The sequence below is a fragment of the Colossoma macropomum genome, unplaced genomic scaffold, assembly GCF_904425465.1.
Source record: "Colossoma macropomum unplaced genomic scaffold, Colossoma_macropomum, whole genome shotgun sequence".
Classification (NCBI taxonomy): domain Eukaryota; kingdom Metazoa; phylum Chordata; class Actinopteri; order Characiformes; family Serrasalmidae; genus Colossoma; species Colossoma macropomum.
This window is the reverse complement of record NW_023495280.1, coordinates 2,389,527-2,450,474: the sequence shown is the minus strand read 5'-3', so window position 1 is coordinate 2,450,474 and position 60,948 is coordinate 2,389,527. Positions and strand designations below refer to the sequence as shown.

Genomic DNA, 60,948 nt, shown 5'->3' with positions numbered 1-60,948 from the left:
AGTTTTTTAGACTCTATGAAACTTTCTGTGAACATTGGAAAAGTAGGGGATGGGTGCCACTTTGTTTTGGTTATTTTTTCTCCTGTTTAAGGTAGGGAGTTAGAGTAGCCATACATACCTTTGTTTCTTTCGTTTTTCAGGTTTAGTTTTTTCAGGTTTAGATTTGTAATCATTAGTAGTTTTGTTTGTTTTGTATAAGCTTGTCCCTGAAGCCACCAACCCGACTTATGTTTGATAAATTAAAGTAAATAAACCAGCCATTTTCTGACTTCCATGTTGTCTGGTTTCTGGTCTGGCACTTAGAACGGGTTGTAACAGTTAACCTATATCACTTTCATACTGAGAATACAGAGAGAAAGGTATTCTCTGTGTACTAGTCGATTACAGCTGTTATAGATTTAATGCACTATTATCATATTTCTCTGTTTTTAAATTTTATATACAGAGAGTAAATGGTAGAACAGATTTACCCGGTTCCCCTAAATAAAGTAATTTCCAGTGAAAACTGAAAATTAGGATCAGTTTAACATACTATAATAATTTCAAAACCTTTTTTTTTTGCTTTTTTTTAGTTTACACAGTAACTGTAGTGTGTCCAAGATTTTAAACCGTGGCGGATTAAATGAAAAAAACTGAGATTATCTGTTTTACCATTTTTCTCAAATTGAATGATTGCTACATGCAGGTGTACTACACTGTAATGTTTCTTGTTGCTTAATTTCTACTATGTTATCTGTTACCATGTTTAATGTAAGTAACCAAGTGGGAATGAATTTGCTCAGTGTTCCTGGTAAATGGTTTCCTTTCCCTACACTAAAACAGGCTATAAAAGTACTATAATAATTATTTTCCTTTCCTTATACTAAAACAGGGTATACAAGTACTATAATAATCCTGTTATTGTGTAAATGTGGTATAATGTGACAAAGTTATCGAGTTAATTGATCATGCACAGATATAGATTATCAGCATCATTGCTGTACTTTAAATATACTCCAGCTGTATCTCTCCAAGGGGAAACCAATTTTCTTAGTGCTCTGGTTAAAGATGTTCCCCCTGTGCAGCGCTCGGAAGACTGAATGGCTTTAAGTCGTAATGATGAGTGTCTCGGTGAAGAAGGAGACACAGGAGAGGATACAGAATAACACAAATAACCCACACATACATTTAAACGAACAGAACAACAACATTAATTACATTAAACCACAACAACGTCCCTTTTTACGGGGCGGAGCCCAAGTGCAGCTCTGCATAACGCGTCTCTAAGGCTACGTTCACACAGCAGGTAAAAGTGGCCCAAATCTGATTTTCTCACCAAATCCGAAATTTTTTGTTTGGCTGTTCACGTTATCTTTTAAATGTGATCTATATTTGACATAAGTCTGAACAGATCACGCTCCCAAACTGACCCGCTTGCGCAAACGAACAATGCTTCGCGTTGCTTCATGTGGCGCGCTCATCCAGATGTAAACAATCATGACTACGAACGAATGTCAGTCGCTCCAGGAGCTTTGGGTTTCATCTTCGCCAGGATCACAGGAGCGATCGTTAAGTTCCAATGGCTGACAGCTGAGCTCATCACCCAGAATGTGTTCGAGCTCGCCGTAAAAAGGCACGTTATTCGGCCACTGTCTTTGGTTCATGTCCTTGGATTCTTTAAAGTTTGCTTTCAGACTTTTAACTGTTCTTTGACGCTGCAGCCTTCTCCGGTCGCGTTCAGTATTTCTTCGAACACGGAGCGGTTGCAATAAGTCTCTTCTAATTTGTAGTACAGAAACATCAGTCTAAATGTTTATGAGTTTTTAGCAGCGCAAAATGATGACGAATATCGAGTTAGATTGACGTAAAAGTCGCTTGAATTCCGATCTGGCTGTTCAGACTGAGTGGCATTGCCGCAGTTGGAATACGTATCGGATTTCAGTACCGCAGGCTACGTTTAGGTAAAAGTGGCCCAAATCCGATATTTTTCTCCGTATGTGACACAGACGTGTCATATGTGTGCCAGTGTGAACAGCAAAAAACGCATTCAATCTGACATTTTCAATACCGATTTGAGACGCTTTCATATGTGGTACTGAAATCCGGTACGTATCCGATCTGCGGCAGTGCGACTCAGTCTGAACAGCCAGATCAGAATTCATGCGACTTTTATTTCAGTTCATGCGACTTTAATTCCAACTGGACATTCGTCATAATTTCGCGCTGCTGAGACTCAAACATGTAGGCTGATGTTTCGGCGCGAAAAAATTAGAAGAGACTTAACGCAACCGCTCCGTGTTCAAATGAAACATCGGAGGAGACCGAGGCTGCAGCGTGAGAGAACAGTTTAAAGAATCCGAGGACACGAACCAAAGAAGTGGCCGTAGCCGAATAACGTGCCCTTTTTACGGCGAACTCGAATACATTCTGGGTGATGTGTCCAGCTGTCAACCACTGGAACTTTATATTCGCTCATGTGATGCTGGTGAAGAAGAAACTGAAAGCTGCGGGAGCGACTGGCGTTCGTTGTTGTCATGACTGTTTACCTCTGGACGAGCCGCCACGTGAAGCACTGTTCTTTTGCGCATGCGGGTCGGTTTAGGAGCTGATCTGTTCAGACTAATGTCGCATACATTTAAAAGATAATGCCAACATCCAAAAAAAGATCGGATTTGGTGAGAAAATCAGATTTGGGCCACTTTTACTTGCTGTGTAAACGTAGCTTTTGCGCTGCTGAGATTCATAAACATTTAGACTGATGTTCTGTACCAAAAAATTAGAAGAGGCTTAACAAACCGCAACGTGTTCGAAGTGGCAGAGGCAGCTGCCACAGTATTATAAGAACAATATGAACACAGGACAGAGCACAGCTCACAGCTTTAATTCTTAAGTCTGGAGCTGTAACACAGCTGCTGTAAGTTTACATCTGACGACGTAACATTACAATATTAATTTTTCTCATCTTTATTGGGCAGGATAACTTTCGTTTCTCTTTGATTTCGCTGTTAAATGGCGGCGGGAGTCCTGTAAAGTCTTTTCCCCATATTGCATCAGTTTTTGCAGATACGATAGCTAGATCAGACGTACAAACACCTATAAAAACGTAATCTCCAAAACTGCCGGGACTGGGCCTATCTTGTCAACATTCATGCCCGTGTCATGTTGTTGTTCTGTTAGTCTAAAATGTATTTATGTGTTATTTGTGTTATTTGTGTTATTCTGTAGCCTCTGTTGTAACCTGTTGTGTCCATATGCCCACGAGACTTCTGAGAGCTTGCACTCTGCACGTCTTTTTCCGGTTAAGGCGATAGATTGTTTTATTTAAATAAATAAAAAAAGACCCTTTATTCCATTGTTGTTTGTTTGTTATTTGATTTTATGATAAATTTGTGAAACTGTGAAACAAGCTATTTCTTGATTTTTCCACTAACAGAACCAAAAAAAGAGAACTGACTGTAACTGTTTTTAATGCTGGTTTTGAAACAATTTGAGACAATTAAATAACAAATAAAATCAAGGAAAGTGCAAAATTCATTGTAGTTCCAAACAATTGCATTCAAAATCTAAACATCACTGAATTTTTAAGTTCCTGAGTGAGAAGCAGATTTCCACCTCTTTCTTTCTTGATGAATTGCCAAAAACTACTCAAAACTACACACAGATGGGGTTCTGGATGTTAGGATCCCAGAGAGACTAAACCTGTCCTGAAGGTTAAGGTTGGCCTTACTTGATATAAATGTATGTTAAGTTTCCCTGTTTCAACCTTTCAGAAGATCATATGAAGGCCAGTAGTTCTTCTTCAGCTTTCCTCTCCAGAGCCAATGCCAGAGTCCTGCTCAGAACCATTGCTCCCCTGGCAGGACACTGCCTGGAACTCGCCTGTGCCATCCTGCTCCTGCAGGAGGAGCTGTGGAGACTCTAGCCGTGGGGTGGGTGCGGACACAAATACTATGGAACATCTTAGTTCCTGAGCTTCTAGGAGAGGTGGGTGGTCTAATGGAAGACACTGAGGATAACAAAGGACAGATATATGATATTTTCTGCTGTGACATCTTAAAAGTAATTCCACAGATTTTTAAAAATTGTATGCATAATTCAGGTTTTTGCCTTAAAAACCATTCATGATGGGGGATACATGCAAGACTTTGTGAGGCAAAAAAGTACCCGAAGAAAACTAAAAATCTGTGATCTTAAACAGGACGGCCCACGAATATCACAGAACTAGAAGCATTATGTAAGGAAGAGTGGGTGAAAATTCCTGAAACAAGAACAGAAAGTCTCCTAGCTTTACAAGCTTTTGTATATGCCACAATTTATATTTTTTAATTTAATAAAATATAAAGCAACTGTGCAAATTTTATTTTTTAAAACAGTTTGCTGATGAGGTTTTGTTTACTTTTTTTTTTACTTCAAAAAAAGACAAAATATGTACTTTGGCCAGGGGTGCCCAAACCTTTGCATACCAATGCATACACATTCACACACAACAAATTCTTACTAGAATGCTGTTGGGGGTTTGGTATACTGAGATCTTTCTTCTGAGTCTGCAGCACATGTATACTACAGCTCCTAACAGTAAGATACAGCACAGCGCAGTGAGCACTTTCAGCCAGACTAAACGTCGACCTAAAAGTGACAAAAAAACAGCATTTTTAACTTCATCAAACCTTTCTTTGGAGAAATAAACGCTAGCAGAACGAGGTGAACATTAACAGTCTGAATGAAAATCAGATAACAGATGAAAGGCAGTAAGAAAGCAGTGTAAACATTTAAATAATAAAGCCAGAACAAAGCCAGAAGGCTCCCACCTGTTGTAGAAACACACCGTGGAGATGTGAAACTGCTATTTTTGCTGTAGTCCTTGTTAAAAACACGGACTTGTAGACAGTACTCTGTCCAAGGTTTCAGTGAGGTCAGTGGAGCATATGGGTCATTGTAGATCTTCAGATGTTTCTGTAGATGAAAGTTAAAGTAAAGATAAAATAAGAGATCAATAATGAAATCAACGAGTGACATGCACTCAAGCAAAACTGCTATTTTCTGATCTTCTGAGTTTTCTTGAACAAAAAACATTTGCTACATTTAAATAATGTAGCTGAGTGTCAAAAAACTGAACACTAGGGATAGGCATAGCTTTAAAGGACTATTCAATACACAAACCACAATTTTATGTCATTTTCTTATCTAAAGGTCAATTTCATAAAGTTAAGCCTGCAGCTTCTATGTACTCTGCAGTCACACAAAACTGTTGTGCAGTTGTGGCACAACACAAAGATGGAAACTCATAGCCTTATGTGTCATGGGTATATAACAGCCTTGTTTTTTTGCAGCAGTTATCTAACTTTAGGGGTTTCCCTCTTATCTGTTTTACTACAGTTATAATTTATATCCAAAGTCACCATGTGACACGGCTACTTATTCAGTGAGCATGAGAATGGGAACCACAGCACTCACATTCCTAGTCCTCATTCATTTTCCACCTGCTTGAAAGACAGCTGGAACCATCATAGTAGATGAAAAAATTAAGAAAATATTAGCAAAAACACTTGTTCTGTGAAGGCTAGCATGAATGCTAATGATACTATTAACATTACTAATGTACTAATGTACTATGTACTAATACATTAATTAATTAGATTATATAACCTTAGTGAAGTCTTTATAAAGTAATGATTCTGAAAATATCAATTGATGCATCAACATACCTTTCTAGTTTACACAAATCGATGAGGAGCTGATTGTTTAATAGAAATGCACTTCGCCTCAGTAAAGCTAGTCTCAGTAAGCTAATTAGGTTGCTAAGCAAACTTTGTAATTCTCACCATTATTTGAGAAGTCAGACTGAAGAATTCATAAAGGTTTTGAAGAATTTGTCTGGTTTATGTATGGTGCATAGGCCTAGTTGTACGGCCCCTGGCCCACTGGTTTACAACCAGTAAAAAACTTTTGTTCATTATAACTAATTTCCATCATTAAACTCAATGTTTAAGATGTGGTTGAGGTGAAGTTTAGAAATGTGTAACTAAAAACCTACTTTCTAATTGCTGATTGACTTATTTAGACATTTTTCCATGGAAATCCATGGCGTGACCTTCCAGGCCATAGGTGAGTTTGCGTGGAATAACCCACATGCATCTGTATCACATTTTTCACATTTTTGTCTTAACAAAAACTAAAAAAGAATGGAGGTAGGTTTGCAATGTGTGTGGTGTCATTTTGCAGATTTGTGCATTGGAAAGTTCACGTTACCTGGTCAGGTTGCTGTTGTTCCCAGTACTGCACTTCATATTGCACCTTCATCAAGGAGTTCATGACCGACTTGGAGATATTTAGGATTACCATTTCTACATCTCCCTGCATGTTCACTTCACTGGGTGGCCCTAGCAGCACTGAAAAGTTCACACATAACAGGACAGTCACCAACCACCTCCCTTATCGATCCACTATAAACAATTACAGACTGTGGCCCAACTGTTATTAGGGGTCCAAGCACCATAGGTGCATGAAACCTTATTGCTTTTGCTGAAAAGTTTCTTATTATTCCTTTTCTTTCCTAAAACTGATTGGGAAACAGACCCCATAAGTCATCAAAATACCAAAATTGGAGAGTAGGTGTAGTAGCAATGCCTGCCCTCCCCCTACTATTTAGGCAAGTGAATAGATTCATATTGGCCTAATGGTGGCGCTATGGAGCAACATCTTACATTTTGGCCTATTAAAGGTCAATATTTCTTTCTATAATTGAAATAAAGAAACACTAATGTGTTCAAAGGTGACATCTCATTAAGTCCTGAAATTTTGCAGATATATGTATGTTCCAAAATTGCAAAGGAAAGATTGCAGTTTGACTTAAACCCATCTTGGTTACAGAACCAGACATGGTTATATTTTTTCCAGCCACCAGAGGGAGCTTCAGCTAATTGCAAACATCAAACATACAAACAGTTTTAAGCTTTACTATATTTATCTTGTGGCATAGAAAGTTTCTGAATGTTTTGTATTACACTGAGCCTGACCATTTTGCAAATACAAGTCTTTTTAAAAACTCAATTGCATCCTTTCAAACTTGGTCTTAAAACTACTGGTCTCAAGGTCAATAACTATTTTTAAAAATCTTGCCTTTTAAGCATCTTAATACCCGAAGAAATAAATCATGTGCATAATAATCATCTGAGGAAGCATTTGTAATTTGACCTGAATAAGCCTTAGCTTGCCCCTGCAATGCTCAATCTAGTGCCATCCATCCATCATCTAAACCGCTTATCCTTCTGGGTCACGGTGGGGTGCTGGAGCCTATCCCAGCTGTCACTGGGCGGAAGGCAGGATACACCCTGGACAGGTTGCCAGTCCATCACAGGGCAGACAGACAGACATACACATTCACACACACACCTAGGGGCAATTTAGCATGTCTAATTGGCCTGACCGCATGTCTTTTGGACTGTGGGAGGAAACTGGAGTACCGGGAGGAAACCCACGCAGACACGGGGAGAACATGCAAACTCCACACAGAAATGACCCTGGTCGCCCAGCCGGGTATCGAACCCAGGCCATTCTTGCTATGAGGCGACAGCGCTACCCACTGCGCCACCATGCCACCTCAATCTAGTGCCAATAAACTAAAATATCATTATATCTCTCTAAGATTAAAGTAAGAAAAACAATAATGTATAACACACAACACACCTAATGAAGACTTAAAACTTTGCAAATGTATGTATGTTTCTAAATGTCATAGCAAGTCAGGCAAATTGATTTAATCCATGACCACTAAATTACACAATATTGCAGTATCTTATTCAGTCACTTCAACAGTAATTGTAAAATACTGTACTTCAAAACACAGAAGCAGTCATACCCCTTAATATATTTATCTTGTGGAAAAACAAATTGGTCCAAGTCATGCGTTCCACTGAGTCTGACAATTGTGCAAATCCTTTAGAAAAAGTTGCAGTTGTTCCACAATTGATAAAATTGTAAAATGGATGTTTTCTTACTACTCCTAGCATTTTTATCAAATTACCGCAAAATTAGTCTTAAAACAATCCGTGGAGTCTGAAAATAAATAATTATCAAAAACATCATGACTGTTACTCTTGCATAGTTTGGTTGCAAGAATTGCAGGTACAAATGAGTGTGACCTGGCTTATTCTGACTTAACGGGCTACAAACATGATGAAATACATCAGTAATTGTCTGAGTATGACCAGATTTGAAATGTTTTATATATTTATGACAAAATGAGGGTTTATTGTGAATTATTTTCAATTATTTTATGATTATATTCATCACAATAATTGAAAGTTGGGAACTAGTTCCCAGAATGGTGCTTGTTTTCCTCTTGCTCCCTACAAAAACTTTGTCTCAAGAAGTGCAGTGCTTCTGTGGCTCACCATAAAAACATCTCCCTTCCAATAAGAAGGTGCTCGGTTCAAATCCTGCCTGAGCTGTCCTTACCAAAACAAAAGACAACTTGAAGCACTATGAAGTTTGTATCCTCAGAGCTTTGTATGACACTGAAGGTCAAATAAATCAGTTATGAAAAACAACCTTAATGAAGACTGATAGTGCTTGGACCCCTATGATTTGAGACGTGAGCCGTTCTCAATCATAGGCCAGTTTCTGATCACAGAGCTACTTTTGGCTGGATATTAAATTATGTTTTCTTTTACAGTCCCCTAAGATCTAGGCATTAACCAGGAAACTATGAGATACAGACCCCGAAATACTACATAACTATTTTGGGTAGCATGATGGAAAGAAAAAATGCATAACAGGTTCTAGCTACTATAGCTGAAAAAAGACAAAGTAAATTACCTAATTTTTTGGAGTAACAAGATGGTAAGTACAAACATATACTAAATTTCACTGTACTGTCACAGGTTTAAGAAGGAAAATAAATTAGAAACACCCCAGAAAAAACTGTAATCACTTGTAAAGAGGGACATTGTAATCATGTTTCAGATGAAACCAGTGCTGAGCTTTTCCAAAGGCAGCCAAAAGTCGCCAGCATGAAACTTTTTTGTGATTTTATTTATGACGTTGTCAGTGATTAGTTGCGTCGATTGACTTATAACTGTCGACTTTTAAAAATCTGAATTCAGTACATAATAAGTTAGGCTCTTGCTAATTTGTTCATGCACAATTTTTCTACATCACATTACTACCCGGTACTTTTTAGCCACAATAATTGCACAACACTGTAGAGTTTACTTTCTTTTAGTTAGACTGCCTTGGAGCTTACCATCATGTTACCCAAAATAATTACCTAGTGCTTTGTAGTTTGAACCTCTCACTTACCTGGTTGATACCAAGAACTTAAGGGAATGTAAAAGAGAGCATCATGGGATATTTTTGTGTGGTGGACAGCTTTCAACCTAGCAGTGACACTGTGTGGAAATACCAGCAACACTGCCACTACCATGTCTTTGTCCATCATGGGGGAGTCCTGCCTTCCAGAATAAACTCCAATTCAAGCCCAAGTTCTCAGAGATCTCTCTATACTTACAGTCATAGACTGTACATCCAGAGAAATTTCAATCACTAAGGGCACTGGGTGCACTGCTCTACCATTTACCACAAGCAAAAAAGAAGGAATAATCATTTCAAATTCTTGAAACAGTAGTGAATATTCCCAGAAGAAGCCAGCCTAACAATAGGAGCGCAGCAACGATTCATCTAGGAAGGAAGGATGAAAGAACCAGGGCCAATATCTAAGGAACTGCAGGCCTCACTCTCCTCAGATAAGTTCAGCAAAAAAAAAAAAGAAACACCCCAAGCCTGTTGGAATAATGTTCAGTGGGTCGAAAGTACAATTTTTTGGAAGATGGAAGCCCCTTACTAACCCATTACTTTCGCTTTTAGCTGTAGAGCACCAGCAAACTGGAATGCATTAAAGGAAACTCAAAAGCTTCGCTTGCTGATGTCACTGGACCATTTTAAACTTTTAATCTCTAACCACCTGCACTCAGCCTGCAGCTGTTTTATTTGATATTAATTCCTTTGTAGTTCAATTTTATTTTACTTTTTTTTATTAAATAACTTTATTTCTAAGACTTTAAGTTTTCTTATTGCTTATTATATTATTTGGTTCTTTTTTATTTTATTTTAATTTTTATTCATTGTTTTTTTAATATTTTCAATTGCTATTTCCTATTTATAGTGTTACTTTTATTTCTTTATAAATATTCATGACTTGCTGATTTTGATTGTTTTAATTGATAAAAGTTATTTTAACATTTTTCAATCCCTGGCTACTTTGATCAGGGTCAACCTCAATGTACCTTCAAGTCGAAATAAAGGTTGATTGAGCGACTGATCACATATAGCATAAAGCTAACGCAGCATTCCACAATACGAACATCATACAAACAGTGAAACATGGTGGTAGTGTGATGGTGAGGGGATGCTCCGTTGCTTCAGGGCAACTTGACATAATTAACAGAAACTTGAATTTTGCTCTCTATTAGAAGAACCTGCAGGAGAACATCCAGGAAACAGCCTGTGATCCAAAGCACAAGAGCATCTCTACCTTTGAAAGACTTGGAAGAAACAAAATGAAGGCTATGGAGTGAGCGAGTCAAAGTCCTGACTCTAACCCAATTCAGATGCTGTGGCAAGACCTCAAATGGGCAATTTAAAGCCCTCCAAAGTGGCTGAATTAAAGCTTTTCTGGGCTAAAACTCCACCAGGGTGATTGAAACACTGATCTCTGGTTAAAAAATAGAGGAAATCAGGAGAGAACAAATAATTTTCCACAGCACTATTTGCTTCTTTTTGTCTGCTGTTTTTTTGTGTTTTTGCTGCTCTAACACACCTGAATTCAGGTCTGACAAAAGGCTTGACAGAGCTGGGGAAGGTTCCATATTTCAATAATATTGTTACAAAATCAATAGTCCTGACCAGCAATATTATTTTTGCAATGAGATGGTGATCTGTCTCCTAATCAACCTGACAGAAAGAATGAAAGAATGCAATCACAAGATTCACTGTTAAGGAAATTATTTTCACACAGAGGAGAAAGATTTAGAACAAATTAGGTGTAGAAAACACTTTTAGGTGTAGTGGTAACACTTTACTGTACTAGGGGAATTCCTCTAGTTTTTCAAAAATTCTGCATAATTACTTGGTTGAGAAGTCATTCAGAGTGGTTTGGTGTGAAATGCTCCATTCTAGAGAAATTTACTGAGTCAGAATTGTTTACAGTGATGTGAGAGGGACGAGACGTGAACCTATGGCTATATTTGTGTTCAGTTGCAAACATACATCATATTCACATGTTCTAAATACATTTGCACATCCTGTATATAAACAACTGACAACTAATCATACAACGATTATTAAAGCACTGTGGTTGAACATGTAATAATAAATTGCTGAGGCCTGTAATGCATACAGATGTCACCCATCCCTCCAGGCCTGCTTCTTTCATGGACTCAATTTCCCAGAACTCCCTTGGTGATCATGTGGCTCTTACCACACAGTCATTAGCCTACCACAGATCTGCTTCACTTGAGTACTGATGTTTTGCACCTGTTTATTATATAAGGTGTTCCAGAGTTTCTTTGCGAGGTATTGCTTCTATTCCAAAAGTTATTTCTTTATTAGATTACCTGTTTATTGACCCCTTGTATTTTTTGACTTTGCCTTTTGCCTTCTCTCTATGGACTGTGTTTGCCTGGATTTGTCTTGTTATGTTTGTCTATTGTTGTATTTGGCTTATCTTGGTTCTGACCTAGTGAGATTATTAAAGGAGGAGCTTACAAAAAATGTTTACGTATTACTTAAAAACAGTGGTCAAATAATTAAAAGCTTATAATAATATTACCAGGTCATAAACTGTTAAGGATGGACATTATCTCCCAGACTTTCTTCAGCAAAACACAATGAAATACTGTAATTTAACTAAACATTGTTCCTGTGAATTGTATTTTAAGTTACTGTAAAATCACAGTGTCAAAATCAGTGTGTTTATGAAACATGACCTGTCTGGTCATTGTTAATACAGATAATTATTATCTGTTCATATTGTTTGATTAATACGTCTTTAAAGACATTTTAAGTATGCTTTTAATGAATTAATTAACATTTAATTCATCACTCAACAAAGAGTTAAATAATTTACAGAAGATCTTTTTTAAATATCATATAAATAGATTTATAACTAATTTCTAAACATGCTTACAGATGTTCCCCATCTATTTCTTTGGGCATTATTAAATGCTTGCCAACAGGTAACAAAATGTTAAGAAGCAGACCTTAATTGGGAAGAGAGAACTATTGGCATTCACTCACCATGCTCGTCCGGCGTGAATCTCAGGTGAGTCCAATTTGAATGCCTGCCTGCAGCTTCGGCCCTCACCCTTGTCTGGAAGCTTCCCTTGAAGTGTAGCTTGCAGTGGGTGAAATCACACCAGTGTTCTCCAGAACCAGCACACGCCTGCTTATACGATCCCTCGTCGTCTTTAATGTTCCAGCTGAGAAAGACAAAACACAGAAACTGTGATTGAACTGATCATGATGTGGACATTAAAGGGCCCATTTCACGGAAAACCAAATATTTCTCACTTTTTAAATGTAGTATGTTAACGCTGTTAAAGTTTCAAAACTTACTGTTCCACACAGTCCGAATATGGAAACTAAACTGCAAAAGCAGCTGGTTTCAGAATTCACTGTTTTTGTGATGTCTCAAAAACTACACAGTTTTAAGGAGTGTTCCCATAAGCACAGTTAATCAGAACACATCATTTACATATATCAATCTTAAAAGCATGGTAACATCAATTGCTTATTGAATTCTAAGGGATAAAGAGAAGTCATGTAAAGATGAATTCTGAATGTTTTTTGTATGCTACAATGCTACTCACTCGTACAGACACACAGGCAATACAAGGCAGCAGAAAGAAGTTTGGTCACATCTACTCATACACTGTTAAAAACGATTTTAAATTAAACATTAGTTACCAGACTAAAAGTATAGTAAATATTTCTAATAGTACATTACAATTAGTGAATATCCTAAGAAAGGAATTCTAATAGTAAGAATTAGCAAACATAGAAAGAAGTAATTAATTAATTCTTATAGTAAGTTAGACTTACTGAGTATAGCAAGCAAGTCTAATAGTAAGTTAAAATTAGTGGATATAGTGTGTAATTCTAATAGTATGTCAGAATTAGTGAATTCTGTAAGAACTAATCAACTAATTCTAATAGTTAGATTTATTGAGTATAGCAAGTAATTCTAATAAGAAGTTAAAGTTAATAAATATAGTAAGAAAGTAATACTAATAATACGTTAAAATTAGTGCATATGGTAAGAACTAATTAAGTAATTCTCATGGAAAATAGATTTAGTGAGTAGAGTAAGTAATTCAAATAGTAAGTTAGAATTTGTGTATTTTATATAATCCTGTTTCCAAAAGAAGTCAGGACACTGTACAAATAAAAACAGAAATGCAATGATGTGCAAATCATTTAAACCCTATATTTAATTGAAAATAGTACAAAGACCACATATGTTGAAACTAAAAATTGTGATTATTTTTGAAAAATATGTGCCCATTTTAAATTCGATACCACCAACTCATTTAAAAAAAGTTGGGACGGGGCATGTTTACCACTGTGTTGCATCACCTATTCTTTCAACAACACTCTGTAAGTGTTTGGGAACTGATTTGGCCACTTGCTGTAGTTTCAAAAGTGTAATGTTTTTCCCGTCCTGCTTCATATAGGATTTCAGCTGCTCGACAGTTTAGGGTCTCCTTTGCTGTATTTTTAATTTCATAATGCATCAGATGTTTTTAGTGGGTGACAGGTCTGGACTGCAGGCAGGCTAGTTTAGCACCTGGACTCTTTTACTACAGAGCCATGCTGTTGTAATGCGTGCAGAATGTGGTTTGACATTGTTTTGCTGAAATATGCAAGGTCTTCCCTGAAAAAGACGTTGTCTGGAGGGCAGCATATGTTGCTCCAAAACCCGCATATATTGTTCAGCGTTAAAGGTGCCTTCACAGACGTGCAAGTCACCCATGCCATGCCCATACCATCACGGATGCTGGCTTTTGAACTGCGCACTGATATCAAGCCAGATGGTCCCTTTCCTTTTTAACCTGGAGGACACAGTGTCGGACCACAGGACACTTTTCCTCTTCACCTCAGTGCATCTTAAATGAGCTTAGGGACCAGAGAAGGAGACAGCAATTCTGGATCCTGTTTATATAGTTTTTTTCTTTGCATGGAAGAGTTTGAAATTGCATTTGTGGATGCAGCGATGAACTGTGTTCACAGACAGTGGTTTTCAGAAGTGTTCCTGAGCCCATGCGGTGATTTCCACCACAGAATCATGTCTGTTTTTAATGCAGTGCCACCTGAGGGCAGAAGATCACAGCCATAGAATATTGGTTTTCGGCCATACAGAGATTTCTCCAGATTCTCTAAATCTTTTAATGATAATATGTGCTGCAGATGATGAAATTCTTCGCTATTTTACCTTGAGAAACATTGATAAATAAGCCAGTAATAAGTTAATAATAAGTTATCCAGCCCACCATTGTTGAATTGTTGCTCTATTTGCCCATGCAGTCTTTCACAGAGTGATGAACCCCTCCCCATCTTTACTTCTGAAAGACTCAGCCTCTCTAGGATGCTCTTTTTATACCCAATCATGTTACTGACCTGTTGCCAATTACCCTAATTAGTTATGAGACGTTCTATCAGTTTTTAGCATTATTTGATGTTACCAGTCTTATGTTGCCCCCGTCCCAACTTTTCTGAAATGTGTCGCTGGCATCAAATTCAAAATGGACATATATTCAATCAATCAATAAATAAATAAATAAATAAAATTTCTCAGTTTCAGCATTTGATAAGTTGGCTTTGTACTATTTTCAATTAAATATGTTGTTTAAATGATTTGCACATCATTACATTCTGTTTTTGTTTACAATTTGCACAGTGTCCCAGATTTTTTGGAAATGGGTTTGTAGTAAGTAATTCTAATAGTGAGATCTAATTAGTGAGTATTGTAAATAATTTTAATAGTCAGTTAGAATTAGCACATATAGTAAGAAAGTACATTAGAATTAGTGAGTATAGTAAGTAATTCTGATAGCAAGCAACAAACTGTGTCTTAAGGTCTGTTAACTCACTATTTGTTGTTCAATAAACTCAAATGTTTTATGCACCTCAGTAACTAACTTTACAGCGAAAGGTTTCCATTTTAAAAATATCTTCTATTTTAGATTCTTGAAAGTGGCTATTATTGGCTTTCTTTTCAGCCACTACAATTATGCTAGCATAAATTAGCATAATTGTAGAGGTGTTTTTTTTCTAATTATTTGACCAGGTTTTTTCATTTATGACCCAAACAGAAGGCCTAGCTCTAGTAGTCATTGTCCAAAACATAGGCATACACAAACTTACATCAAGATGTCTTTAACATTATGAAAAAAAACATACATTCAATCAGAGAGTTCAACCTTTAGACTGTTAGTGTATATCTTGACAGTTTAGTGCCTTCTAAGCAGATGCTTCTCTGAAAGAACTCACAAGGCATAAGCAGCGGTGAAGTTGACAGAGTCATTGAGTTGTGAGTCGCTCCAGGCCCACTGCAGGGTGTAGTTCAGGTCCACCGCAATCATTCTTACGTCATAGGGGCTGGACAAAGATGCGGACGCTGGGGGGACAAATACAACATCGTATTTTTGTTGCAACATTCATACTAACAAAAATACTGATGTTCTATGCCTCTAAGTTTATACTGAAGTGCCAATGTGGACATCACTTATAGAAACAATTTCACAATGCTACATTTATCCAAGGATGGGGGAGTAGCTAAGCATGCTACTTTTTGTAGTTAATAGCTGTAGCTGCTAGGTTTATGAAATGTAGCTAATGGCTGTAGCGCCTACAAATTTTTGTGTAGCTATAGCAATAATTTTCACTACAATTTCGCTATAGGCTACAGGAAATCCGCACAAAATCTGAACCATAGAAGGCGGTCGTTACTGGGCTACTGGCGACTGTGCCATGGACAGTTCAGCAAACGGTCACACGCTGGCCCCACATGCTGATCCCCACTTGCTGAAAGGACAAAATGGCTTAAGAAGAGCCATTTGGCCTTTCAACAAAAATAAAAGCAGCTTGGGATCCACTATGTTATGTCCGTTTTACCATCATGGCAATGTGTCATACCAATATGTCTCAGTGTGTGCTGATGTGCTAGTACAGACTAGAAATATAATATAAACGCAAATGCAGACTTACTTTGCTCTGATTTAAGCTTTAGGTCAGCTATAGCCCCTTTTTTTGCACATCAGTCAGGAAACTTTAAAATGTAAAATGTCTCTCAACGTTCGACTTTTTATGAGGCTGAAGTCAGCTTCTCATTTGCCCGATTCTTGATTTAATTTTCCCATTCCACCTTTAATGGTCCCTGAGGCACCAGAATGTACTGCTGCACTATTTAAGGTGGAACGGGAAAATTTGAACGAGAAGCTGGCAAAAGAGAAACTGACTTCACGACTTAGTGCTTGACAGTTTCTCGTGGCAGATTAAATGTATCAGGAAACCAGCTGGAGTGATTATAAATGCCTTTTGTCTCTAAATTATCAATGTTCATCTTAAATCTTTCTCTTTGCCATTTTGTTATCTATGAGCTAGGCGAGGTTGTCTGCATCGCTGTGTGACCAGCAGTCTGATACTTGCAATCTTCAGCATTAAATGTTGGTTAATTTGCAGTTACACATTAACTCCAGCATTTAAGACCAATTATTGTGAAAATTGTGTTTGAACTATCAGCAGAGCTTTATTTTACAGCAAAGGAGGACTATTTTATTTTATCTAAAAATCTTATTCTCCCATGGAGCCGCAACAGGGGAGACTAAAGCAGAAAAAAACATTTTCATAATAGACTATTATATATATATATATACAATCTAGTCTATATTATATAGACTGTTATAGTGCTGCGCAGAGCCAGGGTCACTGGTGAGAATATTGAGGCTAAAGTGAAGGTTAACTGGACATATCTGTACATATCTTGCTGAAATGTTTAAATTGGAGCAGTTTTATTTCTACAGTTGACAATGCTTTGTACGAATTTGTTTGGTTTGTATATGGTTATTTTTTGTTGATTTTTGTTAGGAAAAACCCAGAATGACTGACTTTGCCTTTACTTAGTCTAAATTTTTGTTGGTTGTGTACATTTGATTGTTGGTGACACTTAAACTTACTTTTTGGTGACCTTTTTGTATATTTGCAGCTTTTCAATTGTATGTTTCTTTCTGGTACATGAGTAAATGCAGTGTCTTGTTCACACTATCAGTTGGCCTTGTTTGGTGTGTCAGGTGGAAGCACATTCTGACAATCATGCTTTGAAAGTAGCTAAAAAGTAGTGCACTACTTTTCAAGTAGCCACTACTTTTTCTGGAGAAGTATCTAAATTGTAGCTAGCTACAAATTTTGGGAAAGTAGCTACAAAGTAGCTAGCTACAAATTTTTCTGTAGCTATCCCAACCGTGCATTTTTTCTAAACCTTCTCTGTTCCGTTTTCCTCTATTTTTGTGAATCTGTCACTAAATGGTTTCAGATCCTCAAACAGATGTAAGGTACACACTTAAAAAAGATAGTTCTTTAGTAAAGGCAATGGTTCTATTTAGAACCATGAGTTCAATATAGAACCATTTCATGCTGAAATGGTTGTTTGCATGTTTAAATGGTTCTTCAGATTGATGAAGAATGTGTTGTATATAGTTCTATATAAAACCTTTAAAGGATTTTTCAGTTGCTTGATATCATAATAGCAAAACATGTTCAATTTCTTAAAGGTTCTATATAAAACCATACACAACATGTTCTCCATCAATCAGAACCATTCCACCATGCAAAGAACCATTTAAGCATGAAATGGTTTAATATAGGACTCATGGTTCTAATTAAAACAGCTGCCTTTACTAAAGCACCCTTGAAAAACATCTTTTTAAGAGTGTAGAACTCATGGTTCTAAATACAACCATTGCCTTTACTAAACAACCCCTGAAGAAGACAATGAGAACATAAGGGAACAAAAAAGTTTTTAAATGACCATTTCATTATATGAGGGGAAAAAATTGGAAACTCCTATAGACCACATCAGAAATTTTTATAAACATGAACGTTAGCTGTACTTTCCGGTGGATAACACATCTAGTCAACGGTAGAAGCAGCTTGTTTTAAGTAACGGTAAATAGAACAGATTGAACCACAATAAGGCAAAATAATATTGTGCTTGAGGCTGTACAATCAAATGTTTGAGAGAGAGAGAGATAGAGAGAGAGAGAGTCTGTTGGGAAAACTACCTTTTTCTTTCTGCTTTATCTGCCCCATGGCTCCCTAAGTTTAATTTCAGTGCATGGAACCACTAATAAATGCTGCCGTGCTTTGGAGATCCACCAAATGCATTGTAATGCTTGGGGCTAAATATTTATTAAACACTGCAGTAAAGATCAATGGCTAGTGCATGCTCATGATTTAATGATGAAAGTGAGCCAAATGCAGTCCAATTAATCATGAAGTTATCAGAGTGAGAAGATCAGTTTAAAATAGAATTAAACGGTCCCAAAAAAGTTTTAGTAACATACAGGTTTATCAACATCAACAACAATAACATTAGGAGCATGTAGTTTGCCATTTAATAACAAATATGTAGAGGTACACACTATCTCAGTATTTGACGTTTTATCACAAAAGCACTGAAAAAGTTCTGTTTTCTCTAATGCCTTCGTTAAGTAACTCTAAAATAACTTTGGTACAAAATCCAGTTGTACCAGTGCAGCACTACTAGTGTAATCCACTGGGAAGTAAGTTCTTTGTTGTTGTGACCTAATGCTGATTTGTCCTATAATAATAATAATAATAATAATAACAATAAAAGTTCAGTTCATATAGTGCCTTTTACAAACCCAAGGATACTTTACAAAGAGTAGAGAAAAAAAGACATAATACTTTGAAGAAGGAGAGTAGTGAGCAGTAAAGAGGAAGATTTTAAGTAGAACTTTAAAAGAAGAGAAAGTAGAGCAGTTACAAAGAGATCGAGGTAGAGAGTTCCAAAGTTTGGGAGCAATAGCACTAAATGACCTGTCACCCACTGTCAAGAGTCTTGTGCGTGGAACAGCAAGAAGGTATATAGGGGTGAGACCATGAAGAGCTTTGAAGGTTAGAAGGAGAAGTTTATACTTGATACGGGAGGATTTTGGTAACCAGTGAACCTGATGGACGATGGGAGTGATGTGTGCAGTACACTTGGTAAAAAGGAGGACTAAAAGTGAGACAAAATAAAGACGTTAACCAGCATTATGACATCAACATTGTTGAGCAGACGGGAGAGGCATGCAATGTTACGCAAAAGTGGAATCCAGTGGAAAGCAGATTGTCAGACTGTCAGCATTTTGAAGTTGAGTAATTTAGGAGAAAGAGGTCTGTGCTACAGTGGGGAACTGCTGATAGATGCTGTTAATTCTATCCCTAAAGAAATCCTGAAAAGCTGGCACTGAACAGGGGAGCAGGGAGTAGATCACATAGGGGGTTGAAGAGGTTTATGTATGGTCCTAAACACAGCTTTGGGCTTAGAGCTGCCACCATTTATAATAGTTCTGGGATGTTTAATTGCACTGATACACAAACCTTTCTTTTATTGAACCGAATGTGTCTATTATAGTTTATGCAGAAAATGTGTAAAAATGATGCTGCCTACTACAACTATGTGAACTTATATGCATAGAAATGCAGATACGTGACAAAGAATATAATAAACACTGGAAACAGAATGAACAGCACCTTGAAATACCTGCCAGACTGTCAAGTCCAAGCACGTTCTAGTCACAGGCGTACTAGCAAACACTTCTATGCAGAAAGTCTACTCAGTGAGGGTATGAGATTAAACACACTTGTAGAAGTTTCAGTACATATAGCTCTTTCAGTAGAAATAGCTCTGGGAACTGCAGCTTCTCTACTCATTACAGAACAATATTGTCTGAACAGAAAAAACATCTGAACAGAAATGAAAGGCAGCTAGGCTGACATTCTTACTTTACTTTCTCTTTCAAATTCACTCGTCATCTTACCAGAAAAAAGGACGAGCAGATTCAGTCCCACGTGGAGGTACAGAGGCATTCCTGTCGCAGATTATTCAGAGCTGTATTTGCCAGATCCTCCTGAATGACCTATAGCATCAGCCAGTGCCAGGAGTGCATTCACCACCTTGTCTACAGGAAACGCGGGCTGGCGCATAGAAAGTCTTGACAGAACCGGCTCTGACAGACATGCTACCACTTCCGTGCCATCTAAACCCAGCTGAGCAAAAAAAGAAAGCAGATATAATGAGGTTTCTGAGAATGGTTTTTTTTTACCATTGTATCTTAACAGCTTTCTTATCTATATGTGTACTAAGCTATAATCACAGCCGCACTGTAAAATACAGCATTGTATAAAGCAAACAATCCAACAAAGTCTTCACAGAGGAAATGTACAACTCCATTGTCATTGAACTATTGACGTTTTAAAATGTATTTGCAGGGCTGTTAGGACTACTTTAAAAATGTTTTCCATTAAACACTACTGATTAGCTGTTAAAAAATGTAACTGTAACCTAATCCAAAAGATTTCACCATTAAAGTAATGCAATGTGTTTACTTTCCATTACTTTTGGATTACTTCTCTTTTTAAAGTCATTCAGTTGAACAAAGAAAAAAGAAAAATGGTATAAAAAGAATTTATATTTCTACAAGACTTTTTCATCAAGAATTTAACCTAAAACACAAGGCAAACAGGAAAACTGCACTAGTTTATGAAACAGAATGATAGATTATAGGTGACTTAAATATTGTGCCTCTCTTAAACAGTCACTGATCTCACATTTAGAGAAACAGCCAGCAGTAAGCGGAGAAATATATGGAAATATTTCAAACATAAAGCTGACCTATTTGTACAGTAGAATCTGTGTGAGTTTATGCAAAAATGAAACAAACTTCCACGCAGGATACTGCGTTCTCATTTCATGTGTTGAAACTATTAGTTAAAAGGGATGTATTATGCTCATTTTCAATGTTCATAATTGTACTTTTTTGGGTGTACTAGAATAGAGTTACATGCTTCAGTGTTCTAAAAACATTATTTTTATCATACTGTACATTTCTATTCACCCTCCATCAGAAACACTTTGTTATAGCTCCTGTGTCTTTAAGCCCTCCTCCTGATGAGCCCAGTGTGCTCTGATTGGTCAGCTCACCACTCTGTTCTGATTGGTCAACTGCAAAAGCAGTTCCACCCCTACACGCTCCACTCCTGTCTTACAGTCAGTAGGCAGACCCTTCTCTCCTGAGCAACTGTAAACACTGATGTGGCTATTTTCTCAATGCTGTCGGATCTGCTGGAACAATTTGAGCCAGAGTTCAGTCAGCATCTTCTTGACATGGCTACAGAACTGAATAAACTCCTCCCGGCATCCAGTAGTTGCCATCCCTTGTGTGAGGGCGTGCCAAGCTTGCTGGTAGGTGGGCAATAAGGATTGTGTTACAAGATTGTGTTGCATCATCTTGTAACAAAGGAAAAGGCATAAAAAACAAGGCAGCTGAGAAAAGTAGTTTCTGTGGTAGAGAGTTACTCCCTCTGGTGTGGTGCTGCTGCAGAATCTGGTGATGTGGAAAATCAGTGTAAATGACATTAAAATATCTTTGGAAAAACACTGAAGATCTTAATTCGGCCAATAAAAATAAAACACCTACTAAAATTTCTAAACTAAAAGAGATTAGGCTTAATAAAAGCTCAAGATTATTGTCCTGCATACAAGGTCTAACTAATGTCCTCAAAAAGATTTTAAATGCACACAGCCTTTTATTTTGAAAAATAAACTAAGACAAATATTACAAACAGCTGAGAGAAAAAAAGTAACGACTACGCCTAATATAAAATGATTTTGTTGAAAATGTTGTTGCTGACACTGTACTATATTGGTTGAAGCTCTATAGCTGGCTTTATTTATGATATTACTGGTAAAATTATTTGCTACATTTACAAAGAATAACAAAAGAAAGAAATTAAGGAGAAATGAGTAAATTGCACGGTGAATGGAAAATAAAAGATGAAAAATGGCATTTTGTCTAATACTCTGTTTAACCATCAGTGGGCAAATCTGAAAACACTGTGGAAAAAGCCATTAGGCCATCAGCTTTGCCATCAGGGGGCCCTCTTACTACTCAATATATTCCTCCCTTACCCCAAACGTAGTGAATCAGCCAATACATGTTTGGTGTCTGAAGTTTGCTTCTTTAGCTTTAGCACTGGAGCCACAAGGTTAATGTAGCTAATGGACGTTTATACCTCAACAACCTGCATCTTGCTAACTGCATGCCTAAATCATGTGTCATGTCAAATTGACTTACGTAGTTTTTGAGTATAAAATAAAAAAAGGACAAAAAGAAAACATCTTAAATTCTGCATGTTTATCCATTTTTATAGATAACAGCATGATGCTAATGTGTGGCAAGTAAGATTCCATTACTTGTTTGCTTAGCCTTGTAGCTCCACTGCAAAACTCAATTTCTTACACCACATATATCTTAGCTGATGGACTAAATTTGAGGTTTAAAGGGGAAAATTAGGCTTTTTTTTGGTAGAACCATTTCTTTAGCAAATGGCTTAGGCCAGCAACTGAAGTTGTGAAGAAAAGATTTCCCAAAAGCTTTGCAACATAACACATCCTTTATATGTGTATTGTATGCAGTAGGGCTGCACAATATAGATTAAACAGTAGTACTGTGATTAAATTGCTATGTATGGTGATTGAAAGATACATCTTCCAATACATTACATCGATACATAAATGCTCTGGTAAATCAAATAAGTGTTTAAATATTGGCCTACATTATTTTGACCAAAATAATTTTGTTGGATTACATGAATACCTAGATTAATAAAAACACTCATAGCATCAGTGCCTCCCCTAAAGAGCAACAGTGCTGCAGTGCTAAGTGATCCTCTTATGCTTACAGAAAATGGCAATAATAAAGACAGATAGTAAGCAGTATTATTTTGTCTGTATTTTCTTTATTTTACATTCCAGCTCAACAGTCTGTGGTCTACAAAATGACCTCAACCCTCATGGCACTGCAAGAAAAATATGACTACCATTTCCCACCAAATCATTTCCGGATTGTATAGATTGTATGTATAAAAAGGCAGAAAACAAACGGCCACTTTGAAGAGAGATGCAGATGCAGCCAGAAGCATGAAATTGTCTTTGTGCAGCACTGTTCCTTCAAAATGATCATTTTCCACACTCCAAATCATGTTACAGTTTACTTGATATTCACAATTAAGAATCATAAACATTTCACTTTAACCTTTATGTAGAAGAAACAATTAATATAAAAAAGTGCCTTTATATAAAAATATATCGATAGTTTGGGACAGATGCAGAAAACATAAGTGCTTAACTGAGCTTTACAAAGCATTTCAGAAGACAAAATACTAAAGATTAAAGACAAAAATGAATAAGTGATTAAAAAAATTAGCAGCTTCAGATTCTATAAGAATCATATGAGCCAAACAGTTTCAAAACAGCCTCAAAATTTGATGTGACTGTAAAACACACACAAGGACACACAACTTGAATTCTTACAGACGACAGTGTCACATTTTTCTTTTTTGTATGTTTTGAATATAATTAAAAAATAATTACACTACAATTATACAGCAAAAAGTGCAGACAATGCCATTTCAGCTCAGAAAACAGAAAATGCTAGTTAAATGGCCTTACATATAGCATGCAAAAGCCATCTCATTTGGGAATTCTCAAACTTGCTCCATAATTCAGTGTTTGAGATGTAAACAGAGTCATTAAGAGTGAAATGGTTCATTGTAGAGACTCAGATTTCTTTACAGTAGTGGTGATAGGAACCGGGGTCACCATGTCTAAAACACAAATGTAGCCATTTTATTTACTATCCAAAACCATCAGTGAACCTACATATGAGTTTTTATACTGAGTGTTTATGATGGTAAAATCGTAAAAAGTCTGAAAAAAGTTTTCTTTGGGGACTATTTAACCTTTCTCTATGCCATGAATTTTTAAAAATATGTTTTAGGCCAAAATCTTCTCAAAACTAATGTAAAAAAACAATGTGTCAGACATCAGGCAGCGTATTCCGAACCATTTCATGTAAACTTTCTGTGAAGGAGCTTATAGAGCTGGATGTGTGGTTCCTATTATGTCTACTGTTAACAATTCTGACTCTAAGCTTCTCTAAAACAGAGCATTTTACACCAAAACACTCTGAATGACTTTGTTTACATCTGAACACTTTAATTTTGCAGGAATTTCAAGTGAGGACAGCAAAGTTACCAAGCTGCCAAGATCTGTTCTGTTACAGTAAATCTGTTGGATGTCATATTTAATAAAACCAAACGGGAAAAAAAAAATAAAAAATCACCTGTGCTACAGTGTTCTTGTCCTAGCAGCTGAAAACTTGGATCAATAACTAAATAGCACTTGTATTAGAGCAGTCTGCTTATCAATTTTCAGCTTTTAGACTCATCAGTATTGTTCATTCACTGTCACGATAAACATGAATAGCAGCTTGCAGCCTTTGTGCTGTTGTGTTCTGGCAGCATTTGGCTGGAACCCAAAAGTGCTCTCGGAACTGTACAGCTTGAGGAAAACCACAGCCAGTACCAAAAAGCACCACACCAATCTGGAAGCACATGCAGAAAAGAGATAAGCACTTGGCGTGGAGACCAAAAAATAAACTAAATTTACAGAATTTTCCCTTAAACTCAAACATAGCAAAAAAGTCATGACAAGTCTGGCCATATTTTAGTCCATGTTTTTAGATAACAGTGTTTCATACAGCATCAGAAAGCACATAAGTATAACATTAGAGATTACTAAACAACTCCACACGCTTTTAGACAAGCATGTCGCAATATATGCATGTAATCTGCACCACGTTAATTGTCGCATTACGGTTGTTATGGTTTAATAAACATTTCACGTTTTCTCCATATCATGGTATTAAGCAATCATTATATTTGCCATTAACCTTAAGCATTAGATTTCAAGAAGTAGCCATTTCAAATACAAACACAAAAGGAATCAGAACAATTTCATCCACTACTACAGTGATTCAGAGTGGTTTGGTGTAAGTGGCCAGAGGCTGGGCAAGTGAAGGTACGCACTGAGGGTAAAAAACAAATAATTTTTAAAAATGGTATCTTGCTGGCACAGCTGGCTGGCAGCATGTAGGGAGCCAAGGGGCTAACTTAACCTCTGCAAATCAAACATTACATGATTTTTAGCTAAATGCACTTAAAAAGTACATAAAAAGTACACATGTTGCTTTGTTCAGAATGATTGAGCTCAGAAAGGAAAGAGCTGTTGGGGGTTTGTAAAGCACAGCTTCTATCCAATCAAATGCATTTACATAAACAACTTTAGCTGAAGGCAGTTGAACAGAACAGAGACTACAGGGCGGATATCAGGTCATAAAGTGAAAAACATTTTCATAGATTTTTAATTTTATTTACTATTTCTGCTCAAACACGGCTCACTAAAAAGTAGTCAATGAAAACAGAGCGTTTAAAAATTAATGAACAGAGAACTGTTTAAAACTGATGTGTCTGATCTTTTCAGGGTCTGTGGCGCTACTCAAAAAATCACTGTCGTGCAAGACCATCACTTTGAATTTACTTACAAAACTCCACTCTAAGGAATAAAATAAACCCAAAGTTCAACATGAAAGAGAAGCGATCCTTCCCTGACAGTGTGAAAGTGCTGAACGCTCACTAAGAACTGCCTCTCTTACTCTATATATAAATGGAATTTTATTTTTAATTTAAGATTTTCTTACCATTTTCTTCCATACACTTAAAATTGGATTATAAAAGTATGTCCAACGTAAAATAGTTCATTAACATATTTGATGTGTCTTATATTGTTATGTTAGTTAGTTGTACTAATCAATTTAAAAGTAAATGTTGTTGCCGTTCATTTGTTATCTTGACATTTGTAAGCAAGAAATTAGAAATAACTGGATTTCGACTGACCCTGCTCTAGATGAACAATCTCTGAAAATAAAAAATGACTAAATAAATGAAATAAACAAAGGAATTGGTTATCAGTTCTCAGCTCCTCAAGTTTTATATTATTATTGACTTCCGGGATTTTGTTGTTGCCATCCAAAATTTAGATTCTTGTGCCCAGCAGCATTGCAAAACCATGAACCCCTTGGTTTATTTATAGGCAATAAAACCATGTTTTTCTTTTTTTGGTAGCCACTGTGTGTGATACTACAAGCTAGCAATGCAGCATTTAAAACAGATGTGGACTGCTTAAACAGGCTGAGAAAGGATTTAAGCAACTATAACTAGTAGTCGGCAACAGACAGAAATGCATCTATGTCAATATTTTTCAAAAGCCAGCAGTCTGAGCACACACTATGCTAAACCGTGAAATAGAGACACTGTAACAACCCTACTTAGACTGTCAACTATATCTGGAGTAAAAATTGTGTTTTCTTGTTTTTCTGCTGAACCTTCCTTTAAGGCTGACTGTGGAAAAGGAGGTATTGAGCGCTGGAGTGCTGATCTCGCGCCAGAAACAGAATCAGAAACACCAAAATGACACTACGACTGACCAAATTGACCAACAGATCCAACAGATAGACACATTATTCTGTTCACAGGTAAGCAGACAATCTCTTATACTGTAAAGCTTGGATAAATGAACAAATGTCCTAAGCTGTTGTGAGATGGACACTTCATACAAGTACTATGTATATATGCATATTTCATGGTATGCAGCAAAAAAATGAGGTGGCCATCTTTTCTATGGCCACCTCATTGTCTCAGAGCTGCACACCGGAAAATGTGATGTGCACTCCACCTTACACAGACACGACGGAAATTCAACAATCCATCCTATTCTTTTATTTTACACACACACACACACACACATAATTATATATATATATATATATATATATATACACACTGTCAAAGCCAGTGACTGATCAAAACATCCTCATGTACCTCCTCCTTTGCTTTCTTCTAAGCCCACAGTAGAAAGCAGATTTGGGGTGGAGGGTTGTTGGGGGGGGGTTGAAGAAAATACAACAACAAAACATAAAAGCCTACTTTAATCTCATCTGGAGGCCGTTTTGTTTGGCTGCGTTAAACGTGCATGTCCTGTATCCTTTCGTCTGGCTCCACCCGTCCCTCCTTTTGAAAGCTTATTTGTCCCATTTTCTCCAGCTTCAATTCTTCTCCTCCTTTGAAGGCCTGGCCACTCTGGCCAGACCCCTCCTCTGCAGAGTAGACCCCCGAGTCCCCACTGTTGTGGCGACTGTAGTTCCTGCTGTCCTGCTCAGAATCCTGGGGTGGGGCGTGGATCTCCATGACAACATCCTTGACCAGGGCATCAGAGGTCAGGACATCCAGCTGGTCGCAGCAGAGCTCCACCTCAGAATCTGTGGTCAGCAGGTGTGGCATGTCCGAACCAGGGGAGTCGCAGAGGTACTGCAAACAGAAAATCAGAAAAGAGCTGAGACATGTTGGACTGAAAGTGTGACTTATTTTTTGTTGCACAGGAGTGTCTATATACACATATACACATGCACATATTCATGCCTAATTTTGGTTTGGACAGAAAACAATATTCTGTCTATTAAAATTTCTGTTAATATTTATAATCCTTGGCAATTGTAGATGAAGGTGTTGTACCTCTTGTATGTGGGTGGGCAGCGGGATAGAGGGGTAGAAGGTGTTCTTGATGACCTTAAATGACTTCAAAAAGCAAAAGGACAACCCGAGCACAAACAGGAAACTCAACGCCAGTGACAGCAGGAAATACAGAAAGATCTGCCAATAAGACATCTGACCTGAAACCACACAAGCATGCAACACAATTCAAAACTCAAATTCTCATTTCTGGAAATGTTTTTCTGAAGAGATCTTCCTGACATTTAACAGAGAGAACAAACAGACAATGCATTTACATAGGCAATAGAAACTGACTGGCTTGACTGCCTTATTCAAATCCAGGCCACAGTGTGGAAGCAAGCAGAGATGTTTCACAGTTAAACCAATTTTTAACAACCAAAACAGCGCATGTTTATTAATATCTTTACCCAAAACAGGTCATTTCAGAATATTCCACTGGTTTGCAGTGCACTCTTAAAACCTTCACTCTTTCATGAGGAGCAAATGGGTGAATTTTGCACTTACAGTTTAGAGTGTAAAAACATAGAAAAACAAAATTCCTATACAAAACACACATTACGTGAAGCAAGGCTGCCAGTGTCAATTATACTGGCAGTTGAGTAATCTAGCTACTATTTTAAGACTGATTAATCTTTTTTAACCCTTTAAACCCCAGAAGAATTCTAAAACACTTTGCGATTCCAGGCACTTTCATAATAAAACCAGAGAAAAGATTTGGACCTCTCTGGTGGAAATGTGTAATTGCATGCAACAATTTGGAGTACCAGACCCCCTCCTCAGGTATTCAAAGAGAACACAGCCAATTTCTATCCAAATAGGAACTGATGTTTATTTTTTTGACTGATAGCACTGGTTCAAACAACTGTTTGTCAATTAGTGGCTAAATGATTAAACATTCACATTGCTAATTTATTTTATATTTTAGTTTATATTTTCATTTGTTTTAGCAAAAATGAAATGTTCAGATACATATTTAACATAGAAAAATATGCACAAAATGATTTCCTACGCACTTAAAAGGATTCTTGAAGTGTTCCTTATAGAATTTATAGAATATTTGTTAAATTAGACTATTTGCAAACATCTTGCAAGATGTTCCTTATAGAAGTAAATAGAACCACTGTCTTAACAAACCCTTGAAGAACTATGAAGTGTGTAGACGGTTCAAAAATTTCCAATATATTTCATTCATTTTCTTTTTCTGTGGGTTTTCCGTGCCATGACATAATTATCAGACAGTTTCTAATAAATCAACAAAGGAACAAACCATGCTGAGAATTACAGATGGCTCTATTTTGGTAACTCAATACAGAAGCAAATTTTAATTCTTAACTAAACTGTAAACACTGTTTTGTGTATTTCATGTAAGGGTTTACCCAGCTGCTCAATTTCTTATTTTCCCCCTCATTACCTCAGACAGGTGGGCTGGTGGTTTTTCAGCATGGCAGGCAGTTAAACAGATTTCACCACTGCACACAAGACTTCTTTCTTTGATTTAAGGATGTTGCTTGTTTTGTAGTTTGGGCAATGCACATATTCTGGTCGAGGACATAAATGAGAATCCTAATAAATAAGCTCATACTTTGACCAATAAAGGGAAGACTTTGTGTGCAAATACTGTGCTGTTTTGTGGGGGTTGTAGGACGTTGTAGAATGTTTTTGCTAAATAAAGATACCAGAATGTGAATGAATAAGTAGCTCATTTGTAAACTGATTTCTAAAATCAGCATTCAGAGCAGTGGATCTCGATTTTTTGATGCAAGACCCCTCAAAAGAGGTAGGCTGTGGTCCATGACCACCTCCATTTTGACTTCTTGAAACACTACAGCAATCTTTTCATATTTCTCCCTGCATTAGGGCTAATCATAATTTTAAGAACGTCAGTTACTGCAGTTCCAAATTTATCCAGCCAGGCTAAAGCCCACCTGCAGTGCACTGTATACTGCTGTGAAAGAATGTCCTCATTGAAATTTAGCTTTCATGAGTCACTTCTACCACTTAGATAGCGTTTATGCATCACATATCTAGACAATAAGTGCATAATTAACTAGAATTATTGTTTTATCATAACTGCAGTTAAAGTTCACTTTAGTTAGCTGTGTTAGTCATATTGCTTGGCTACTTTTTTTTACATTTTTTTATTATGAACTTGAGAATTACCCACAAAGCACCTCGGCTGATGGACACAGGATACAAATCAGCTGAACCACTGAAACTGCAATCGTGTGAATGACGTGATTGTCTGGCATTCATTTACAATGCATCCAACTAAATTATGTCATTTATATCATAATTTATAGGTTACTTTCTTCTGGGAGGTGTCTGTCCCAAAGCCTAACCCCTAAATTTACATTTGTGAAAATAATACTTTTACATTTCTTTTCTTTTTTCTCAAAAGATCTTTTATATTTTTTAAAGATTTGTTACATTTCTTTTCGAGGGCAGCTGAAAGAAGTGGATTTACCATGTGCTTAATTAAAAAATAAATATATATATATATATATATATATATATATATATATATATATATATATATATATATATATATATATATATATATATATATATATCCTGCCCCACGTTTTTACATCAATACCGAAACACAGAGTTTTAAGTATGCACGTGCAGCTATGTTTAAGCCACACCCCTGCATTTTAGAGCAGGAAGTGAGACTGCATCCCTGTCCCTCACGGTCACAGGGTAAGCAGATAGATCCCATTGTTCTGAAGTAAATTTATCCTGAAGTCTGAAAGTCTGTGTGAAACATTAAAAAATTGTCTCTACCTAAACACAAATTTTCTAGAGTTAAGTAAACTTTTTTGTTTTTTAATGAAAAAAATTATGCGTACAACTGTTTAAAGCTGTGTTTTCTAGTCACAGTCAGTACTGAAACACTTTTTAGAATTTCGGTAGCGTTATGATTGTTTTGGTAGTGACAAAATAGAATGCTCAATCATCTCTTTTAATAAAATACACATAATTAAGCTGTAGGGTCACTCAAAGCAACATAATTTCAGTCCAAGTCAGTTAAAAGTCCCCAATGGTTTTTCCAACTTCTGAACAGATTTGGTAGAAAAATCCTACCGCGTGATAAAGTTATAGATTTATATACTTATTTGTCACCACAAAACCTTATCACAGGGGTGTTCAAACTTTTTTCAAAGAGGGCCACATCGTACCTTGTCAGGATATCTGAGGGGCCGAACTGTTATTCACAAATGATTTAAAATATTAAGTTTTCAAAATATCAGCAAATAGAATCTGAGCTTTCTGTGAGCTAACGTGTTTCCCATCACTCTATAAAAGATGCACAAGGCTTCTTTTATTGCCTGGATTGTTCATTCAGAGCAATTTGGATCGATAAGCGCTTACAATACAACATGTCTAATGTATTAATCATATTCCTGTTCAAGTGTTTACTTGTTGAAAAATATATTTTGTGAGACCAACTAAACAAAAATCTACACATTTTTGGGTTTGTTAGATAATGTTCTTTAAATATCAAATAAATGCAGCATAGCCACATTTTTGTTTGACCTTAAAGGGTTTTTATTTACTGAACTACTGAATTTGCTCTGATAAGAAGTTTTCTATCTTGCCAAAATCGCTAGTTCTCAGTGTTTAGTTTGAGCTTTATGTCTGTAGTCTTGACTAAATGTCTTTTAGTAAATGAAGCTGCAGGTCTGGTCAGCTGCCACCGTCAGGTGAAAGGTAGAACTGCAGCATACTGGCTGGCGGGCCACTTTATAATACGCTGTAAAACAAAAACTGGGGCCAATTAAAATCTGTCCATGGGCCGCATTTGGCCCTGGGGCCGGACTTTGGACACCCCTGCCTCATCATAACCTTCAGGTTGAGAACCACTGCTCTAGAGACACAGTTCAGTCAAGCCACGTTTGGTACTGCCACAATAAAATGTTTGGCAAAGCTATCTCTGCAAGTGCAGTCTTAGCTCATCTGTGTGCTTTGTGGGCAACTTACAATCTGTCTGTTCACAATACGTGGGACTGAAGACGCTGATCTTGTCGTAGAAGTCATAGCGAGACTGCACTCTCACGCAATACCACGTCCGACTCTCCAGGTCAGGTAGAATTACCAAGTTATTTGTGGTCCTCAGACTGCTAGGTTTCTATATAGAGAGAATGAGGTACAGTAAGAGAGTGCTTATAGGACAAAAGAAGTGCTTAGAAACATACAACATAAAAAAATAATATGACGGGGAAATTCTTTTGGCTCATTAAGTTAATTATTAGGGTACATGGTGAGTGTTAATAAAGTTATCTTCATACTATACAATGATACTTTAGATCCACTCTTGTGCAAAAGGAAACATTAAGGACAAAAACAAACTGTTTGAAAGATCACATACTAGACAGCAAGGCATGCTCTGATATGCTGAGATGGTTTATAAAAAATGTACATGGACCATTCTACTGCATTAGTACAAACTGCGGTCCCAGAGTAAAATACACTATTTAATATTTATAATTTATAGGGTTTTTTTTTGCTTTTTTTCCCAATGTTGTTTTAAAAGGATCTTTCTGACTGAAAGTTAAAGATTTAGATTTGTCCTGAGTTAATTTTTTAATTTAAAAATTGTAAATGTGCAACAAAGTCTGAAAATCTGTGTGGAACATTAAGAATTGTCACTACAGAAACACATTTTATTTTTTGTGTTTCAATGAAAAATATGATGATTCATGTGTGGACAGCTTTTTAAAAGCTGTGTTCTGCTCAAAATAAGCTACATTTTGTCGTTTATGAGTCAATACTGAAACGTTTGGTGACGTTTCGGTAGTGTTATGATTGTTTTAGAAGTGACAAAATAGAATGACTCAATAATTTATTTTAATGAACTAAACATAATTAAGGTATAGGGACACACAAATCAAAAGGATTTTAGTCTAAAGTCCAAGTTTAGCTAGAAGCCCCAAATGTGTTTTTAACTCTGACTTTGAACTAGTTCAGTAGAATGATCCATATATTAACACCTTCCATGTCTGTAACCACTTGGTATATAATAGTTATACATTCAGTAGGTAAATTAGTGGCTAAGGAACAAGGAAAGAAAGCAAATTCAAATAATGAAGTCATGAAACTGGCCACAAAGCATTTACATATAAAAACAAGACAAACACTGATCCCAATGAACCACACTGAGCTGCAGCTTCACCACTTCTACCTACATCCTATTCTGGGATTCTCAAACCTGTGTCTGATGAAGCCCCTTAATCCTAAATTATTTGCCCTAAAGTATCCCTTGAGATTTAAAGTAAAATTGAAAAGTACTTAAAATTTAATGGTTTTGGGGCCAGGTGTGCATGTTTGCATTCAGTAACTGAAGAGTTTAATTACAAATACTATATAGATGATTTCCAACAATGTACATCATGAAACAAATGGAAATTTATGAACACAGTCTATAATGTGTTTTAGAGTGGAAATATTTTTTGTCACATTTTGTTTGTATATATTCACAATAACGTCACATTTACTTTTTTCTTGTAAAAACATTTTTTAAAATCTAATTTAATTTCACATCAGTCTTATGAACTCCCTGCAATGCCACCACAAACCACTAGGGTTTCACAAAACTCCTAGTTGAAAAACCCTGTCCTAATCTCTGTTCTTCTACGATTTTGAAAGCCTTTTAGTTTGTAAACGAGACATACTGTTTTCACTAACTGTATTGCCAATTCAATCACACATTTCACAAAACCATATGAACATCTTTCTTGCTGAGGTTCAACCAGCTGGTGTGGAAAGCCAGAGGAACCGCACTGAAAGACTAATGTAATGTTACAGTAGGACAGAAAAACAGAAAGCACTAAGGAGAGACTGAAGGCCTTCAGATGCTAACAAGGCTGTGTTTGAATAACCAAATGACTTATCTATTCCCTTTGCTCTGACCGATGTTATCTGTGGCTGGTAGTCATACACTGTTGTATATCTGCACTCTCTGTGGTCCTGTGTAATGTGCTGCTGCTGCGTATTGAGGAATGACAACAAAGACCACTTGACCTGACTTGACTTAACTTGAATGCTAGTTATATAATATTCTAGTATAATATTCTAGTTATATAATACTAGAATGCTCTCTTTGGGAGAGACATGGTTCCTGTGTGTGAAATTGTTTGGCAAAAAAATCTAATTTACAAAATGTTCTACTCACTTCAAATGCAGTCGATCAGCCAAGACAAGTCTGGTGTCTAAAGTCTACTGCTTTAGTTTTAACACTGGAACTACAAGGCTAATGTAAGTAATAAGTAAGAGTGTAACATTTTCAATAAAATATAAAAAAATTGAATGTTTGCAACTGTGTTAAAATTTAAAACAGTATTGCTGATAAGTTTTAAACTTTAACACAGTCTCTTGCGAGGGTTTGCTATTTTTCATGGAAACCAATATCAATGATCATCCTATTAAAATAAATAAATAAAATTCTGTTCCACATGTATGAAACCAAGCACAACTTTTAATGCATATAAACAAGCATGTAGTGTTACATTATCAATCTAACAAGGCTGAAAAATATGAAACAGTTCTGTGTCGTTGGTTGTGGTGTGAATTTATGCGATAGACAAATATTTTGAGGAAATAAAGTTGAGTGACTGGTGCTGGAGTGACCATTAGCTGGAATCAAACCTGTTCTGTGCTGAGTAGAGCCATAAGACAGGTAGCTAAGCTTGTGTTAGTAAAGCTGTTGTGGTGCTAGTGTTAGCCTGGCTAGTAGGCTAACAGCTCCACACCACCAGTACAGCTCTGATTCCAGCTAACTAATGCTCCTGTGATGCTCCAGTTTAAAGGACAGAAGCTCTCAGCAAAGACTCCGACACCTTTTACCTTCTAAAACGGTTATTCCTGTGTGAATCGGCACATCGGTAAAAATGCCACCATATTCTGTGGAAAAGGGATTTTTGTGTGGAGGCTTGCAGAAGTTTTTACTTATGTTCTCTGTGGCTACTGGCAAACTGATATACAGTCCTCCTCAGGTGTAATCAGAACACGCAATAATTAAAAAAAAAAAAACAAAAAAAAAAACCCGAACAAAATGTTTAAGTTCTTACATTGATGTTAACTGTTGGCTTTGAACTCCTGAGCTAAGGACATTACTATTGACACAACACATTAACTTTGCTGCAAGGTAGGTTTACGGTAAATCAAATAACAACTAAATTAAAAGTGTTCTACTCTTTTCCGGCATAAAAGCAGTGCATAAATTGAGAAGTTGCTTCCATCTCATTCATACTGAGATTTCTTATCAGAGTCAGTCATAAACAATTCAGACTATGGTTAACTGGCATAACCCACCTCCCCATGGAAAACTAATTCTGTCCCAATAGTGCTAAAGACTCAAATCTGCAGGAACACAGTTGGCTGACTCTTAGCTGGAATCAAACCATTATGTTAGCTGTAATGCTGGTTTCAAGTGCAAGTGAGGTGGTAGTTTTCTCCGCGGAGGAACTTATTCACCCAAGGTGCGTGTTCATGTGGTTTATAAGAGAGATAAATAGAACACTGAGAATGTGAGATGGGTGTTATAGTTTATTAGCAAGCTGGCATCTGTCAGTTTTAGCCTGTTTGGCTGCCATTTTGAACTCAAAGCAGAAATAAAATGACTGTTCACTTTGGTCCTCCAGCATGATAAAAGCATCACTGATGTCAACATGGAGGCCGGTTTGTGGGTGCATCGGAAATTTCAATGTATTTGACCTCATCATCTGACTTCAAAGGGTGTTCATGCAGTGCCTCCTGATGGAAAACTCTGTTTCTGATAAAATCGAGACCACCTAAAAGCAGCATAAGCTTGTCAGCTAAGCTAGTACTAGCTTCACAACCAGTAACACTCTACTGTCACACTTAACACAGTTTTTAGTCGTTCTTTCCTGCAGCCACTATGCATGTCTGTTTTTACCTCTCTCTGATACCCAATTGTTGGTTGAGACAGTTGGAACAAAAGAGGACACATTTATAAAAGCAACATATCTAAAGATGAAGCATCCAGCTGCCCTACGCTCAGGGTGTGGAAGAAAGAAACCAGAAGACTTCTGCTAACCTCACTAGGAATGCAGGTGTGTGTGTGTGTGTGTGTGTGTGTGTGTGTGTGTGTGTGTGTGTGTGTGTTTTAAAGGCTGTGGTCAGTCTACTGTGGTGTGGTGGTGTTGTTTTGTTATACATGGTATAGGTCTCAAAAGGGAACCACAGATTTGAGATGTGAAAGAAAGAAATGACTACTGGCACCTGCCACCACAGTAAAGCGAATAACCAGCTTCATCATCATCACTTTTCAACTTTCTCTTAATATCTATAAGCCTTTACAAGACACACATTAAACAGTTCAGCACTTTTCAGCCTGGAGGTACTGCTAGTGGGCCGTTTTGTGGTCGTTTGTTTGGGCCATGAGATGCAAAACTTTGGGAACTCCTGGAACAGATTAATAGATTTACTGATCCCAAAGGGAAGGCAGTAACAAAAGCATGAAGTACAACCCTAATTCGAAAAACGTAAATAAATGTAAATAAAAATAGAATACAATGATTTGCAAGTGTCATAGACCCAGATTTTATTCACAATAGAACATAGAACACATATCAGATGTTGAAAGTGAGACATTTCACCATTTCATGAAAAAAACTTAGAACTGGATGGCAGCAACGCATCTCAAAGGTAGCTAGACACACCTAATTACATGGCTGATGTTGTTTGGCAGCTACCAGGAGTTGCTCTTTTTCGGTTTCTGTGCATGTAAAAACGAGCACGAAAACTATTTGCTGTATTTCCTGTGTATCGGTTCATGTTTCGGAGATGTTAATAAAAAGGGATTGGATAAAAAGGGACTGGATAAAGCAGACCCTACCTGAATCTCCAAAGGGTCCTTCCAGTACTGGATATAGTAGTACATATGTTGCAGCAACATTTTCATTGAAGCATTTTTGTTAGTCAGAGGGTCAGAAATGGCAACCTGCAGGAGACCTTTAACAGGACTCACAACCACTGCAGAGGGCGGGCCAATGGCAGCTACAGAAAGGGACAGTAACATACATAGAGTCAAAGGACAAAAGTGCTACTAGAAAACAGACACATTTTTTAAAGGAGCAGCAAAAAATCAAAGACTGACAAGACTTACCTCAAATTTAGTTCAGTTAAGAGATGTTTGCATTTACTTTTATTTGGGAATAAGAACCAGTTCCTTGGCTTACAAGGCTGTGTACAATATATTTTGGCCTGAATGTGTCCCTATAGCAATCAGCAATTAATGGTATTGCTTTCCAAAAGAAAAACAACAACAACAAAAGAGCAGAGCTGCTGTGCCACCTTCCTGTATCACCAGCACACGGGATTTCACAGGGGTTTTAAGACCATGTTATGTGATTATGTATTAGTGTTACATGCACAGGATCAAAAAAATGTTGTACAAGTGGCAAATCATGATTCTTTAATCTGAGGGCTAAGAAAGATGTGCTCTTTCCACTGTGAGCAAAAACAGACATATGGAAATAACCACCCTCTGTTGGGAAGCAGTTTGGGTTTGCCACTCGTGCCGCAATGCTCTAGTTTAAAACTGGAGAAGGTTAAAGCTCAAGTTCATCTCAAGGTGCTGAAAAACCTCACATATATTGGACTTGAATGCTGCAGCAGCCACGAACAACTAACATGTTAGAAGCCATGCCATACGCTAATATAAGTCTTTTCATTAACAAAGAGTTTTATTTTGTTTATTTGATACACAAAACCAGTCTTGGCTGATCATCCATTTTTGTCAAACAATTGCTGATCTAGGTTGCTTACCATCTCTGTCGGGACAGAACTGAATCTGGATCCAGGAGGATGCAAGCAAGTCATTTTGAGCCCTTACGCGCAAAATCCAGATTCCGAAGTAATACAGGTCCTCAGCTGTGAAGTCGCAGTGGTGTTCAGACGTGGCCTCACACACTGTTGTCCAGTTGTACTTCCCAAGAGCCTTGATTTTAAACCTACTGCTGGGAGAGGGACGCACAGGAAATATAGCTGGGTGTAAACATTTGTTTCTTGTTGTTACATAGGTAACCTTCACTCCTCCTATCCAAAACATTAGGATTACATAGAGCTCTTTTGTTAGTAGGCCTGTCACTACTACATACACTGATTAGGCATAACATTATGACCACCTCCTTGTTTCTACGCTCACTGTCCATTTTATCAGCTCCACTTACTATATAGGTGCACTTTGTAGTTCTACAATTACAGACTGTAGTCCATAGTCCATCTGTTTCTCTGCATACTTTGTTAGCCCCCTTTTACCCTGTTTACCCTTCAGTGGTCAGGACCCCCATGGACCCTCACAGAGCAGGTACCATTTGGGTGGTTGATCATTCTCAGTACTGAAGTAACACTGACGTGGTGGTGGTGGTGTGTTAGTGTGTGTTGCGCTGGTACAAATGGATCAGACACAGCAGTGCTGCTGGAGTTTTTAAACACCTCAGTGTCACTGCTGGACTGAGAATAGTCCACCAACCAAAAATATCCAGCCAACAGCGTCCTGTGGGCAGCGTCCTGTGACCACTGATGAAGGACTAGAGGACAATTGTTAGCTTTCACAATCAAATGTACAAAGACATTTAAAAATTTCTGCATAATTCAATAGTTGCAATGTAAATAAAGTCATTCTAAGTTGTTTGATGTGAAGAGATTTTATTTACAAGGATTGTGATAGGAATCAGGGTTCCAAAGTCTGTAGTGCGAACACAATTCTATTTACTATTCAAAAAGAGTTTTTATATGTAATGCTGATAATCCACATCACAAGTTTCATGAAAACAACAAGCTTCCAACTGGGTGCTTTAACACATAAGAGCAGTGGTAAGTAATGTTTGTTTTTTCTAAGCCAATTAAATTGTTTTAACTGTTTCTTTGGCAATTAATCGCCAGCTAAAATTCTGTGATCCTGACAGGCCTATTTATTAGTGAAATTAAAATCACAGACGACAAAACAAATACTGTTTACAAACAGCTCCTGTGGGCCTTTACACTATAAGCATAGTAAAAACTGGGCGCAGCAATGCCACTGCCATCCGTGTCCAAGAGAGTATAATTGGCCTCGCAATCTCTGGGAGGGACATGTCTGTTGACTTTGCCATAGTGGCAGTTTGAAAAGATGCTGAGGGAAAGAAAACACATACTAGCCTTCATCATCCCAGATGGAAGGGATAACATGCAGAGGTAACCTGGCCAAAAGTTAATTGTGAGAAGGTGCTGTGTAACTAAGGAGCTTGTGGCCAGGTGTAAACGTGGTTGACATTGTCTGGACATGACACACATTAAAGTGCAAATAGGCTCGTAGGAAAGTGGAATGACAAGACAATGTGAACAGCCTGATTTAACGGTGATGATTTGGAAAAGTGTGAGATAAAATTTGTAATCTGTTCTAAAAAAAGTCCTTCAGTTTTAATGTTGTAGTCAGGGATACTGTACTTGAAGCTAAGAATTATTTGTGATGTGTGACCACTGTCAACCAAGAATATGTTTTCAAAGTTTCAGGACAGGACAACAATGATTACCTTGACAGGAGCTCTTGTCCAGCCTTATACTGACTGAATAGTTTGAGCCTCTTGCTCATGGCACAGTGGCATTTCCAAGTATAGGAAAAACAGGCTTCGGACATCGCAAAGCAAGTTAGTTAGGATTCTTTCGTACTTATCTTGAAACGTCTCATTATGAAATGCTTGGATAGTTGAAAGTTCAGGAAAGAGTTTGAACTTTCAGACAGTTGTGTACTGAATAAAAATTATACTTGTGCCTGTTCTTCCTTATGTTAATTATTTTATTTAGGTAAAAGAGGTTCACAATTATTCAACCATGGGAAGGTCCATGAATTTAGTTGCAGAGGCACATTTTGGGGGGGGGGTGATGGGGTATTGCAGAGGCACACCACTAAGATGGCTGCACAAGCTACGAAAGAACCACTCTGTTAAAAATATGCTAACCACTGTATTACTTAAGTTTAAATGTTGTTTCAATGTATTATGGTCCCTTTCTTCATAACAAACATAAAAAAGTTCTCGGTATGCTCGGTAGTATGCTGTCTTGGTAGCTAGCTAATTAAATTTCCCGTTCCACCTTAAATGGTGCATCAGATGGCATCAGAACGGCTGTACCATTTAAGGTGGAATGGAAAAATTCAAACAAGAAGCTAGCAAATAGCTCACTTCAGCTTCGTATCACTGAAAAATTAGGGGTGGGCAATAATAAATAACTCTTGCATCCCCCTTCTTTGAAGGCATATGATTCCCTAAATTTAACTAAAGACCAGCAGCAAGGTTGCTAAACTTTACTGCTCCTCTGCTAACACTACAGCCTGGCAGCGTTGCTAACAGAGCACCGCTAATAGCCTGTTAATGAAGTAATGTTCTTTTTTATTTGAGGGTTGTCCCATTTCGTAGGGAAAGATTTTAACCACTACCCCTTGTAACTCAGTTAAGGGACAAGGTGACACTCGAAAACAAGGGGCAGGGGTAAATATAAGAAATGGGATTGGTCATAAATCTCCAAGAAGAGTAAAATGCATAACCGAAAAGGTAAGCTTTTAAAGTAAGCACTTAGTAGGTTTTTTAGGGCTAATGTGGGCAAATTACAGTTAAAATCGATATGAAGCTGACATTTGAAATTCTGCATAAAAAAATATTGGCTTTTTTTATCCATTATGTACTGTGTGCAAGAATTGTCTTACGCCAGATACTGTGCAGTGAACGTAACGGCTTTGCTGTGTGGTCCCTGATCCCAGTCCCATTTCAGGATGTAATTTGTGTTAAGGGTCTGAACAGTGATGTTCCTAGGACTGGGTAACTCAGCAAAAACTGTGGAAAAAGAAAAGAGAGAGCGAGAGAGAGAGCAAGAGAGAGTGAGAGAGAGAAAGAGAGAGTGAGATTAACATAATATAAAGCATCATCCAGCGAGACAACTACCCAAAACAATCCTACATGTCCTAGCAACCCAGAAGACTTCTTACACTCAAAAAACAAGAAATACTTGAAATCATTTCAGCTATAAAATCATTTACCTAACTCCAACAGACCATACATTTTGTACACTGAAGATGAAACTGAATGCTACAAGGCTGTATGTTCAGAGATTTAATCACTGAACATAATTTTTTGTCTACTCACACACTTGAAGCGTCCAATAACTTTTTGTCACTTGTTATGGTAGAAAATAACTTGTGGTTGTACATATTATAGCAACCTGCTTCTGCCAATGGACATGCAGGAGGCCTGGGCACACACTGAGCACCTCAGGAAGTACCGGACTCACAGTAACATCAACAAGAACCAAATGTGAGATATGAAGGCTAAGCTTACTGATCAAGAAGAAGGCCAATCGAATAGAATCTCCACATGTATGGCATTCCAAAGGAGCAGCAGGAAAGGATATGATCAGCTTTCTGGAGAATTTCTCTCTTAAATTTTAATTTGTGTTTGCACATGATGAACAGCTCACTAGAGCACTGGCCCCAAAACCAAGTGGTCCACAGGGAAGGCCACAGTTCATCATTGTAAAATTTTCAAGGAACAGAATGAAAGAAGGTGCTCCACAAAGCCTGGCAAAGAGAAGTCTTTCTTAACAATGTTCACTTTTATGCTGCTGTCCTTAAGAAATGTGGTTGGAGAAGTATGTCAACGCAAACAAGGTTCTGAAAGAAAAGAAAATCAGGTTCCAGACTCCTCATGTAGCAAGATTCCAGGTCTTCTCCGAGGATGGTACCCAGATGCATCAGACGGTGGCAGAGGCAATGAAGGACATTTGTAGGGTTTCCCAGTTCTAGATGTAAAGCCTTCGCCCAGACAGAACAAGAATAGAAGCAGTTTTTAGCTGCATGGCAAGTGGTTGACAGCTGCTCTGACTGCCAAAGCCAAACTGTGTTTAGATCATCAGCACAGGTGGACAGAAGTCCCCAGCCATCATACAGGGATAAGTTGCAGGAGCTCAGGTGGAGATTCCCCTCAGAGGACTGAAATGTGGATAGACTTTTGTTTAGTTGACAAGGAGTAGATACAGTGCCCTGTAAATGTTTTTGCAAAAGAATCTCAGTGGGGAAGTGGGTTGGAGATCATTAGGGACACACTGAAAGCCATCATCAGCAGGAAAATAATAGCTCATTGCACTTTTCAAAAGGAAGTAAGACAATCAAGATTACTTGAACCAAATAAAGAATTAAAAGAGCTTAAGTCTAAACACAAAACAGAACAAAACCCACATCTCATTTACATTTACAGCAGTATCAGATGTTCTTATCCAGAGCAACTTACAAAAGTGTTTTGTTGTCCACTCAGAGAACGTATCCTAGTTTGTACAAATAGGTTAGAGTCCAAAATACCCTTGAGTTCAGATACTGCTAGAAACAAAAGCCAGTTCTGATACCTTGGAAGAAAGATATGGAAATAAACATAGTATAGGGCCAATACAGAACATTTTAGAAAGTACTTAGACTAGTGCTTGCTTTAGTGCTATAAAAAGAGATGGGTCTTCAGTCTGTGTTTGAAGACTGTGAGAGTCTGCTTTTCAGATAGCCTGTGGAAGTTCGTTCCACCACCTGGGTGCCTTGACAGAGAAGAGACTTGATGCTTGTCTTCCATGTGCCTGAAGGATGGCAGTTCAAGCCAAGCTGTACTTGAAGCTCAAAGAACTCAATGTACAGATCAAGTTACCATTGCCATAAGGTAGGGAGGAGCTGGTCCATTTTTGGCTTTGTAGGCAATCATCAAGGTTTTAAAACTGATGCGGGTAGCTACAGGAAGCCAGTGAAGGGAACGCAGCTGTGGAGTTACATGAGTGAACTGAATTGAAGACAAGCCTTGCTGCTGCATTTTGGATGAGTTGCAGGGGCCTGATGGCCCACATAAGAAGACAGCCAAAAGCAAGTTGCCATAGACAAGTCTTAAGATGGCAGGAGATGGAACTAGCACCAGGGTGGCCTTCCGAGAGAAAAACGGTCGAATTCTCAGAATGCTGCACAGGGGAAACCTGCAGGACCAAGTCAGGTTCAGAATATATGCTGAGAACGATAATGGGTCATCAAGAATCACACCAAGACTTCTTGCATCTGCAGACAGAATGACCAAAGAGTTCTCAAATGAGATGGCAAGACCATGGTAAGAACCTGTAGTTCCAGGAACAGCAGCTCAGTCTTGCTAGGATTGAGCACTCACCTGATTCAACAACTAATCACACCCAACACGGCAGAGCAGCCTCCAGCCTCCCATTGTACCCCCACACACCCAGCCAAAATAAACGTTTCAATGTTGCAAAATAAAAGTAAATATTTTATTTCAGGCTAATTAAAGCCATGTGAACTTGCACATGGCACCACATAATAAGCATCACATCATGTGAGGTCAGACAAGCTAGCAGCACCACAGCCAAAAAAAAAAATAAATAAATAAACAGACATAAAAAAAAACATAAAACATAACAGCTGCAGCAAAGGTTAAAAAGCCAAAACAACCGTTGTGGAAAAAATCAGTTTGATTTTATGCATATTTACTGGATGTTCTATAGCTTTATTTTTCTCTGCAGTACACTTGCAGCTCATTTGTTGCTTGACTGTTCACTTCTACAAGCAACCAATAAGTGTTAAATCCCGCCCCACTCAGTCATAATACCTGCCCGCACAAGCCCTTAGCCTGTTGGCTTTTTACCCACAATGCAGGCCTCTACTGTGGTGCATATGAATAAATATGACAGAGAACGATCCCTTTTAACGCTTAGCCCTTTCCAGTTATTATTGCAGTCTGCTAAACTATTTAAGTGTAATTGCATAAAATATGTTTATTTACACAGTCATATACTGAATTATATTTACATGCAATCTTTTTCAATTTGTTTCAATATAAAATAAAAGATAAAAATCTGGCAAAAATGTAAAAAAGTGGTTTCCTGTCTGCGTTGGTATGCCTGTTCTCTTCACTTGTTTCATGGAGTAAAACACATCAAATTACAACATTTTATTTACTGACTTTTAAGGGTTAAAATAGTCTTTAAACAATCCTCAGACAACAGACAAAAACTCAAAAAGGATAAGCTCTAAACATCTAAGCAAGAGGAACAGAATGTTTTATAATAGAGCCTCAAGGGATCTTAAGCAATGTCCTGAAACTTCAGACTAAACACAAAAGGGCTTGTTTAGAGAGATAACTCATGCCTCACTGAACTTTTAGCCAGAAAAAGCAAAAAAGGGGAAGAGTTAACAATTTTAAAAAGTCTCCCTGAGCGTGAGGGTTTGAAACAACTTGGTGGACCTCAAGATTCCACATTAGGAGTTAAACAATCACAGCTTTACAGTTTCCTCCTGACAAGCTTTCTCTCTTTTTGTCTTTTCCTTTTGACTCATATCTCCCATCCAAAACACACACTCTGGTGGTTTGGCAGGCCTAGTCGATCTGCAGCATTCACAGGTAGTGTTTGTTTATGCAGCATTTCACATAGGTAGTGTTTGTTTATGAAAAACACTGAAAACATGAAAAACTTACAGTTAAATTATTCAAATCCAAGCACAAAACTACAAACGTCTCTCGAACACATACATCACAATAAACTAATAATTACTTTCTTATTGTCGGCATTCTTTTTCTGTGCCAATGACAAAGATTTTAGGAGGGCAGCGTTTGCAGGAATGATGTATTTATTCAAAGAGAACTCTCTGTCCATCTGCAGAAACCCAGTCTGGCCTGCAGGTCTTCATGTAGGACTTTATACTGAGTATTTGCCCTGCAGCTACTGGTTCATCTGCTAAGGATCATGTCATGACAACATACATCCTATTGTAAACACATACAAGTCAAAGCACATCTATGAAAGACAGTCTGTTGTGAGCCAAAAACACATATGACCAGCAATGCGTGTATCTATTGGAGACACAGATTATGAATACTTCAGGGAGATATCTGCCAGCCATGTGATCAGTCACTGGTGCACTGGTTACCACAACTGTATGACCAGTTTTCTCCTAGTTTACATACTAGGGGTGTAACAATGCTGAAACAGAGATCGAAACCGCAGTAAAACATCTATGGTCTTCTGTAACTATGTAAGCTTAGTTACAAACAGAGACTGAAAAAATGAAAATAATGAACCGATATGAAAATAAACTGCAAATCAATTCACTGAGACACAAATACTTTTTACTCTTTAGCAAATGTTATGTAGTCTTGCAAGCGCAGATCTATATTTTTAGTAAAACATCAAACTCATAAACAAACCCCGGCTTTGAAAAGCAAAGTGCAGCTGAGCACACCGTAGTACAACAAACACTTCATAACCCTTCAGGGGAACATCTGATTTAGTGCTATAGCATAGTGACAATGACATGCTTGCTGTTAAACAATAAACACTGACAATACCCTCAAAATATACAGTTAGTTTTATATGACTGGCTGATGAAAGCCATGATTTTTCAAATATGATATCAGAATCACTGAAGCTGAGCCAGAACAACACACAGCAACAAGATGTCAGTCTATACCACATACACACATTGCTGATGAGGTCAGCCAATTGAAAAAGAAAAAGCCTGGACTTAAACAGCCCATATCACAGAAAAATGAATGGTCCTCACTTTTGTGAAATAAGAGCTTTATGAAGTATGTTAACACTGTCAAAGTTTCAAAACGTACTATTCACTCACAAAAACATATTAATATTTTTGCCTGTTCATGCTAAAGTTATAAGAAGTGCTTTACACCTGATTTTTGAAGACAGGTCAGCCAATCAAAACTTGGAGATGGCCTTTTACAGAAAAAAGAGTCAGTGTAGTTCCACAGCTGAAAAACATTGACTAGCTAGTTTGTTTTTACTGTGAGATTAAATATTCTGTTCAGTTTAAATCTGGATTCTGACCAGCCAAAAACATCAATTAAAAACCATTTAATTTTGGGGTTGGCCCTTTTTTTGCACAAGAGTGTATAATACTTAACTAAATATTGAAGCCCATACTCGCCACTTAAAATAAAAAAACTGCAGAATGTAATTGGCATTTTCTCATTATTAAGTAAATTGCTATGCCAACACGACAAACTACTTCATTATTTTGAGATACAAAGACATTACTTTAAGATTCTAAGTCATTATTTTGAGATACCATCACATTATTTTAAAGAGCTTTACTATTATTCTGAGATACTCATTTTTTTTTTGAGAAACATTCTTGTTTTTTGAGAAACTCTCATTATTTATATTTATATAATTTATATTTATTTAGATTTTCATCTCAAAAGTTTAAAGCATCTCAAAACAATGACATAGCATCTTAAAATAATGGAATAGCGATTCACTTAATAACGAAAAAATAATAATCAGGTGTTTTATTTGTAGTGGCAGGAATGTAACTAACAGAATAGGGCATGTATTAGAAATAATTTTATTAGAAAACCTGAATTGTTCTACATGCGACATGAAAATATGAGGATCAAACATGCTAATAGTCCTCTATTCGTCAGCGCTAACGGAGCTAAGCTAAGCTAACAGAAGCTTTGGACAGTCACTACGCCACTGATTATACAAAGTCATTTACCATTGTTTAAGTTATTAGAATATATCAAAAGTACAGTGTTCTCGATATATAAGTTGATGTTTTCAGTTTTATTAGCACTTAGCAGCAGCTCGTAATCTTCACATCCCTGTTTGGGTTTTCAGTCTGTCAGTCATAAAGCGTAAATGCCTAGGTTAGGTTAAACTCCAGGATTATTAACTACATGATTGATTTACTATTATTATTATTATTATTATTATTATTATTATTAGCATTGTTGTTGTTATAACGTTTTAATACTAATAAAACCCACAAACTCACCGACTGCAGAAATTCCGAATTGTAACAACAGTGAAACTCTAGTGTGCGTCTTCATCTTTCAGCACAGCACGGAAACAGACGAAAACGCACGAAAAAGCGCAAAAAGCACCGGAAAGTCTCAGTTTATCTGCTGAATGTCTAAAAGTCCTAAACTAAGCGGTATGTGCCGATCTGACTGAGAGAAAGCAACAGTACACAATAAACACAGTCAGTTTCCGACACATCCGGGTTTCTCTCTCTGACTCACAGCAGCACTTCATCCGTCCTTCTGCTTCTTCGGCTTCTCTGCTTCTTCACTGAGGAGCCTCAGCAGCATTAGAGCGCACCCTGTGGGGTTTTCTATGAAGCGAGCTTATAAAGGCCGCGCTTAGGTTCAGTGGTTCCACTAACAAAATCCAAAACAGCGAATAGTACTAAAAAATAAATATATTTATTAATTTATAATGAAACTAAATAAGTTATCATTTATTTTATATTGAACTTACTTTTATTCATATGTTGTTATAGTAATTTTTTTTAGATATTAGTAAATATTGCCCGAGCAGTTCCGCCACGGTGAATTGACATCTAATACTGGAATTTCATTCTTTTGAATGAGTTCTTTCATCAAATCAAATCACAAATCATATCACCTTTTATTGTCACATTACATTTACACAGGTGTGAAGGTGAGTGAAAATCTTGGGTGCGTAGGCCCTTTGAAGAACTTTAATACAAAAAAATTATAAGATAATAATAATAAATATATATATATATATATATATATATATATATATATATATATATATACACACACACATTAGACTCTAAATATATACACAATATATATATACATATACACAATATACACATTAATATACATATTTTCCATATGTCCACATATCCAGATTATGCAAGATATGAGTAGATGTGCAAGCATAGATTTGCTAGACTGAAGTCACAGTGAGATCACAGTGAGTCTGTTTGAGGTGTAGATGCAGTGTGGCTTGTCCATGGAGATTCAGAAGTGTAGTGACAGGCTCATAGACCGATACACCAGCACTACTGGCTGTTCAGCAGCCTGATGGCCCGGGGGAAGAAAATGTCTCGGAACCGGCTGGTTCTGAGCTTTGTGCTTTTGTATCTTCTCCAACTCGACAGCTGTGAGAACAAACACTGGCTTGGGGCACAATGTGATTTTCATAAGTGGTGCCTCATCCTGGATCAACATTTATTTTCTTTTCCTGGATAAACACTACTGTCTCCAATCAACGATTTGTGACATCATCAGGCTGCACCTCAGCCATGTTTCAAATTCCTTGCAGTGCACCTCCTGCTCATGCAGAGGAACAGGTAACACCATAAATACACTGTTTATGAGCTTTTTTCATACTGAAATGTATTAGCATGAAACAAATGGGTACAAAATTTTATCAACTGACAGATAGTGTGGATAGATAATGTTGAGTCTCTCATATAGGCTAGTCAGTTATCTTACTAAGTAGCATTGCTAACCAGCTATCTGGCTAGTTAGGTTATGTTTAGCAAACAGTAAAACTTAGAAAAGTGTGAATTTTTAAGGATAAGTTTGACAACAAATACCTAACAGATTGACATATTAGCTAACTAAAGCTCATAATAGCTGCATATCCTGGATAGTCAATTAATGACTGTGTTAATCTGAGATAGAAAATTCATCTTTTTATTGACAGTATTGATCCTGGAAAGTCATTCGTCATATTACTGATGGTATTAAACCTGGATTGCCTGGATTAATCTAGTTGATGACTAGATTAATTGGAAGGTCAACACAGTCATAAACTGTCATGATCCAGTTAATGACTATTGATTCTAGATAGCCAGTTAGTCATATTATTCACTGTATTGACCCTGGACAGCCAGTTAATCGAATTCAGAACTGTATTGATCCTGGATAGCAATTTAATCCTGTTACTGATGGTATTGATCCTGGATAGCCATTTAATACAGCTCATGACTGTACAGATCCTGAATATGTAGGTAATCCTGTTCATGACTGTATTGATCCAGGATGACCAGTTAGTCATATTATTAACTGTTTTGATCGTGGATAGCCAGTTAATCTGTATCCATTAAACCTGTATCCATTCTGGATAGCCTGGTAGACCTATTATTGACTGTTTTAATCCTTGTTAATGAGTTAATCCAGTTCTTGACTGTATTTGTCCTGGATAGGCAGTTATATTATCAATTGTTTTGATCCTGGACAACCAGGTAATCTAGTTCATAACTGTATTAATCCTGGATAACCAGTTAGTCATATTATTGCTTGTGTTGATCCAGTACAGCTAGTTAATCTAGTTCATGACTTTTTTGATCCTGAATAGCCATTTAATCCTGTTACTGATGGTGTTGATCCTGCATAGCCGGTTACTTGCTTTATTGACTATGTTGATCCTGAATAGCCAGTTAGTCTAGTTCATTGCTGTACTGACACTGGATAAACAGTTAATCCAGTTCATGCATGTATTGATCCTGGATAACCAGTCAGTAAAATGATTGACTGTTTTGATTGTGGTTATCCAGTTAATCCAGTTCATGGCTGTATCCATTCTGGATAGCCAGTTAGACCTATTATTGAATCTTTTAATCCTTGTTAAAGAGTTAATCCTGTCCCTGGTTGTATTGATCCTGTATAGCCTGTTAATCCTATTACTGATTGCATTGATCCTGGATAGTGAGCTAATCCATCTGATGACTCTTGATCTTGGATTGCCAGTACAATACAATTCATGACTGTATTGACCCTGGCTAGCCATTTAATTCTGTTTCCGAGGTACTGATCCTGGACATCCAGTTAGTTGTAATATTGGCTGTATTGATCCTGGATAGTCAGTGAATCTAGTTCATATGACTGTACTGATCCTGGATAGGAAGTGAATCAAGTTAGACCTATTATTAACTATATTAATGCTGGATTTTAAATTCAGCTCTTTTTAAAATCTGGTTCTTGACTGTATTGATGCTTGATAGCCTGTTAGTCCTATTACTTACTGCATTGATCCTGGATAGTCAGTTAATACATTTTCTGACTGTATTGATCCTGGATAGTCAGTTAACACAGCTCTTGACTGTATTCATCCCAGATAGCCAGTTAGACCTATTATTGACCGAATTAATGCTGGATAGTCAGTTAATCCAGTCCCTGACTGTATTGATTCCGGATAGCCTGTCAATCCAGTTTATGACTGTATTGATTCTGGATAACCTATTGACTTTATTATTGCATGCATTGATCCTGGGTTGTCAGTTAATCCAATTCATGAATGTGTTGGTCCTGGATAGCCAGTTAATCCAGTTTCTGGCTGTACTGATCCTGGAAAGTCAGTTAATCCAGTTCATGATTGTATTGATCCTGGATAGCCAGTTTGTCCTATTATTGAGTGTATTGATCCTAGAAAACCAGTTTATTCGGTTAATGACTATGCTGATTGAGTTAGTCCAGTTCTTGACTGCACTGATCCAAAACAGTCAGTTAGTCCATCTTATGTGTGTATTACCTGAATGATAAATTAATCTGTTCATGTAGTGGTGCTGGATAGTTAGCAGAACTGTTTCCTGGATAGAAAGTTAATCAATTCTTTGATTGTGTTGATCCTTAGTTAATAATTTTAATTATTAATTATTAACAGTTTGACAGTATCAATCTTGAAATGCCAGTTTGTCCTAACCATGACTTTTACTCATCCTGGTTAGTCAGTCCTGCTCATGACACCTGTTGACCCTAGATAGTTTTACCTGTTCATATATTGATGCTGCGTTGGCTGTTAATCCGCTAGTTAATACGATTTACAGTTAAGTTTATCCTAGATACCCAGTTGCTCCTATAACAGTACTGGTCCTGGATTACCATTAAATCTTCTTCAAAGTAACTAGTTATTCCAGTTCTTAATAGTATTTATTATGCATGTTCATGGTCAGTGGGAGTTATTAATAATCATGTTGAACATGAATAATCAGTTCAACTGAAGTATGGATATATGCACAAGGTCAAATCAGATTTAAAAAGTGTTATATACAGCCTATGTCAATTAACCTGTACGTTCAGGTCCATAAAAATTCAGATTTCGATTAAGTTATTGTTATTTTAGCTGAACCACAGCTACCACACAGCTGTTGGAGTTGAAATTAAATAATGAATATGAGCTCAAAGTGTTGATTTTCAGCATCTGGTGATGTCTGTAGGTTCCAGATTCAGGTGATCAAATGATTTGCGTCCAAGTATCAAAATGACAAAAAAGCTAAAATGATAAAGCTGAAAGTCTGCACTTTGAGCTCATATTCATTATTTAATTTAAACTCCAATAAATAATATAGTAATATAATAAAAATAACCTTGTCGACATCAAAATATTTATAAACCTGTTTCTATATCATAGTGGAAACATACGTAGGTTTAGGTGCCAGCCAAAGCATTTTTTATTTAGAATATGCATACTGCCCTTACCTGAAACCAAACCCTCACCTTAACTTCAACCTTAAACCTACACCTACTCCTACACCTAAACATAATGTTGTTGATAATCAGTTAGGTATGACCAGAATGTCTGTTAATAATTAAATATATCTGTAGATCATCTATAGGGGACCATCACTATAAAGTGTGAGCAAATTATTTTGCAGATCAATGGAGGGTGCTTTTTCACAAAGAAGGTATGCTATCTTGGAAGTTCTCGTCATGAGTAGTTGACATGAATTTATACACTTATTATACATGTCTTTAATACAGACACTTACCTTGTACTTTATAAAGTTCACTTTATAGGCCCACCATATAGGTGTACAATTACATGCCCATTATAGCTTATAGCTATATGTTTTCATGCACAATTTATCAGCTGTCTTTAACGCCTGTAATTATTGGTCAGTTTCTGGTACTGCTGTTGACCAGACAGTGGTAGATCAGTACAGTAAATATACTGATATGGTACAGGTATGGTGGCACTAACAGTGTTGCTGGATTTTTACACTTCAAGACTACTGCTGGGTTGAGAATAGTCCACCATCCAAAAAATGTTCTTGTTCAAAATTATTAAAAACTTGACCAGTTATAAAGAGCTAGAGGATGGCTAATGCATACATTCCATTTTACATTGATAAACTATAATCTCTGACTACATGATGGGTGATTCTAAGTAATGAATGCATTGTGATCAAGCATAAACGGTATCATGTGTTTTCTTGGGTATTTAATTATCTCTACAGATTGTAACACATTCCTAGTGGAATAATAATTGAGAAGACATCACTTCAGTCATTTAAAGATGGAAGATGGCTTAATGACATCATAATGGATGCTCAAATGTGGCATATAATTTTTTGTTTGTCTGTTTTTAATTTTTTTTTAAAAATGAGAATTGTGTAAAGTAGGTGTTCATTCTTCTGAAGAACTCTATTGTTGCTTTTCTAGAGCCGGCATTGAAGGGCCCACTGACTCCTGAATTGGACTTCATCAGCCAACGTACTTGTAAAGGAGAAAACTCTGTTGGCATTTCTTTTCATAAAATACTACAATAATCAGACTTAGACATGCTGTAAAAACCTTTATGTGTGTATCTCATAAAATTAAACATACCTGAAGAACATGGAACCAGCAAAGGAAAGCAACTGGTTCTGGGAAATCTTTATGAAAGCTTTGATTTGACATATATTTCTGTCAACTATGAATGACCTGAAATTATGAAAGGAGATTTAATATATTTATTTAGCTATATGATTTAGACACTGACACTATAGTAAGAGAATGCAGTGTAATATATCTCTGTGATCTGTATTTTTAATCCTTATGCTAACTAAGAGCAATAAAAAATAATCCAGTGTCTTTAACATGTTCCTATGTGCACTTTTATTGACACACTGTTATAATTAATATTTGACATTGCAGTGCTTATTACTATTAGCTATTATTCATTTTTCAGTGGCTACTTTGAATTCAGAACTTACTATGAATGATTCAGCAATATTAAGCTCAAAATATGACAATAAAGACCCTGTACTGTTGTACAGCTCAAGGCTAAAGAATTACGCTCTTAAAACTGGAAACAATGTGTCTTCAGTCTCCAAATGATTAATAAATGTTGTTAAAAAGAAATGTGATGTAATGCAATGATAAACATTCTCCTGTCCCAATTGGAATGCATTAAAGGGAACACATTGGGAATGAACATTCGTTTCCAAAAAACAATTAAGTTCATCAGGTGAAACATAAAACACAGTGTTTTTGTACCATTCTTATTCAATACAGGTCAAACATAATTTACAAATCACTGCTTTCACACTTTTCTTAGTTTTACATTTTGCTAAACATAACCTAACTACGTAGATGGCTGGTTAGCAATGCTACATCGTAAGATAACTGACTAGCCTGAATGAAAGATTCAACATTATCTATCCACACTATCTGTCAGTGGATAAAATGAGTAAAATTAGCAAAATTTTGTACCAATTTGTTTTATTCTAATATATTTAAGTATGGAAATAGCTCATAAACACTGTATTTGTGGAGTTACCTGTTGGTCTGCACTAGCAGGAGGCATACTGGTAGGAATTTGAAAAACAGCAAAAACGCAGGTTGATGATGTCACAAATCGTTGATTGGATGATAGCAGTGTTTATCCAGGAAAAGAAAATGATTATCCAGGATGAGGCACCACTTATGAGAATCACATTGTGCATGGCTTGGGTGGGTGGAGTCCTTTAGAATCCTTCTGGTCTTCCTCAGGCAGCGGCTGGTGTATAAATCTAGGAGGTTTGGGAGCTGGGCCCCGGTGATGTGCTGGGCTGTCCGCACCACCCTCTGCAGAGCTTTCCGCTCGATGGCAGTGCAGTTCCCATGCCAGGTGGTGATGGAGCCTGTTAAAATGCTCTCCACAGTACATGTGTAAAATGTTCTGAGGATGCGGGGGTTCTTGCCAAACCTCCTCAGCCGCCTGAGTTAGAAGAGGTGCTCTAGTGCCTTCCTTACCACCCATGTGGTGTGTTCCATCCAAGTCAGATCCTCTGTGATGTGAACACTGAGGAACTTGAAGCTGCTGACCCTTTCTACAATGGCCCTGTTGATGGTGATGGGGGAGTGCACTTTCTCTTTCTTCCTGAAGTCCACTATGAGCTCCTTGGTCTTGTCGACACTGAGAGAAAGGCTGTTCTCCTGGCACCAGTGTGTCAGGAAGCTGACCTTCTCTCTGTAGGACTCCTCGTTGTCATTGGAGATCAGACCAACAATTGTGGTGTCCTCTGAAAAGTTGATGATGACACTGGAGCTGTGTCTGGCTGAACAATCGTGGGTGTACAGGGAGTACAAGAGAGGGCTGAGCACACAGCCCTGAGGAGCTCCAGTGTTGATGGTCAGTGAGGAGGAGGTTATGTTGCCCATCCTTACCACCTGGCGTCAGCCCATCAGGAAGTTCGGGATCCAGCTGCACAGAGAACTGTTCAGACCCAGATCCCGAAGCTTAATGTTGAGCCTTGAGGACACGATGGTATTGAATGCTGAGCTATAGTCCACAAACAGCATTCTCACATACAGAATCAGAATCAGAATCAAACTTTATTGGCCAGGTATGCTTACACATACAAGGAATTTGGTTTTGGTTACAGGAGCTCACAGTGCACAGTATCAGACAAACATTTACATATAGTAAATAAAATAAAATAAAATAATATATGCATTCCTACCATCACTCACTCATACACACACACACATACACACGCACACATACACACACAGTCATACCTGTAAAATTTACAATGTGCAAAGTATGTGTCTTAAGTTAAAGTGCTGAGTGCAGCAGCAAGTAAAGGGTGTATAGTGGCAAAGAAAGGGATAAGGTAACAGTCAGATAAGTGGGGTAATAAGGCAGGTATGTAAGATGCTAGATAAAAACACTGGTCTGAGACGGTAGTTTAGAGGATGGAATGTTGAGCGTGTAATATATACCAGTATATTTAAAAGTGCAGTTTAGAAGCTGGAATATTTTTATGTGTAATATTTTAACTGTTCAAGAGAGTAATGGCTTGTGGGAAGAAGCTCCTCTGTAGCCTGGATGTCCTGATCCTCATCTGGCTGAAGCACCAGCCTGAGGGAAGGAGCTGGAACAGGTGGTGGCCAGGGTGTGACGAGTCAGCGGAGATCTTCTGTGCACACTTCCTGGTTCTGGAGGCATGCAGTTCCAGCAATATGGGCAACTTAACACCAATTATCTTTTCTGCAGACCTGATGATGCACTGCAGTCTGTGGAGGTCATGCTTGGTGGCTGAGCTACCCCGCACTGTGATGGACGTGGTGATGACCGACTCTATGATGGCTGTGTAGAACCGCACCATCAGCTCTTGGGGCAGGTTGAACTTCCTCAGCTGACACAGGAATTACATCCCCTCCTGGGCTCTCCCACTTCAGGTCCTTGGTGATTGTTGTGCCCAGGAACTTGCAGGACTCCACTACCATCACAGATCTGTCCAGAATGATGAGTGCTGGCAGCACGCTGAGTTGGAGCAGTTTGTTGTGTAGCTGTCCTGGGATGATCATATTAAAGTCCAAGAACAGAATTCTTGCATAAGTTCCTGGGTGTTCAAGCTGTTGGAGAATAAGATGGAGTCCCATGTCCACTGCGTCGTCCACTGACCTGTTTGGCTGGTATGCAAGTCGATGCACGTCCTTCTCGCAGATCTTCAGGGCAGGCTGAATAGGTGGCTGAATGACAGGAGGTGTGAATCTGTGCTAAATGGGTGTGTGGAACAGAATTTTTCAAACCTGCAGTAAAAGGTGTTAAGCTTATCAGCCAGCTGACGATCGCCCATTGTCTGGGGGGGGGGTGCTTTTGTAGCTGGTGATGTTCTGCAGGCACTTCCAGACAGTTGATGACTCGTTTGTGGACATCATACTACTCAGCTTGTTTGATTAGCTCTTTTTTGCAGCTCTGATTTCTTTGTTGAGTGTGTTCCTTGCCTGATTGTACAGAGCCCGATCTCCACTCCTGTATGCTGCTTCTTTAGACTGGCGCAACTGTTTCAGTTTGGCATTAAACCATGGTTTGTCGTTGTAATATTTAATGCCTATTTATTATATTTAATGAGTCCTGGTGGGAACACAGGAGCCGGCAGCAGCACGGCTCGTCTTCAATCTCCCCAAGTTCAGCCACGTCACCCCACTGCTGCGCTCCCTTCACTGGCTTCCTGTAGCTGCACCCATCAGATTTAAAACCCTATTGCTTGCCTACAAAGCCAAAAATGCACCAGCCCCTTCCTACTTGATGGCAATGGTGAATCTTGAACTGTACCACAAGCCCTTCGAGCTTGGAGTACAGCTCGGCTTGACCCGCCATCCTTCAAGGTACACGGAAGACAAGCATCAAGGCTGTTCTCTGTACTGGCACCCAGGTGGTGGAATGAACTCCCACTGGCTGTCTCTCACTGTCTTCAAATGCAGACTGAAGACACATCTCTTTATACAGCACTTAAATGAGCACTGAATTAAGTATTGATTGTAATGTATTGTACTGCATTTATGTATTGTATTGCACTGTTCTGTGTTCAACTCTGTTCCTTTTTCTCTAGGTATCAACAGTGACTTTTTGTTTCTAGCAGTATCTGAGCTCAGGACTAGCTTTCTCTCTAACCTAGCAAAGATACTTTCTCTAGATAGACAAAGCACTTCTTGTAAGTTGCTCTGGATAAGAGCGTCTACTAAACGCTCTAAATGTAAATGTAAATGTAACACAGGTGTCTTCAGAAAAGCTGATGTAGGATGTCACAGTATCCCTATATTCATCCTTGTAGCGTCCTCAAACACACTCCAATCTGTTAATTCCATGCAGTCCTAAAGCCTTTCTTTAGCCTTGGTGGTGCACTTCTTCACAGAGCTGACTACAGGTTTGGCACACTTGAGCTTCTGCCTGTAGGTTGGAAGGCGGTGGATTAGCGAGTGATCTGACAAGCCCAGGGCAGCACAGGGAACAGAGCGATAGGCCCCCTTTAACACAGTGTTTAGCAGTGACCTAAAATATTACTCTCCCTGGTGGGGCAGGTAAAATGCTGTCTGTATTTAGGCAGTTCGCTGGTGAGTTGTGCTCTGTTGAAATCCCCTAAAATAATAAAAACAGAGTCTGTGTGTTTGAGCTCTGTGAAAATAAAATAAAATGAAAAAAAATGTTCAGCTTAGCTAGTACATTTAGTTATATGTGATCGTATAGTGGACGAACTGTAGCTAGCACAGTGAGAAAGTACTTTTTTTTCAAAGCTTCACAGAACAGATAATATATTTGTACAACCAATTCCAAGACAATATGACTACAACATACCTGCATAGACACATACACAATCCATTTTAAGATTATTTTTGCTGCAACTGCCCATAGCTCTATAAAAGTGAGAAAAGGAAAGGAAAACAGAAGTTTAAGCACGTTTTCTAGCTCATTCCCCAACTGGCGCCAAACACCGATGCTGTCTGCATAGAACATTGCCGGTAGTTCCGTTGGGAACTAAAGTATTAAATTCGGTTAAATATGCACTAAAACTTGTCCAAAATGCAGCACATAAACGCTATGACTGTTATTACAGATGATGCTTGCAACAATTCATCAAGTACATATATCTTCCTAAAATATGAAATTATTCACAGACACAACACAACTTACTTCCAGCACAGTATGAAGCGCTGCTGGGGGTAAGGGAAGCGCGAAGGGACATAACTAAATGTACTAGCTAAGCTGAACATTTTTTTTCATTTTATTTTATTTTCATAAAATGTGCATTATGCAGAACATATTGTATGAGGTCTAGCGAGAGAGGGAAAGGTCATAGAGCCACAAAACTTTACACTAGTTACTGAGTTGGGGGAAGGTTGTAGGCCCACCAAACTTGGCAAAATGTATCATCCCCCCTAGCACCTTAACCTCACCCAAGTTTGGTACGGATAGGGTCAAAGGTCAAGGAGACACGGGCCTATCCATACGAACTTGGCCTTGGCCCATCGGGACATATCATATGAGGTCTAGGGAGGTCAGGGAAGGTCATAGAGCCACATAACATATGTAATCAATCCAAAAGTGCAATAATTCTCTACAAATTTGGTGACACTAAGCCAAAAGGTCACAGAGATATGACCCCTAAGGCTTTTGGTAATGTTGGGCCTTTTAGCTGTTGGGCCTTTTAAATTGTTGTAACCAAAACCAAATTCCTTATATGTGCAAGCATACCTGGCCAATAAAGCTTGATTCTGATTCTGATTCTGATTCTAAAAGTCAATGGATGGATGACACTTACATTCACAGGCCTGGAGAGGCAGGGAAAGGTCCAAAGTTGGAGCATGTTGTTGGCCCGTTGAAACACAACAGCCATCCATGTAGGGCTAGGCAATGAAACGAAAAGTAATCAAAACTGACATTCAGAACCTCTAACTGCCAGCGGCACAGGAGGATCATGAAGCTTTACTGACTGGCAGCTGGGATCATCACCCAGAATGTGTTCGAGCTCGCCGTAAAAAGCGTGCAGTCACTTCTTTGGTTTGTGTCCTTGGATTCTTTAAACTTTGCTTTTAGACTTTTTACTGTTCTTTAACGCAGCAGCCTTGCTCTCCTATGGGTGCGTTTGGCCATTTCTTCAAATACTGAGGTGTTTTGGAAGAGTGTCTTCTGATTTTTATACAGAAATATCACCCCAAATGTTTATTAGGTCTGACGAATGTCGAGTTGGATTGACGTAAAAGTCACTTTCCGATCTGGCTGTTGAGATGATTTACATGAAGATATGCAGATCATATTTACAGTACGAACCATGTCAGTGAACTATGAGGGAAAAAAAACAAAAACAAAACAAAAAACAAAAAAATAATTGTTCATTAATCGTAATCAAGGTAAAGCATTCAATTAATCATGATATTGATTTTAGGTCATATCGCCCAGCACTACATCCATGTTTGGTAACTGTGGGCCAAAACATCAAGAAAATATGACCCCTAGATGCTTTGCTACTCCCAGGATGCTTTGGTAATCTGTTCCTCTAACTGTTTGAGAAAAATGTATCAAACACAAATTATGTCTTCCGGCATGTCCTCCTGACCTCACCTATCAAGTTTTGACCTGATCTGACCCTCTAACCCCAAACCTTTGTCTAGAACTTGGCCTGTGTTGCCTCTAGACACTTTGGTACTCCTGAATTGCCTTGCTTGGACACTTTGGTACTCCTTTCCTCTAACCGTAGAACCTTTTTGAAAAGGGTTCTATATAACACTGAAAAGGGTTCTTCTATTGTTACAATGTCAAGCTATTTGGGTGCTATATAGAACCCTTTTAAAAAGGTTCTATATAGAACCATCTACAGCACATTCTCCATCAAACTGAAGAACCATTTCATGATACAAAGAACCCTTTAATCATGGAAAGGGTTCTTTGAGTGTTTATGGTTCTTTATAGAACCATTTTCTTTACTAAATAACCCTTGAGGAAACATCCTTTATAAGAGTGCATGACAGACATACTGGTATACACAAAAGGCAGTGCACTACACATGAAAAGAATTTTAGAAGTACTATGAAACCTATTTTAAGGAAAACTTCATATTTTAAGATCATTTTTGATAATTGTGGGGAACGTTGGGTGCACAAGAGTAAAATAAAAACTAGCTCAGCCAACTAAAAACAAGAGCTAGTTTGAACTGAATTTAGATGACCATAGAAACCAGAATGACCAAACTGAATAATCTTTACAGAAAAGAAAGCAAAATGATGGTGAATGTACGAAGCTGACGTTGACCTTTTTTGCCGGCAGCTTCTTAGTTGAATTTTCTGTTCCACCATAAATGGTGTAGCAGTTACATTTCAGCACTGCACCATTTAAGGTGGAACAACAAATCCCAATATGAAGCTGGCGAATAACATATCAACTTCAGTTTCGTGGTGAATGCTGTGCTTGTTTTACTTAAGGTGTTAAATTTGGCAAAACAGTTTTGCTACCATGAGGAAAATGCTCAGTTTGCCTGGTAAGTTTCTCCAGTCAGAATGGAGTGCTGAGTGACGCCGCATTGATGCTGTTGACGCTTCACTTGTTTCATTTTTTTTTTCGTGAAAGAATTTGACTTCACCTAAGAAGTAATGATCTTTATCAACAATGTTAATCATTTCAGAGGTTATTATATGTGTTTGGGTTTTTAATTTGTTTTGATGTCTTCGTGATCCATTGTGTGATGTTTGAACTGCAGTGCCCACTGTCACAGCAAACACTGGATCGGTGGGCTCAGATATATTGATATAACCTGAAAAGCCCATCAGTGTGGCCTTAGACCCTCTTAAAGACCCCCCTCTATAATCTTCTGTCCTCACCGACCCCCTACAGACCCCAATATGATGTGTATTAATAATGTAAGATATTTCTCTTTATTATTTCATCAAAGAGATCCAAGTTTATAAATCACAGAGAGATCCCAACGTTATAATAATGCCTGTAAACTACATACAATAAAAATGAGCTAGAAAATTAGGAATAAATTACTTATCATTAATATGCTACTATGCCAGGTTAAAAAACAGTTTAGCAGTTTTGGAGTTTTTATAAGTGAGAATAACTTTAGTTTAGTTCATAAATAAAAGGGAAATGTTTTATATTTCTGAATATGAATTTCTTTTTTAGAAAATCGATGAAACTCTCTGCTCCTGTTACCATGGAGACCAACAAACACGTTTACATTCAGAGCCTCGAGACTGATATTGTGAAGCATCTAAATGGAACACAGCGGGGTTCGGTCAGTGTTCTGAACTGGTCAGATCGAACTCGGAGCTCCAGCTGTTAAGCAACACCCCTAGTGAGAAGCTGCTTCAGATCTAAGGTCTTTGCAGAATGCTTTCTGGAGAGACGATGCCAGTTTGGATGCGTGCTTCCCCGGCTCAGCTCAGCTGCACGTTGTGATTTTCATAAGTGGCACCTCATCCTGGACAATCATTTCTTTTCTTTTCCTGGATAAACACCACTATCATCCAATCAACAGTTTGTGACATCATCAGCCTGCGCCTTTACTGTTTTTCAAATTCCTTCCAGTGCCTCCTGCTTGTGCAGAGCAACAGGTAACTCCACAAATATATTGTCTATGAGCTATTTCTATACTGAAATGTAATAAAACAAATAGGTACAAAATTTTACTGAAGCCATTTCATCAACTGACAGGCTAGTCAGGTGATGAAATGGCTTTAGTATACAGGCTAGTCATACTCTCATACAGGCTAGTCAGTTATCTTACCATGTAGCATTGCTAACTGGCTATGTGGCTAGTTAGGTTGTGTTTAGCAAACAGTAAAATTAAGAAAAGTGTGATTTTTTTAAGGATATGTTTGACAACATTCACAAATACCTAACAGATCAACTTATGAGCTTCCTAAAGCTTATCTAGTTAGCATG

General features: G+C 37.7%; 2 protein-coding genes across 7 annotated transcripts; both read right to left on the bottom strand.

The window, feature by feature from the left end:
• Positions 1 to 3,705: 3,705 nt before the first annotated feature.
• On the bottom strand, positions 3,706 to 20,234 carry LOC118801547 (interferon alpha/beta receptor 1a-like). 2 transcript variants are annotated; one of them, XM_036561886.1, is made up of 7 exons: positions 20,079 to 20,234; positions 15,526 to 15,652; positions 12,274 to 12,455; positions 6,229 to 6,368; positions 4,788 to 4,932; positions 4,478 to 4,605; positions 3,706 to 3,985 (listed from the first exon to the last, which is right to left on the bottom strand). In XM_036561886.1, the coding sequence occupies exons 1-7, from the start codon at positions 20,125 to 20,127 to the stop codon at positions 3,779 to 3,781; spliced, it is 978 nt and encodes a 325-aa protein (XP_036417779.1). In that variant the 5' UTR covers positions 20,128 to 20,234; the 3' UTR covers positions 3,706 to 3,778. The 2 variants fall into 2 exon arrangements, with proteins under 2 accessions (XP_036417779.1, XP_036417780.1); XM_036561887.1 differs by having other exon boundaries at positions 3,716 to 3,985; positions 4,805 to 4,932.
• Positions 20,235 to 20,256: 22 nt separating this feature from the next.
• On the bottom strand, positions 20,257 to 46,841 carry LOC118801546 (interferon alpha/beta receptor 1a-like). Of its 5 annotated transcripts, none has more exons than XM_036561883.1 (8): positions 46,550 to 46,826; positions 40,436 to 40,562; positions 37,519 to 37,709; positions 36,587 to 36,747; positions 31,711 to 31,858; positions 27,730 to 27,887; positions 27,145 to 27,525; positions 20,257 to 20,307 (listed from the first exon to the last, which is right to left on the bottom strand). In XM_036561883.1, the coding sequence occupies exons 1-7, from the start codon at positions 46,602 to 46,604 to the stop codon at positions 27,181 to 27,183; spliced, it is 1,185 nt and encodes a 394-aa protein (XP_036417776.1). In that variant the 5' UTR covers positions 46,605 to 46,826; the 3' UTR covers positions 20,257 to 20,307; positions 27,145 to 27,180. The 5 variants fall into 5 exon arrangements, with proteins under 5 accessions (XP_036417776.1, XP_036417775.1, XP_036417778.1 ...); XM_036561882.1 differs by lacking the exon at positions 20,257 to 20,307 and adding an exon at positions 23,039 to 24,704; XM_036561885.1 differs by lacking the exon at positions 20,257 to 20,307 and having other exon boundaries at positions 23,039 to 27,525; positions 46,797 to 46,841.
• Positions 46,842 to 60,948: the final 14,107 nt, after the last annotated feature.

Excerpts from the sequence above, each read along its gene's own strand:
- LOC118801547 (XM_036561886.1), bottom strand. The coding sequence starts at position 20,127 with ATGCCTCTGTACCTCCACGTGGGACTGAATCTGCTCGTCCTTTTTTCT. Across the intron at positions 12,456-15,525 it reads TTCACCGCTGCTTATGCCTT|CTGGAACATTAAAGACGACG; the intron begins GTGAGTTCTTTC and ends TGTCTTTCTCAG. Across the intron at positions 4,933-6,228 it reads AACAACAGCAACCTGACCAG|AAACATCTGAAGATCTACAA; the intron begins GTAACGTGAACT and ends TTTCATCTACAG.
- LOC118801546 (XM_036561883.1), bottom strand. The coding sequence starts at position 46,604 with ATGAAGACGCACACTAGAGTTTCACTGTTGTTACAATTCGGAATTTCT. Across the intron at positions 36,748-37,518 it reads GTTCTGTCCCGACAGAGATG|CTGCCATTGGCCCGCCCTCT; the intron begins GTAAGCAACCTA and ends CCCTTTCTGTAG. Across the intron at positions 27,888-31,710 it reads GTATTGTGAACAGACAGATT|GTCAGATGTCTTATTGGCAG; the intron begins GTAAGTTGCCCA and ends GTGTGGTTTCAG.